At 44.1% G+C, this 72,089-nt stretch overlaps 1 protein-coding gene across 3 annotated transcripts; it reads right to left on the bottom strand.

The window, feature by feature from the left end:
* Positions 1-9,400: 9,400 nt before the first annotated feature.
* On the bottom strand, positions 9,401-55,760 carry MIER2 (MIER family member 2). 3 transcript variants are annotated; one of them, XM_040417507.1, is made up of 12 exons: positions 55,636-55,760; positions 51,383-51,465; positions 51,171-51,296; positions 50,977-51,061; positions 38,833-38,873; positions 16,015-16,078; positions 14,398-14,546; positions 14,149-14,230; positions 13,920-14,014; positions 13,702-13,826; positions 13,530-13,606; positions 9,401-11,412 (listed from the first exon to the last, which is right to left on the bottom strand). In XM_040417507.1, the coding sequence occupies exons 4-12, from the start codon at positions 51,032-51,034 to the stop codon at positions 11,126-11,128; spliced, it is 978 nt and encodes a 325-aa protein (XP_040273441.1). In that variant the 5' UTR covers positions 51,035-51,061; positions 51,171-51,296; positions 51,383-51,465; positions 55,636-55,760; the 3' UTR covers positions 9,401-11,125. The 3 variants fall into 3 exon arrangements, with proteins under 3 accessions (XP_040273441.1, XP_040273440.1, XP_040273439.1); XM_040417506.1 differs by lacking the exon at positions 55,636-55,760 and adding an exon at positions 55,374-55,614 and having other exon boundaries at positions 16,024-16,078; XM_040417505.1 differs by lacking the exon at positions 55,636-55,760 and adding an exon at positions 55,374-55,614.
* Positions 55,761-72,089: the final 16,329 nt, after the last annotated feature.

Raw genomic sequence — 72,089 nt, forward strand, 5'->3', positions numbered from 1 at the left:
GGGAGGAGTCGATCTCTCTGATCAAGTCCTCAAGCTAGGGGTGGGCGATATGGCCTAAAATCTATATTGCGATATAATTTTAAGCATGTGCGATATGCGATATATATCGCGATATATTGTTTTCTATATTTGGGGGGGCGTGTTTAAACTTTTTTTTACATTTTATTTAATAACTATTAGTCTCCTTAAGGGCTAGAACGTAGAACCCTTGTCATATTCACCCTAATAGAGCTCTATTAGGGTGAATAGGACTTTACACTCTCCCTGCTGCCCTGTGCTTTGTGCACACAACAGCAGGGAGCTGATCCCCCTCCCCTAAATGGTGCCATCCACAGATCCCCCCCTCCCCTAAACGGTGCCATCCCCAGATCCCCCCCTCCCCTAAACGGTGCCATCCCCAGATCCCCCCCCTCCCCTAAACGATGCCATCCCCAGATCCCCCCTCCCCTAAACGGTGCCATCCCCAGAACCCCCCCTCCCCTAAACGGTGCCATCCCCAGATCCCCCCCTCCCCTAAACGGTGCCATCCACAGATCCCCCACTCCCCTAAACGGTGCCATCCACAGATCCCCCCCTCCCCTAAACGGTGCCATCCACAGATCCCCCCCTCCCCTAAACGGTGCCATCCACAGATCCCCCCCCCCTCCCCTAAACAGTGCCATCCACAGACACCCCCCCCCTTTCCTAAATGGTGCCATCCACAGATTCCCCCCCCCCTAAACGGTGCCATCCACAGACACCCCCCCTCCCCTAAACGGTGCCATCCACAGATCCCCCCCCCCTCCCCCGACGCTCACAGGAATACATTTAAAAACTAATCAGTAACTTTAACTTTATTCATTGGTGATCTCTTTACTGTATACCTTACTAGGTCTTAGCTCCGATAACAGCAGGCAGTGCGGGGGGCGGCGCTCACTCACTGACGTCACGCGCCTGCGCCGCCTAGTGGGAGGAGCAGGCGCGTGACGTCAGTGAGTGAGCGCCGCCCGCCCGCACTGCCTGCTCTTACCGGAGCTAAGACCTAGTAAGGTATACAGTAAAGAGATCACCAATGAATAAAGTTAAAGTTACTGATTAGTTTTTAAATGTTCTACTGTCAGCGGCGTGGCCCTGTATAGTCTAACCCCCAGGCAAGCGTCCCTGTCACCATGGGAACGCCTGGGGGTTAGACTATACCATCGGATTTGAGTTTTCACGGCGCTCACTGAGATCGTGAAAACTCAATGATTTACAGTCAGTCCCTCCCCTCCTCCTCTTTTGTCATTGGTGGTCAGCGGCAGCCGCGCACAGTGGCTCTCTCCTTCTCCACTGTGCCGGCTCAGGAGAAGATGGTGCGCGCAGAGAGCGCGATCATATCGCGGTCCGGCGATATAGGCGATATGCTCAAAATCCATATCGTGGCACAAATTTATATCGCATATCGCCCACCCCTACCTCAAGCCATATAACGCCATGCGCAAAACCCGAGCATGGTACAAAAAAGTTGTGGTCTACTTGGTACAGGTTGCGTTGCACAACTCTTTTGTGCTGTCCCGGAGCGCTGGTAACACTATGAGGCAGTCCTCAAGGCCCTGATCTTTTCTGACCAGGAAAGAGCAGGCCGGAGTACCTCGGAAACTGGAGGCGTCCGGATCGTCCCTAGCCAACACTTTCCAGGTGTGGTCCCCCATACTGGAAAGAAGGGACGGTCCCCAAAAAAGTGCAGAGTGTCTCACAGGAGGGGTGGCGCCAATAAAACTGTCCTCTCATCCCGCAAAAAATGAGCCCCTACCTCAGACAATCGGCTAAAAACTAAAAAAAATATAACAAACTATGGAGATACTAAAATGTTTTTTTTTGTTTAAAAAAGGATAATATAGTGTATCTCCGCATCCGTAAGAATCTGCTCTATAAAAATACCCCATGACCTAACCCCTCAGGTGAACACAGCTATTTTTTGGCAAATTTTCAATTTTAATCTATTTTTTCCAGTAACAAAGCAAGGGTTAACAGCCAAACAAAACTTTATATTTATTACCCTGATTCTGCAGTTTACAGAAACACCCTATATGTGGTCATAAACTGCTGTATGACCAAACGGCAGGGCGCAGAAGGAAAGGAACGCCATATGGTTTCTGGAGGGCAGATTTTGATGGCCTTTATTTTTGGCACCATGTCCCATTGGAAGAACCCCTGATGCACCCCTAAAGTAGAAACTCCATAAAAGTGACCCATCTAAGAAACTACACCCCTCAAGGTATTCAAAACTGATTTTACAAACTTTATTAACCCTTCAGGTGTTCCTCAACAGTTTATGGCAAATGGAGATGAAATTTCAGAATTTCTATTTTTGGTAACCTTGCCTCACTAAAATGTAATATAGAGCAACCAAAAATCATATGTATGCTAAAAATAGTCCCAACAAAACTGCCACCTTATCCCGTAGTTTCCAAAATGGGGTCCCTTTTATGGAGTTTCTACTCTAGGGGTGCATCAGGGGGGCTTCAAATGGGACATGGTGTAAATAAACCAGTCCAGCAAAATCTGCCATCCAAAAACCACACGGCGCTCCTTTCCCTCTACGCTCTACCATGTGCCCGTACAGTAGTTCACAATAGACATATGGGGTGTTTCTAAAAACTACAGAATCAGGGCAATAAATATTGAGTTTTGTTTGGCTGTTAACCCTTGCTTTGTTACTGGAAAAAATGGAAAATTTGCCCAAAAAAAATCGAAATCGCTGTGGAGTTCACTGTTAAAGGGGCGGGCACTGTTGACATCACTGTTAAAGGGACGGGCACTGTGAAGGTCACTGCTAAAGGGGCGGCCACTATGAAGCTCACTGTTAAAGGGGGTGGACACTGTGGAGGTCACTATTAAAGGGGTGGGCACTGTGAAGGTCACTGTTAACTCAAGGACCAGGCCATTTTTTGCAAATCTGACCAGTGTCACTTTATGTGGTGATAACTTTAAAACACTTTGACTTATCCAAGCCATTCTGAGTGTGTTTTTTCATCACATATTGTACTTCAGGACACTGGTAAAATGGAGTAAAAAAAATATCTTTTTTATTTATAAAAAATACCAAATTTACCAAATATTTGATAAAATTTGTAAATTTCCAAGTTTCAATTTCTAATTCTATAGTACATAGTAATACCTACAAAAATAGTTATTACTTTACATTCCCCATATGTCTACTTCATGTTTGGATCATTTTGGGAATGATATTTTATTTTTTGGGGACGTTACAAGGCTTAGAAGTTTAGAAGCAAATCTTGAAATTTTTCAGAAATTTTCAAAAACCCACTTTTTAAGGACCAGTTCAGGTCTGAAGTCACTTTGTGAGGCTTACATAATAGAAACCACCCATAAATTACCCTATTCTAGAAACTACACCCCTCAAGGTATTCAAAACTGATTTTACAAACTTTGTTAACCCTTTAGGTGTTCCACAAGAATTAATGGAAAATAGAAATACAAATTTCAAAATTTCACTTTTTTGGCAGATTTTGGGCATAGAGCTGAGGTCATGGGTTGCTAGATGGCCGCTAGCACATCCGCAATATCCAGTCCTCATAGCTTTGTGTGCTTTTATTGTGTAAAAAAAACGATTTGATACATATGCAAATTAACATAAAAGAGTCATATCTTACTTGTGTGACCAGAGAAGAGTCATATTTTCAAGCTCTGACTCATCTCAGGTTAATTTGCATATTTATCAATTTTTTTTTTTACACAATAAAGGCACACAGAGCTATGGGGACTGGGTATTGCGGATGTGCTAGCGGCCATCTAGCAACCCATGTCCTCAGCTCTATACACAAAATCCCGGTGACAGGTTCCCTTTAATAATTTTTTTTCCAGTTACAAAGCAAGGGTTAACAGCCAAACCAAACTCAATATTTATGGCCCTGACTCTGTAGTTTACAGAAACACCCCATATGTGGTCGTAAACCGCTGTACGGGCACACGGCAGAGCACAGAAGGAAAGGAATGCCATACGGTTTTTGGAAGGCAGATTTTGCTGGACTGGTTTTTTTGACACCATGTCCCATTTGAAGCCCCCCTGAGTAGAAACTCCAAAAAAAATTTACCCCATTTTAGAAACTACGGGATAGGGTGGCAGTTTTGTTGGTACTAGTTTAGGGTACATATGAATTTTGGTTGCTCTATATTACACTTTTTGTGAGGCAAGGTAACAAGAAATAGCCGTTTTGGCACCGTTTTTACTTTTTGTTATTTACAACATTCATCTGACAGGTTAGATCATGTGGTATTTTTATAGAGCAGGTTGTCACGGACGAGGCGATACCTAATATGCATACTATTTTTTTTATTTATGCAAGTTTTACACAATGATTTCATTTTTTAAACAAAAAAATAATAATGTTTTAGTGTTTCCATATTCTGAGAGCGATAGTTTTTTCAGTTTTTGGGCGATTATCTTGGGTAGGGTATGAATTTTGCAAGATGAGATGACGGTTTGATTGGCACTATTTTGGGGTGCGTATGACTTTTTAATCGCTTGCTATTACACTTTTTGTGATGTAAGGTGACAAAAAATGGCTTTTTTTACACATTAATTTATTTTTATTTTTACGGTATTCACCTGAGGGGTTAGGTCATGTGATATTTTTATAGAGCAGGGTATTACGGACGCGGCAATACCCAATATGTATCCTTTTTTATTTTATTTATGTAAGTTTTACACAATAATATTTTTTGAAAAAAAAAAAATCCTGTTTTAGTGTCTACATATTCTGAGAGCCATAGTTTCTTCAGTTTTTGGGGGATTATTAGGTAGGGTCTTATTTTTTGATCAAAATGTACACTAATGGCTCTGGTACAGCATGCAGTAGGGGGGGCTGTACACTTTAAAATGGTGCTGAGAAGCGAGTTCAGATCAAAGCATAACACTGTGGATGTGCGATCCAGTTCTGTTTTTCTCCCCATGATAATTGTTATTTTACTTTTTCTTCTTTATTACTGGTATCAGCACTCCTCCCATTCGGCACAGGTTGTTTTAATCACAGTAGTTCGCATAAAGTGGTCATTGACCTGCAGCTCCTGATAGTAGTGGACATGTGGTGTTAGACAACTGTTCACATGGTGCAGTACTGCATGGTGGCCTTTGTTTTTGTGGCGCTGTTCTGGTGGGTTGGTGGGACCCAGTGACATGGGTGGCATTGTCAGACAGCAGGGTTGCTGTTTGACTCCTGGGTCCTGCCGCCTACTAGGGCAGTGCCGCTTTGTCACCGCATTGTGCTGCACCTTTGTGTCAGAGTAGGTCCCACTCAGAGGCGACCTTGGCGTGGTGAGTGGGCTTATGCCTTAACTTTTTTTTTTTTCTAACGGTGTTCACCTGAGGGGTTAGGTCATGCGATATATTTATAGAGCCGGTCGATACGGATGCGGCGATACCTAATATGTCTCCCTATTTTTTACCAATTTTTTTTAACTTTATTTGGGGGAAATGACTTTTTTTTTTTTTTACTTGAAACTTTATTTTTTTCACTTTATTTTTTGTCCCACTTTGGGACTTCAACTTTTGGGGGTCTAATCCCCTTTACAATGCATTCAAATACTTCTGTATTGGAATGCATTGGCTGTATAAGTAATAGTGTGTATTACTCATACAGCTTCCTGCCTGTGAGATCCAGGAGGCTGGATCTGACAGGCTCTTCACCGGAAGGCAGCGCCGATGCCTAAGGAAGACATCGCGCAGCCTTCCATGCCATCGGGTCCCCATTACAGCCACACGGGGACCCGATGGCACCTCCGATCACTGCCACAACCACCCGTAAACGCCGCAAACCGCAGGTCTAAATTCCGCATTTTCCCAGGGTGCCTGCTCAATGATTTGAGCAGGCACCTTGTTCCGATCACCGCCCGCCGGTGATTGGAACTACAGATGACGTACCGGTACGTCATGTGTCCTTAAGTACCAGAACATCATGACGTGCGGGTATGTCATAGGTCCCTAAGAGGTTAAAGGGGCGGCCATTATGAAGGTCACTGTTTAAGGGACGGGCACTGTGGAGGTCATTTTTAAAGGGACGGGTACTGTGGAGGTCACTGTTATGGGGGAAACTGTTGATATCTTTTTTTTATGAGACACTGAAACATAAAATGAAATAGATGAAATGTACCCGTGCGAAGCCGGGTCCTTCTGCTATCTCTTATATATAAAGATTTGTATCTGTCTGTCTGTTCTTTATGCGCGACCAAACAACTGGACCGATCTTCACCAAATTTGGCACACAGGTACATCAGGTGTCCGGGAAGGTTTTTACAGCTCTCTAGGACGTACCGTTTGAGATATTCCAAAAAAATGACCTGCATTAGCCAATACAAGTCCCCCAACTGCCATGCACACAGTCACATGTCCCTTATTAGCCAATAGAAGCTCGCAGGCTCTTAGTCTCCACATACACACAGTTTTACTACAGGTTTCCATAACAACACAGCCATTTTTCTTCACTGCTGTAAGGCTACTTTCACACTAGCGTTCGGGGCTCCGCTTGTGAGCCCCGTTTGAAGGGGCTCACAAGCGGCCCCGAACGCATCCGTACTGCCCTAATGCATTCTGAGTGGATGCGGATCCGCTCAGAATGCATCAGTCTGGCAGCGTTCAGCCTCCGCTCCGCAAGCGGACACCCGAACGCCGCTTGCAGCGTTCGGGTGTCCGCCTGGCCGTGCGGAGGCAAACTGATCCGTACAGACTTACAATGTAAGTCAATGGGGACGGATCCGTTTGAAGATGACACAAATGGCTCAATTTTCAAACGGATCCGTCCCCCATTGACTTTCAATGTAAAGTCTGGACGGATCCGTCTGAACTACTTTCACACTTAGAAATTTTTCTAAGCTATAATGCAGACGGATCCGTTCTGAACGGATCCAAACGTCTGCTTTATAGGAGCGGCTCAGTCTGTGCAGACAGCAGACGGATCCGCTCTGAACGCAAGTGTGAAAGTAGCCTAAGCCAGCTTTAGGCTAGGGCTACACGACGACATGCACAGCTCACACAATAGACTTAGATACACAGCAGACAGTATCACACATGATAGGATTAGATACTGCCTGCTGAGCTGTGTATCCAATATCCTATCCTGTGTGATATTGTCTCATGAACTGTGTATCTAATATCCTATCCAGTGTGATACTGCCTGCTGAGTGTATCCAATATCCTATCCTGTGTGATACACAGGATAGGATATTGTCGCTGAATGAGTGAATAAACCGTCCACTTTTTTCAAGTTTACCTGGAGTGCTGCCTTCTTTTTATTCGTTTGCTTCATTACATTTTTGTGATTATTAAATAATTTAGTTTTATATTGTCCTGGGATACATAGATGTATCTGTAGATACCAGTACATTATACATGAATACTAATGAAGGTTTTTAGTTAGAGAAATTCTTCTCACAGACAGCAGTCTACTCTGCAGCACTGTTGTAAAGCTAACAGTGTTTGGGGATACCCCCAAGGATGACTCTATATATGGAAATAGCCATATACTGAGTTAGGCAGGGGACTCCTAAGGCCCCTGCGGAAAGGATACCAACAATTCTGTCCTCGTACCTTGTCTAGTCCTGCAAAGGATTGATTCAGCACAACTTCGGACTCCTGTCTGACTTCGATATTGTTTAACAGACTGAACAAACACTGCCTGCCTTGTCCTTGTTCGGGTCTGTCCCCTTGGTACTGCACACTGGAATCTCTTTACCTGCCTGTGTCAGCTGTCAATAATCAGAGACTACTTCAAGAGGTATCACCCTGGTGGTTACCCTTAGGAGTAGCCCTAAGTCAAATCTGTTCAGTGACAATTTACTTGCAAAAGTCCTGAATCAAATCAGCATGGCCATGCAATATAGGAGAAATATGAATTAATGACCTTACAAAATACTTCTATAAATACAGAACAGCGGAAAAGGTAACCTCATCTTGCGGGAATTAGAGCGAGACATAAGAGACGACAAAGACATACTATCGGCTGCACCTGCCTGCTTTATCCGCACCAAGAGAGGTAAACTCTTACACGTGGGACGCCAAGGAACAGAAGTTTGCGCTCTCCGCATCCATTCCGTCCCCATAGAGAATGAATGGGTCCGTACCCGTTCCGCAATTTGCGGAACGGATGCGGACCCATTATTACAGATGTGTGAATGGAGCCTTAGGGTCCATTCACACATCCGTAGTCCATTGCGGATCCGCAATACACCCGGCCGGCACCCCCATAGAAATGCCTATTCTTGTCCGCAATTGCAGTCGAGAATAGAACATGTTCTATTTCTTTTTGGGAGACGCAGACCGGAAGATCTGGGGCGCGCTCCGGAAATGCGGAGAGCACATAGTGTGCTCTCCGTATCCATTCTGTCCCCATAGAGAATGAATGGGTCTGCACTTGTTCCGCAATTTGCGGAATGGATGCGGACCCATTATTACGGATGTGTGAATGGAGCCTTAGACTACTAGTATATGCTTTATCTTGAAAGGGGCGATTCAAAATAAAGCAGCAAACCATGGTAACAGTGAGTGAGCCGTCTTACAGATGTAGCATCGCTAGCGCTCACATCAGACTCCTGTGAGCGCATAGCGATATCCAATTTCATGAACAAACCCTAAGCGCGTAAATAGACTAGTGAGAAAATTCAGGGTGCAATTTAGGTTTGTGAACACCAGATGGCGCATGGAACTGCAGTTTCATAGGCAGCATTTACCCTACGGTCTTCATAACAGTGTTATCAAACGTTTTAACTCCCAACTAGCCCTCAGATCATGCCACCCTTATGATTAGATAAATTATTGGGTACAAAAGAATACATGATTGCTGCTAAATAGTTAAATTGGAAAAGGATCTGAAAATATGTGCTTTAATATGAAAGATCAGAAGGGACAGTGAAGCACTACTGGTAAGCCTCACTGCACAGCTGATCTGGGTCTGCTAAGACCCAGCAGCTAGTACAGTAATCCAGCCCTCACATGATCACTGAAGCCAGGGCATTTATTTATTAATGTGTATACAGTGACTGAGAAGGCAGGGACGGTAAAAACGGTCCTTGCCTTTTCTATGGGTGCCCAGCTGTCACAGTGGGATCCCCTAGCCTGCAATTGCATGACTAGTTTAGAAATAGTTTAGAGATTAAATATTCAGGAATGACTTTGTAGAGTTAAATGTGCACAGCATGGATGTATATAGTCAATGGGTGGTATGCAACTGGTTAATAAAATTAAAAGAATAATGTCAACCTTTGGGGCGAGGGAACAATACCCATTGGTGGTTCTGGTCACAGAAAAAAAAAAAACAACTCAAAACCTAATTGCTGTATTTACAAATGTTTATTCACATATGGAGTCTGTACAAATGAATATGATATACTGTAATTTCTCTTAAAAAAATTGATTGAATATAAATAGTTGTAAAGAACAAGACAAATATTTTATTTTCCAAGTACATAACCAATTATAAAATATATGCGCAAAAATCTGCACTGTGCCTTCAGAATGCTGGCTAGAAAATAAATATCTTAAACAGCCTCTGTCAGCATGATCAACCCCATTAAACCAGGCATACTGCCTGTTTGGGTTGATCATGCCAAGATAAAAGATCGCTCTGTATTTGAAATAAGTGGTCATGTTAGGGTGCTGATAAATGTTCAGGCATTTTGATGCAGTTTTTGAACCCAAACTCAGGTGTGGATCATAGGAGAAAATATTAAGGGCAGATACAACTTATCTACTCCTGGTTTTGGATTAAAAAACCTGAATGTGTGTCAGCACCCTTACTGTATTGCATATGCTAATGATACATTTGGAGTCCTGAGGGGCAGACCTATCCCTACTGAGCACTGCTTCACCACCACCTTTCTCCCTTTTCCACGACCCACTACCCTGACAAGGCCAGACAGACATTCTCCCTCTCTTACTGCCTGCCCCTGTATTCCTGTGCAAGTGCTGGTGAATGCTGAATCAGTGCATGTGCAGTTTGGATCTAAGCAAGCTTTCCCCGATGCAGAGATCCAAACTGCACTGTTTAGAACGTATTCTGGTTCATTATTTACCGAAGTGGTTACAGTGGTGGTGAAGCAGTGATCTAAGGGGCTAGGCCTGCCTATTAATACCCCGAATACCTCATTAGCCTAGGAAATAAAGTGCAGATTTCTCTACAATGGGGCCACCAATTTCAAAAACAGAGAGATCGTTTAACTCAGCATCATCAACCCCAACAGGCAGTATGCCTGGTTTAATAGGGCGGATCGTGCTGACAGATGCTCTTTAATGCAGGAGTAATGGGTGCCTAGAACAAACTCTACGTGGATGCAGCTCAAATGAAATACAGCAGCTTAAATAGGCAAACAATAAATGCATCTTACAATTCAAAGTGTATTAGAAAATATGTACAATAGTACACGCTTGTGGATTGGACATTAGAATGCAAGTGGTACTGAAAATCGGTTCAATCTAGTGAGGTACAGAAAGGCTTGAACCAACATGCAGCACTGCTCAAACTGCAAACAAACCAAGAAAATGTCTGCTCAGTCTACTGAACATTACCAGTGACCATCCCTTCATATAACAGCAGGTTCTGAGCTCAGACAGTATCATTATTGCAGTCCACGAAAGCAAGTAAGCCAAGATGGCTGGCAGTACAAAATGGCAGTGGCCATACTCTACTGTGCCAGGCCAGGCCTAAAAACAAAGGTTTCAATACGTACCATGAACATAACAGGTTTGTCAAAAATTCATTTATTTAAAAAGTCAACAAACTGACCAAGAAGCACTTTGAAAATGACAGTGCTTGCATAACAAAAAATAAAAAAACAAAAACAACAAAACACTAGTACATTATATGGGCATATTATATATCAGAACTGGTTAGTGTGCAATTTCACAGGTCAATTGCGAACCCATAAAAAAAATACAATTAAATAAAAAGAGCATACGTTACATATCTAGTTCCTGCATATGTCACCACTCAATACTTCAAATAGCAAATGCTCCAAAACATCTGGTAATGTTGGGTATGTCTTCCTGAGATCATAAAAATCAGCAGATAGGAACACAAGTAACTGGTGACGCAATAGTGGACGCATCAAGTGTGCCAAAATAGCCTTGTCTTCATTTATGCCAAAAGGTGTGAAATCAGGGGGAGATAGGATTGGTACAAAAAATTGATGGTCTTGACATGAAGCCGGGAAGGGACAAGTCACCCATATTAAATGCCTCCAGAGGATGGTCTTGTTTCCTGACATCAAGCAATACAGGCCTTTCTGGAGGACAGAGATCAAGACTAAGATTTCCACTGCTGATTGGCGGAGGCACTTGATGATCCTCCTGGTTGGGGGAAGGGTGGCAGTGGAGTCCACAAGTAAACTGGTCTTTCTCGCAGGAGCAGGTAGTGTTCTGGGAAGAGTTCTGCTTAGAGCCTGCTGTATTCATGAAGAGAAAGAATAGAAATCATTATGACAGCTGATAATATAGCACTAAAGAATGGAGGAAGAGTACAGCACCACATTATCTAACATATCTCCATGTGTGTGATGGGAGCTAGTGGGGAACCCCCAAAGAAAAAAGAAAGCTAAAAAGGTATTCTGTCTGACAATACCCTTCACAATATCTGTATAAAAAATGTAGTACCATGCATCTGAAGTAATGATCTGACTCACACTTGGTGCTGGATGCATGAAGGAGTTATCAGACCTATATGATAAAACAGGGGTTGTCCACTTTCAGTTGTGCACCAAAGAGGCCAGTGGTTGGCTGCAGTGGTCACATACCATCAACCTGATGTCACCGCTGCAGCCAGGTGAACAGAGTCCGGGTAGGGGAACTGGATGCTGGAACAGATAGGTAAGTACTGCTCAATTCTTTATTTTGGGCTATTTTTCAAGGTTGTCCACTTTCTTGCTGAAACCAAACAACTCCATTAATAAAGATGACTCCTCTGTCTTAACCGAGACATAATAATAGGTATTGCACGGTCATGTGGCCTCCTGCTTAAAACGAGGAGGACATGATAGCTGAATATAAGGCTACTTTCACATTAGCGGCAGCCTTCTCCGACATGTCGTAGTTTTATTCTGGCTGCCTCTCGGCAGGTTTGCTGTGCTGCCGCTGGACCTCCGGCCTGCCCCCGTGATAGTCAATGGGGCCGGAGCAGACCTCCGGCGGCACGGTGCACTAGCAGCAGCCTGGATCCAGCAGGCTGTTCACCCGCCGCTAATGTGAAAGTAGCCCAAGATGATGAGGGTGCAGGCAGGAGAGGTAAGGTTCTACATGAGGAAGAGGGGCTTGTAGATGGGGCAGTAGGCTTCTGAGGGAAATGCAGCTGCATTTTATGTTGGGTGTCACTTGTGGGTGCCACTGTATTTGGAAGCTGTGTGGTTATAGCCATATATAAGGGAAGGTAGCTTTTACCGTACAAGATATTGCCACTTTATTTGTATTCAGTGGATGACACTCTTGAAGGGGTGGGGAGAGTGCCAGTATCTCAGATGGCAGGACACAAATCTGGCCCACATGAAGGCCCCTGTATTATGGTGGTTTGACCACTACTGGTATGAAATCTTCTCACCTTCACATTATTCAGAGGTTTATTTTTGAGTATTATCTATTAAACTGTATTTATTAGAACACTGACAATACCTTTAAAAGGGGTTGTCCGCTTTTGTAATATTGATGGATAGGTTATCAATATCAGATTGGTGGGAGTTTGACACCCGACACCCCCGCCGATAAGGTGGTTGAAGAGAAGGCCGGGCGCCGTGCCAGCGAGGACTGGTACCTTGGAACCGAAGAAGAGTTCGGTTTCAAGTTTTAAAGTGGTTTTCCACTTTAAAAATCAACTACCAAAGTTATTCAACGAAGTCTTGGGCAACTTCACGAATAACTAACTTCAGCTCATTGGAGCCCATACATTTTAATACTGTATGGAGACAGATCTCCGTGCAGTATTAATCCGAAGTTTTGAATAAAGCGACTTTGCATGTAACTTCTGAAGCTCTCTTCGCTTATCACTATCGCTGATGTAACATTCAATGTGGCTAATCCATGTGTGGATAGCCATCGCAGCCTCTGGGCGGAAACCATGCCAAGCAGTGACATCCCTTTTTAGATATAAATTGCAAATTTGCATTAGGGAAAAAAAAATAAAAAAACCTCAGTCATGCTGATTCCCATAGATTTTTTTTTTATAGGGCCACATTTATCATACACTTTTTCAATGGCACTTGCGCCGGCGCATGTGCCGTTACTCTGCCAGCCTCACTACTTTCCCGAAAAAGGGGCAAAGCGAGGATGGGGCCACCACATTTACCATCTTCTACTCCAGGCAGGGGATGCCTTACATTTCAATTCATGCTCACGGACTGCTGGATGCTGCACCTAATTTATGATAAAGCATACGCCTCATCATAGAGCAGGCGCAGCATCCGGAAGCATGCCTGGTATCACAACCCAGCATACGTGGCTAGGCTATGATAAATCTGCCCCATAGATTGAATGTCATAATTTACAGGCAATAGGGATGCGATTTAATTAGTCTTACCAATACCATCTTTCCTTAAGGCCAATCCCCGCAACCCAAATCGACAGTCCAAGTTTGGCACATCACATTCATACTCTCTAGCAGAGGAGAAAAGATACATATTCCACATTATATCTAGCTGTGTGCATGAGTGCTAGATCAGCACATAAAACTGCCACCATTAACAACTCACACTGATGTAGTGGTCATCAGTTGCTTCCTCCTGCCCAGGCGGCTCTGTGCGAAATGCTCAAAACGCTCAGATTTCTTCCAGGTGTAGTAGTATTGCACACACTCCCCCACTGACCGTGTACGCACCTTGGAGAAAGAAGGAGGAAAGGGTTATTCAGTCAGAAAACAACCCATCGCGATTCAAAAATGCACACACTTAAATTACAAAGCAACTCTCACCTTGTTGGCCTGGATAAGATGGAAGTTTTTACCATAGACCCGAAACCCTTGCTCAAAACTTCTACATTCATCCTCACTCCATGCACATAGATGACCTAGATAGGACATAGGAAGGAATACATAAAGTCCAGGTAGGATTCTTTTTTATACAGTACAAATATCTGCTCATGGCTAGAAAAAAAATGGATTCCTCATTACCCCTTAAACTATGTAACTGCACATCCCTCACCTTGTACAACCTTGACATTAAAAGACAGCCTCCGCAGAGCCTCGTCTGTGTTAAATCTACATTTCACCAATTCGTAGAGAGCCTAAAAAAAGGTGGTGGAGAAATACTAAATGGAAATAAGAGGGAAGTCAACCGGTTGCAAATGTAAAACCTCAGAACATCACATGCAGTCATTAGTAAAGGAAAAAACACAGAATTAAAGACCCAGAAGTCCTCTTCATACACGTCAGAAACATCTATATAGGTCACCTGTTCATTATCCTTGACGTTTCCTTCATCTTGGCGATATCTTCCCCCGGCCTGGTGTTGATATTCTGCTGCCTGACTGAGGTAACTCTCCACTTCTCTTTCTGGTATGACATTAGGATCCCACAGCAGTTGGTCCTTTTCCTGAGAATCTGGCAGTCATGGGGATACAAATGTATATTCTACATTTTCTATGCGTCATTTACAAAGGAACACTATGAGGCAAATCTAATACACTGTTATGTCTAGTACAGGGGGCAGAGCCAACTTTAGAGGTGTCAGAATTTTTGAGCTTCAGCTTAGCTCTACTAAGATGGAAACATATCACAGTAAGCGCTGCACCAGGGTGGCCAGAGTTAGGGGTGTTTCACACTAACTGTAAAACAGATACGGCAGGCTGTTCCTGCAGAGTCTGAAATGTCCTTGCCTGGCGCAGCTGGCAATCCATCCGGCCCCATTGACTATAATGGGGTCCGCCGGAGATCCAGCCACAACCCGGCAAACATGCAGAGGAGCGGCTGTACAAATACCGCTGCACGCAGCACTCTTCAGGTTGTGGCTGGACCTCCGCTGGAACCCATTATAGTCAATGGGGCCGGACGGATTGCCAGCTGCGCCCGGCAAGGACATTTCACACAGGCTGTTCTCGGCCGGAACATACTGCCGTATTTGTTTTACCGTTAGTGTGAAACGGGTCTTACAGAAACAACTGAACGGAAAACGAGGAGTGCTGGCTGCTCAGCTGTTTCCATAACTCAGCCTCTCTGGGTCGGTGCTTACTGCAACATATTCCCATCTTGGCCATCAATATCCCTTTAATATCATAAAATGATTGCTTGCAAAAATCTATCAAGTGATAACAGATGAGAATTTTTAGGGCTAGATTAGATTATTTCCTAAATATAGCTGTATGGTGGTTAAGACCTCATGCACACAACGGTATCTGTTTTGCGGTCATCTGCAAAACACAAATCCTGGCTGTGTGCATGCCACCATTTTTTTTTTTTTTAACTCCTGTAAAAATGTCTTATCCTTATACTTTTTTTGTGGGGCCACAGAACGGACCTACGCATGTGGACAGCGCACTGTGTGCTCTCCACATCTTTTGTGGCCCCGTTGAAATGAAAGCGGATTTAAAAAAATAATAATAAAAAAAAAATTAAAAAAAAGCAGATCGAATACAGATCAATGTATAAACACAAAAATATTAGGGTAGGCTCTTAGAGGTGTTTTTCAGCGCTCTTCACTTTTTTTTTCTTGCACATGTGCTTTTTTTTGTGTGTTTGGAGGTAAAAATGCCATCGCCTGAGTTAGCAGTATATGGGAAGTATGAAACGCAGGCTACACAAGCTTTTTTTTTTTTTTGTGTGTGCATACTGACATTTTTTCACTTTTGTATATTAGGTGGAGGTTTTAGGGTCTCTGGGATATGTTTAAAAAAAAAATAAAACACAACGTCGAAGCACTGGCATTTTGCCATCTTCTCTATAGAGAATAAAATGCCAGAAAGAAACTGTATTCGCTGTATGGGAAAAAAAAGCAAGTGATTTATATGCCGATTTTTTAGTGGTACCATACAATTTAGGGGACCATACAATCACATACTAGTACATTCCTTACCTCTCTTACCTGTTGGAGTGTATCTTAGATATGGAAGCTGAGGCTCAGATCCAAACATAGCCTCCTGAAAGAAAAAAATATATGAAATCAATGTGTATTGTTTTATAACATTTTAAATACATGCTATAACCTTTTTACAGTATAATTCCTTTAAAGCAGAATCCAATAATTGCAGCACGGTGGCTCAGTGTTTCAATCTGACCAAGGACAACATCTGCATGGAGTTTGTAGGTCCTCTCTGTTTGCGTGGGTTTCATCCAGGTACTCCGGGTTCCTCCCACACTCCAAAGACATAATGATAGGAAACTTAGGATTGGGAGCCCCATTGGGGACAGCTTGATGCTAATGTCTGTAAAGTGCTGGAATATAGCAGCAAAATATAAATGTGTAAAATAAATAAATAATAAAAATAAATAAAATAATAAAAATAAAAAAAATCTAATAATTCACCGCTTTCAGCTTGTGTGAGAAACATCCTATTGCCATATAAGTAAATGAAAATTGAACATAAGCATTCATAAATGCTTCAGTCTTAAAAATGACCCTAGAGATGAGCGAATCGATTCTTAAGAATTGATTCAGCTCAAAAGCAAATTTCTACATCTTCGAGGACGTGTCCCCAAAGCTGAGAACTCTCCCACTGCTGCTTGATTGACAGGGCCCTTACATTCTCACCTCTATGCAGCTGCTCTGAGTGGTGGTGCAAGCGCAGAGGATCTGCTTGTGCTCCCAGAGCAGCAACTGTTCATGCGCTGCTATCTTGAAGTGTAGCGGAGCATGCACAGTCCCTGCTCCAGTAGAAGCAGGGCCTCTGCGCTTGTGACGCTACTCAGAGTGGTAGAGTACAGTGGGTTGTCATCGCAAGCCAAGTATTGCATCTCCCCTAACCTGTGATATGTCGATAACACGGCTTCCTCCATTCAATGCATACCGCTAATTGAGCATTATGCAGCAGGAGCTTTAAAGAGGTTTTCTGAGATTTTCATACTGATTACTTATCCTCTGGATAAATCATCAGTATCGGATTGTTGGGGGTCCAACACCCGGGGTCCCCGCTGATCAGCTGTTCGCTGCTTTTTCTAGGCCGAGTGATGACACGTTCATGTGTCACATGGTCTAGGAGCAGCTCAGCCCCATAGAAGTGAATACCAAGCACAGCCGCTATACAATGTACGCCACTGTGCTAGGTAGGCTCACAGAAGCTCCTCTGCCTTCTCAAACTGCAGATCAGCAGGGGTCCTGGGTGTCAGACCCCCACCAGATACTGATGACCTATCCGGAGTTTGGATTAAAACACTTAATCCAAAACTCCGGATTAAAGCCCTGCACCAAGCGCCATACATATACAGCGCTTGCTTCTTGTGCAGTTAATATGGACGATTATCACTGTAAGGGGCCTAAATAGAGTCAGCACAGCAGGTCCATAGGAATTTTAATATTACCACTCTGAGCAGCACTAGTAAAATTCCCCAACTGGCTGCAGTATTGTCCCCTTACAACCTCTCCTACACTAGCAGCAGCATAATCCCCTGACCACCCATACGTCTGGCAGCAGTATTGTACCCATATGTCATGCTTCTCTCGAAAACTTGCAAAACAGAAGCAGTGAGACTGGATTTGGAGGGAGGGTAGAAGCTACACAGAAGTGGGTAAAAAGAGGCGTGACATTACTGGGCACATGTCACTGATGGTCATGTGGCTCTAGGCTACATAGGTAAGCGCATAAGCGCTTCATCTAGCCTGAATGCTGCAGTGTGGGTTATGGTTTAGGGCTAGGTACAGGGTTAGAGTTCAGCCTAAATTACTGATTCTGCATTGAAGAACTCCTTTTATCCACTGCATTCTAGCCTGCTCCACACAAAGGCTACATTACTGACTTCATAGGGAGGACCTCCTTTAAAACACTCCATTCCAATCTCAACCTTGGAGGGAGAGAGTTTCTCCTGCAATTCTTCTATATACTATCAGGGGGTGAAGGACCTTTGATGATGCCATCCACAAGTCCTGCACCTTCCTACCCTTAGAACTACACCATTGACAGTACAGTGCCTTTACTCTAAACAGGTTCGGCACCTGAAATCACATAATCACAGGTACTTTAGCTTTCTTTATAAGCCTCCGAAGTGCACTAATGATGCAGGGTTAGCATCATCAGTGCAGTTATTGCTCAGCAGCGCGGGCATTGGTATTGTCTTGACAGAATCCGGCTGGCTGAGTGTTCCCAAGCAGTTTGGCACCTGGGGCAACTGCTCCCTGTTCCTCCCACGCTGGCAGCACAGGTGCAAGATTTAAGGGCTGGTGGAAATATTTGGTCTTGTCAATCAAGTGGAAGGGGTAGTGCCCGTCTTTCAGGGACACCTCCTCACAGGTGTAGAACTCTGCTTGATGAGACAAATCAGTTCTTACAAACTACTTCATCTCTATTCAGAAAGTGTCTGAGGCTCCTGAGTGTAACATCGAGGATCAGTGTGTCCATCATATGATAGATTTTTATTTTGGCACGTTATGACTAAAAAAGAATAAAAATGCTTAAAACAGCCACTGATTTATTGCCATATACATTAGGTAGCTGTTTGCCAAATACTTGCATGTCCGTCAGATATTCCCCCCCAACCCCACGAGAATGCATGAGTACTGAAAGGGAGAGGGGACTAAGGCCTGCTATACACACCAGAGAGCATGTGGCTGACACTCTATTACACGTGCAAGATTGGCCTGGCTGTGCACATATGTGTTCGGAACAGGGAAGGGGGAGAAAGCTGCCGCAAGACTCCTCAGGAAGAGGCTTTCTCCATGAGAATAGATCAGAGATGTTGAAATTAGATGACTTAATGCTTATGTCTCTCGAGTTATGCTGTTGGGGAACACTCGGGAGGTCCCCATACACAAAGTGTTGGTTGGTCTTACCAAAATCTGCAGATTCAGCCAACACTGATCTTATGTGTATGTCCAGCTTAAAGCGTACCGGAGTTTAAAAAAAATAATAAGTGTGCACAATGGCTGTTTCATTGTAGGGATCGACCAATATAGATTTTTTTAGGGTCGATACCGATAATCTGAATTTACAGGCCGATAGCCGATAATTTATACCGATATTCTGCGAATTTTCATTTTTGAAAAAAATTAATAAAATTCCTACACAAATCTGCTGAAAATGAATATGTTTATTGTTAACGTGTCTTTTTTTTAAAAATCTTTATTTTTCATTTATAATTAATATTTTGGTGTGTTTTTTTTGTGTTTACTATTAGCCCCCTTAGGGACTAGAACCCTTGTCCTATTCACCCTGATAGAGATCTATCAGGGTGAATAGGACTTCACACTGTCCCTGCTGCTCTGTGCTTTGTGCAGGGGAGCTGACTATGGCAGCCAGGGCTTCAATAGCGTCCTGGCTGCCATGGTAACTGATCGGAGCCCCAGGATTACACAGCTGGGGCTCCGATCGGAACTTCCACTGAGGAGGAGGGGACCCTGTGGCCACTGCCACCAATGATTAATACTGGGGGGCTTGGGTGGGGGGGTGGGTGCACTATGCCACCAATGATTCATACTGGGGTTGAGGGGCACACAGCGCCACCAATGTTTTAATACTGGGGTGGGGGGGGGGGGCCACCAATGAAGATATCACATAGCCGGCTCTCGACCTCTATGAGCGGTAGTTGCGATCTTCGGTAGTTAACCCCTCAGGTGCCTCAGCTACTTGTCATAGAGGTCAGGAGCCGGCTAAGTGATTCTGCAGCCAGCTCCCGCCTCAGGTATATGAATTAGAGTTATCTTCATTGGTGGCGCAGTGGCCATAGCCCCGCCCCTCCTCTTGTCCCCTCTCCTCTCATTGGTGGCAGCAGCAGCACAGGGGGGAGGGAGACACCGCTTCCTTCTCCCCTGTGCTGCTGAGGGAACACGGAGAGCGCTGAAAGCAGCGCGATCCTTGTTCCCAATATGTTATCGGTATATCGGCAAAATAGATGCCGATAACGTTCAAAATCCTGAATATCGGCCGATAATATCGGTAAAACCGATAATCGGTCGATCCCTATTTCATTGTACAATCAGAACTGTGAAAAAGTAGGCTTTTTTGGGCTTCCCTAATGTCTTCTTCAGTCAAGTTATTCCCTACTTCACCTGCAGAGCTAGATGCATTTCTATCAGAAGCAGTTGGCATCCCCTTCTATGAAAGACTGCCAGTACTATACTGGCAGTGACTTCCCTTACTATTCACCATGTTTGTTTTCATCTAAGGAGCGCACACAGCAGTTAAGGGAGAGAACAAGAAAAAGACACACAGGACATTCCTCTGCTCTTGAGGAGACAGTGATTCTATCAGGTCTCACCAGCCTAACAGACAGTGGACTGCAAATTATGTGGAAGTGAGACTGCTCATGGCCATCACCTTACAGCTCTTTTTTTTTTTTTTCCAGGTGGATGTTGGCAGATTTTTTTTAAATTAAATGATTTATACATTTGTTAATTACATCATTCTCTATCAAATTGTGTGAAAGTTAGTGACTCTTTAAAGGCTATGAACACCTTAGGCTCCTTTCACACTAGTGTTTTGGCTTTCCGTTTGAGATCCGTTCAGGGCTCTCAAAAGCGGTCCAAAACGGATCAGTTGTGCCCTAATGCATTCTGAATGGAAAAGGATCTGCTCAGAATGCACCAGTTTGCACCATTCCACTTTGGAGGCGGACACCAAAAGTCTGCCTGCACCATTTTTCTGTCCGCCATGTGGTGCGGAGCAAGATGGATCCGTCCTGACACACAATGTAAGTCAATGGGGACGGATCTGTCATGGCTATAGAAGACATAATACAACCGGATCAGTTTATGACGGATGCATGCGGTTGTATTATTGTAACGGAAGTGTTTTTGCAGATCCATGACAGATCCGCAAAAACACTAATGTAAAAGCCTTACACGTTACACATTTTGGGCTAAAAAAAATTAAATTGGTCTTTATTAAACTTTTTCAGCAGTTTGTCATAAAGAGTTAATTTTTAGGTGTAAGCATCTTACTTTCACTTTGAGACATAATCTGAGGGCTATGTATAGTTCTTATCTCTGAACTTTTAACAGCTCATATTCTTAGGTTTCATATGAACTGAGCTATAATGAGAGATAAAGCTTCATATGAGCCATCAGCTGAGATCCCTGACGGGACAGTGTAAACACACAGCCTGCTACTAGAGAATCTCAATGCTGTACAGAGAAAGGGCAAAATTGTTTTTAATAACGACCAAGTAAAAAATTATTCTTAGCTCAAAATGAGTAGAAAGCAGTATATTAAAAAAATTGCCCTCAAAAGTGTCCATAGCCTTTAAGCTACAACCAGACAACTATATCGGTAGCTTATCTGCCCTGGGAACAAAAGGATCAGGCATGTTAAAATCAAAAAGCCCAATCATTCTCTCCTCAACTTCTGCTGTCAGGATGGGCGAGAGGAATTTTGGATGGCCACCTATGCATAAGATGGGCAGTTGGTCCCACGTGATTTGGCAGGTTCAAGTGACAGAGCCCAAGTAAACTCTGACATCAACAGGACTGCCAGTTGACATCCACTAATGTAAAAAGTTTTCACATCAACAGCGGCCACATAATGCTGCAGCCAATCACTGGTCTCAGTGTATTGCGAGAGACCACCAAGGCCAGTGATTGGCTGCAGCAGCATGTGGAACATCAGGAAGGATTTTATTATTTTACCAGATATCTTGGTAAAATACTCTGGAAGAATAAAATAAAAACACGGACAACACCTAAGGTCAGCATTCCTTGTAATCATTCTAGACTGTGGGGCATTAACCCAGTCAGGACCCAGCCATTTTTCACCTTAAGGACCAGGCCATTTTTAGCAAATCTGACCAGTGTCACTTTATGTGGTGATAACTTTAAAAGGATTTTACTTATTCAGGCCATTCTGAGACTGTTTTCTCCTCACATATTGTACTTCATGACCGTGGTAAATTTAAGTCACAATATTTTTTATTTATAAAAAAAAAAAATACAAAATGTACAAAAAATATAGAAATTTTGCAAATTTCCAAATTTCAATTTCTCTACTTTTATAATAGATAGCAATACCTCCAAAAATACAAAAATAGTTATTACTTTACATTCCCCATATGTCTACCGTATATACCGGTGTATAAGACTACTTTTGAGCCCTAGAAAATATTTTCTAGAGTGGGGGGTCGTCTTATACGCCGGGTATGGCGGGCGCTGCAGTGCCGGGACGCCCGAATTATCAACAGAGAGAGCCCGGGCTATTGCCTTGTATCCCCAGCAGCTGAGAGCTGCAATGTAACCCACGGCATATGCCCCCCCTGCGCTGTACCTTGTATACCGCCCCCTGCTCTGTACCTTGTATGCCTCCCCCCTGCTCTGTACCTTGTATGCTCCTTGTACCGCCATCCTCCCGGCCGCTTGCATCTCGCTCCTACGCATGTGCGAGATTTCATGCGGCGAGCGTGGATACACGGGATCCTCACGGCCGCTCGCATCTCGCTCCTGCGCATGTGAGAGATCTTCGTGCGGCGTATCTAAGTGCGGCGCAGATGTGCATATGTGAATATGAAGAATAACATAACAAAAACATGTTCAGGGTATAGGTGGCACATGTTTAGGGTCTGGGAGGCAGGGAGGGAGGACAAAAAAGGTGGTGGGATGCAGGGAGGTGGTGATACCATGGGATGGCGGTGGTACCTAAGGATGGTGGTGGGATGCAGGGATGGCATGCAAACAGCATGTCATACTTATTTGAATTAAAATTACCATATTGAAATCAGATCTAATGCTTTTTAAATTTTTCTTTGGCGTGTGTTGAAAAAGGGGTAGTCTTATACGGCGAGTATATCCCAAACGCTATATTTTCAGTGTAAAAGTTGGGGGTCGTCTTATACGCCCAGTCGTCTTATACGCTGGCATATACGGTACTTCATGTTTGGATCATTTTGAAAATGACATTTTATTTTTTGGGGATGTTAGAAGGCTTAGAAGTTTAGAAACAAATCTTAACATTTTTATGAAAATTTCCAAAACCCAATTTTTTCAGAACCAGTTCAGTTATGAAGTCACTTTGTGGGGCTTACATATTAGAAACCACCCATTAAATCACCCCATTTTAGAAACTACACCCCTCAAGCTATTCAAAACTGATTTTACTAACTTTGTTAATCCTTTAGGTGCCCCACGAGCATTAAAAGGAAAATGGAAATTAGGGACTTTATAGCAGATTTTAAATTTTTATCTATTTTTTCTGCAACACATCAAGGTTTAACAGCCAAACAAAACTCTAAATCTATTACCTTGAATCTGGAGTTTATAGAAACACCCCATGTGTGCTCAAAAACTGATGTATGGGTGCACAGCAGGCTTCAGCGTGGAAGGAGCATCATATGGCTTAGGAGAGCGGATTTAGCTGGAATGGTAATTGGGAGCCATGTCGCATATGAAGACACTGAGGTGGCCCTACAGTGGAAAGCCCCAAAAAGTGACCCCATTTTGGGAACTACACCCCTCAAGGAATCTTTCAAGGTGTGTAGTGAACACTAACGTCAAAGGGGTTTTCTAGAATTAGGAAACACTTGCCAGTCAAAATGAAAAATTGCTTTCCCCCCCCCACCCCACAAAAAAGTTGCTTTACACCCACATTTTTCACATTCCCAAAGGCTAACAAGACAATGCACATCACATTTTGTTCCCCATTTCTCCCTGAATATGGCAACACCCGATATGTGCTCAAAAAAAATCATGCATGGGCGCACAGCAGGTCTCTAGAGTCAAACCGCAAAATATGGATTTTAGGTGCCATGTCACATTTAAAAGATTCCTGAGGTCCCCAGAAATTTAAATCCCCATGACCCCATTTTGGAAAGAGCACCCCCGTTCGAACATTTTAAGTGGTGGAAAGGGTACTTTTCAGCAAACAGGTGTCTCACAGAAGGCAGAAACACAACTAGTGGTTGTGGTACCTCGTACAGGAGCAGGGGAGCTGGCATTAGTGTGTATGGTGGTCAGTACAAGGACATCCCTCTTGCCCTTGTACTTCACCACAAGCATATTCTCATGGAGGAGAGCCCTACTTTCACCCATTCTCAGTGGTTGCCCTACCAGGGATCTACGGAGGCCTCTCTGATTTTTGCGCACTGTGCCGCAAGCCACAGTACCTCTGCCAGTTAGGGACATGAATAGGGGTACGAAGGTATAATAGTTATCCACAGAGGTGGTAACCCTTATCCAGCACTGGGTGCAGTAAGTCCCACACTGTCTTCCAACTAACTCCTAGGACAGGGTCGCATTCTAGGAGTTGTATCCGGGAATCTTTCCCTTCGCAAATGCAGAACTTGTGGGTGTACCTGGACCTACTCTCAGAAAGTTTGTATATCTTTATGCCATACCTTGCCCGTTTGCTAGGCAGGAACTGGCGAAATCTGATCCTCACTTTGAAAAAGTAATAGGGACTCATCTACACAGAACTTTTTATCTCGGTTGTACACCTCAGCAAACTTGGTGTTAAAGTGGTCAATGACAGGCCTCACCTTGAACAGCCGATCAAAGGTTAGGTAGTTTTGGGGTGGGCACTGTGCATTGTCGTTGAAGTGTAGGAATTTCCTAATTGACTCAAATCGCTTCCGGGTCATGGCTTTACTGTAAATTGGAGTCTGGTAGAAAACGTCCGAACTCCAATATTGTCTAACGTTTGATTTTGATTTTTTTTACAACGCCCATATGCAGCACAAGTCCCCAAAACTTCATCTCTGTTGCACTTACTGGGGTCCAACCTAGGGGTCTAGCGTATGCTGATGCAAGGTTCTGATCAATAAATTGTTGGGCGTATAAATTGGTTTGGGCCATTAAATTTACAAAATCTTCAGAGAAGAATATTTTGAAAAAATCTTGTTCAGTGAAGCCCGCACTTTCTGTATTCCGAACCTGCCCTCAAAATTTGGGGCTGATGATCGTCAGGGGGTGGGTTCCATAAAGGTTCACTCTGGGGGGCTGCCTCTGCTGCTACTCTCGGGCGCCTTCTAGAGGGTCCCTCATCAGCGGATGATGATGATGATGATGATAATGAACGGGTAGAGGAAAGTGGCATCCTCTTCTCCCTTACTGGCAGACTCAGTATCGGAGTCAAACATGGCATATGCCTCTTCAGCTGAGTATACTTGTTGGGATGGACGGGCCGTTTTTATCTTATTGGAGTGACGTGTGAAATGTGTAAATCTTTATATTGTGTGAGGGGTGTGTATGTTGTGTTTTTACACATGAAGGGGCTAGTTATAAATTTGAAATAAAATTTAGAAGGAAAAAAAAAAAAAAAACTTGCAGTGCAAACATGATCAGTAATGGACACTACTGATCAGTGCTCAGTGGTTGCTAAATGCACGTACGCAGATGGCTCGGCTTTCTTCTCATGACAGCCAGGCTTCTACTCTAACGGCTTGGCGGCATTAGTGATTAGTGACCACAGTATGTAAGCAGTTTACAACAGAATTGCTGTTTTTGCTTATCCACCACAAATTTCTGAGTGCTGAAAACAACATTGATCCCTAGAACCAGGAAAAAGATAACTAGAAAAGCTACAATTTCTGGGGAAATTGTGTGAAGTGTTCTTGCCTCCACCAGTAGTCTACAACTGTAGTGGGCGGAGTAACTGGGTGGAGTGGCTTGAGTAACTGTTGTGTGGTTGGAATGGCTGGAGTAATTGTGGAAAAGTTAGACTGGGCAGAGTAACTTTATGGAGCGGTCAGAGTAACTGTGTGGAGTGTTTGGAGTGAGTAAAGATAGTAAACATTACACTAACCAATCGATTCATCAAATTTAAAAAGTGCACATGGCAAGCTTGATAGAGTGAGAAATGCATTTCAACTTTTATTTATTTCTATAGCACATTTAATTGCAATGTTGCTGCCTAAAGTGCTTCACAGTTACATTAAAACATACATTTATAAAAACATTAGCAGCCGATTTGCGTAGGTGGGCTTAGAAATTAGGGGGTGGTGGCAGTTTAGAAATCATGTCCTGATTTTTCAGCTCACTCTAGCTTTTGTCACTCTGCTGGCTGCTCACACACTGACAACTCACTCTACAGCAAGGGCAGAGAAGAGCGGTTAAAAACAAACTACTCCCACTTGCTCACTACACTGGCGATTGCAATCTTCAAATGGTAGTAGTTTAAAAATTATAAATCCTACAGCGAAGAGCTTTATATTGTGAGAATCACAAGACCCAGACCTACATGCATAGTAGGTCTCTGAAATATAAAAAATGAAGGCACAATCGCAGTTTAGAAATTGCCCTTCAAATTTTACTGTCTATGTAGTGTAAAAACTGTGGGAGGAGTTAGGTCGTCTATAATAAGAATATATATGCGAGATAACAGTAATTATACCGGTAATTGAAATTTCCATTTAGCCTCCACAACGGCGCTAAGCAGGTGGATACCCTGCCTCCAAGGGACAGGAAACAACATGGAGAACAATCATTTAAAAGCCTCCTCCCCTGTACCTTCTCCAGTAAGTATCCGAGAAACTCAAGATGATGCTGAATAGGCATATTTATTAAGTGTTCTTGCATGGCAAGACCACTTACTGTCATCTCACATATATATTCTTATTATAGCCAAATTTACCACCCCAACTCCTTCCACAGTTTTTACACTACATAAACAGCAATATAACGAAACGTGCAGATTGTTCCCGATTGGTGTGCTATTACTTTGTGGAACATTTCGCTGAATGGTTCACGAAATATCTGTTTTTGTGGGGAAATTTGTCCCATAGGAATGAATGGCAGAATGATCAAAACTAGAGTGAGAGCTGAAAAATCAGGACATGATTTCTAAACTGCCACCACTCCCTCATTTTCAAGCCCACCTACACAAATCTTATATCAAAACGTTCAGCTATCCCTGCTGCCGCTAAAAATGTTGACGGCTAAGCTATAGTCCTGATAGCTTTCACAATATGACCATTTCTTTGCAACTCACGTCGCCCATTGACATTCATTGAAACTCCACTCTAGCCACCTCAAATTTGAAGGGCAATTTCTAAACTGCGACTGTGCCTTTATTTTTAATATTTCAGAGACATACTATGCATCAAAATGTAGGTCTAGGTCTTGTGATTCCTACAATATAAAGCTCTTCGCTGTAGGATTTATATATATATATATATTTTTTTAACTACAACCGTTTGAAGATTGCAACCGCCAGTGAAGTGAGCAAGTTGGAGCAGTTTGTTTTTAACCGCTCTTCTCTGCCCTTGCTGTAGAGTGAGTTGCCATAGAAACCCAGGTATGTGAGCAGCCAGCAGAGTGACAAAAGCTTGAGTGCGAGCTGAAAAATCAGGACATTTCTAAACTGCCACCACCCACTAATTTTCAAGCCCACCTACGCAAATCGGCTGCTAATGTTTTTTATAAATGTATGTTTTAATGTAACTGTGAAGCACTTTGGGCAACAACATTGCAATTAAATGTGCTATAGAAATAAAAGTTGAAATGCATTTCTCACTCTATCAAGTTTGCCAAGTGCACTTTTTAAATTTGATCAATTGGTTAGTGTAATGCTTACTATCTTTACTCACTCCAAACACTCCACACAGTTACTCTGCCCAGCCCTTTCCACAGTTACTCAAGCCACTCCACCCAGTTACAGACTACTGGTGGAGGCAAGAACAATTCACACAGTTTAACCAGAAATTGTAGATTTTTTTAGTTTATACTTCCTTTATCTGATTAAAAGGGTTAAAACATAGTAACGAAAAAAGCAACAAAGGATTATTGACAAATCAACATAAGTTTGGGTGGGAAATCCCAGTGCCGTTGTGGAGGCTAAATAGAAAATCCAATTACCGGTAAGTGTAATTATCTTTTCCATACGCCTCCCCAATGGTACTAAGCAGGGGGATTAACAGAGGAATCAAAATATTAGGGTGGGACCACTGCAGACAAGACTTTACGCCCGAAGGAAAGTTCCCTTATTAGGCCCCTTTCACACGAGCGAGTTTTACGCGCGGGTGCAATGCGTGACATAAACGCATAGCACCCACACTGAATCCTGACCCATTCATTTCAATGTGTACATGAGCATTTTTTTTTAGCGCATCAGTTTTGCGTTGCTTGAAAAACGCAGCATCTTCTATATTCTGCATTTTTCACGTAGCCCTGGCCCCATAGAAGTGAATAGGGCTTCAGTGAAAAAAGCATTGCATCTGCAAGCAAGTGCGGATGCAATGCGTTTTTCACTGATGGTTGCTAAGAGATGTTGCTTGTAAACCTTCAGTTTTTTTATCACGCGTGTGAAAAACACATTAAATCGCAATGCACCCACGCAGAAAAAACTGAACGCAACAGCAGACAAAACTGACTGAACTTGCTTGCAAAATGGTGCGAGTTTCACTGAAAAGAGGCCGTAGGCGCCTTTCACATGAGCGAGTATTCCGTGTGGGTGCAATGTGTGATGCGAACGCATTGCGCCAACACTGAATCCAGAACCATTCATTTCAATGGGGCTGTGTACATGTGCGTTGGTTTTCATGCATCACTTGTGCGTTGCGTGAAAATCGCATCATGTTCTATATTCTGCGTTTTTCACGCAATGCAGGCCCCATAGAAATGAATGGGGAAGCGTGAAAACCGCAAGCATCCGCAAGCAAGTGTGGATGAGGTGCGATTTTCACGCATGGTTGCTAGATGATAGGGATGAGGAACCCCATTAAAAAGTCAATTTACTTTATTATTTTCCCTTATAACATGGTTATAAGGAAAATAATAGCATTTTTAATACAGATTGCCTACTAAAATGTGGCTTGAAGGGTAAATAAAAAAAATTAACTCACCTCATCCACTTGATCGCGCAGTCGACATGTCTTCTTTCTTCTTTCAGGACTTGCAAAAGGACTTTTGATTCTATCTTCATTCAGCAGGAACTGCGCAGACGTCACCGCGCTCACCATGGGGTGAGTGCGATTACGTCATCAAAAGGTCCTTGGGCAGGTCCTGAAAGAAGAAGAAAGAAGATGATGCCGGCTGCGCGAATAAGTGGATGAGGTGAGTTAATTTTTTTTATTTACCCCTCAAGCCACATTTTAGTAAGCAATCTGTATTAAGAATACTATTATTTTCCCTTATAACCATGTTATAAGGGAAAATAATAAAATCTACAGAACACCTAACCCAAACTTCAGCCCGGGTTCGGGTACCACAATCTGTTTTTTCTCACGCGTGTGCAAAACGCATTGGACTCACGCGGAAAAAAACTGAGCAACACAACACAATTGCAGTCAAAACTCACTGAAAATGCGTACGCACTCACACGATTTTCCCTGATCGCAGATGCAATGCATCCGGACACGCTCGTCTGCAAGGGGCCTTAGAGATAACATCCAGTCTGTAGTGTTTGAAGAAAGTACTTGGACTGGACCAGGTGGCAGCCTGACATATCTGGGCCAGGGAAGCAGAGGCACCTTCCGTCCAGGAGGTAGAAATTGCTCTAGTTGAATGGGCTTTTAGGGGCAGCACCCCTCTCTCTACATGCCATGGCAATGGTCATCTTAATCTAGCGGGAAATAGTTATTTTTGAAGCCCCTTGACCTTTGTACTTTCCTGCATACTAGACTAGTAGGTGATTCGATTTTGTTATCTCCTTAGTGGCTTCTAGGTAAGTAAAAACGCATCTCCTGAATTGTGGTACTGAACTTCCTTGCTGGACCTAGCCTGTGGACAGAAGGTAGGTAATGAAATTTCCTGCTGACAATTGAATTTTGTAAATACTTTAGGAAAAAAGAAAGGCTCATGTTTTAAAACTATTCTGTCATCCAGAATAGTTAGATATGGTGGACGGCAAGATGAGGCCTGGATTTCTCCCACTCTCCTAGCCGAGGTGATAGCAATTAAAAAGGCCGTCTTTAGGGAAAGTAACTTAAGAGGGATCTTCCTTAGAGGTTCAAAGGGAGGATCCATAAGTACAGAAAGTACCAGACTAAGGTCCCAGGGAGGAACAGTGGATCTAACTGCTGGGTTTAACCTATGGGCACCTTTAAAGAAACGCCGGATTAAAGTTACATCAGCTAACTTAACTTCCAGGAAAGCACTAAGGGCCACTACCTGGACCTTCAGAGTACTAACCCTCTTCTATGCCTTTCTGTAGGAAGTCCAGAATTATCTTGACGTCTGGCAAGACAGTGGGATTCCAGGCATCTTTTGTGAAACAAAGGAAAGCATTCCAGATCCTAAAATAAATCTTAGACGTGACAGGCTTTCTACTATTTAGAAGGGTGTTAATAACTGCGCCTGACAGTCCTTTGGCTCTCAAGATAAAACGTTCAACATCCACGCTGTAAGATTCAACTGGCGCACATCCGGATGTTGGGTCGGGCCCTGAAGGTGGTCCGGAATCTGAGGAAGAAAATAGAACTTCCCACTCGAGAGGCTTAGCAGAAGGGGCAACCATGTTCCTTTGGGCCAATAAGGGGATATCAGAATTACATGGCATTTATAGAAACATAGAATGTGTCGGCAGATAAGAACCATTTGGCCCATCTAGTCTGCCCAATATACTGAGTACTATGGATAGCCCCTGGCCCTATCTTATATGAAGGATGGCCTTATGCCTATCCCATGCATGCTTAAACTCCTTCACTGTATTTGCAGCTACCACTTCTGCAGGAAGGCTATTCCATGCATCCACTACTCTCTCAGTAAAGTAATACTTCCTGATATTACTTTTAAACCTTTGTCCCTCTAATTTAAAACTATGTCCTCTTGTAGCAGTTTTTCTTCTTTTAAATATTCTCTCCTCTTACCTTGTTGATTCCCTTTATGTATTTAAAAGTTTCTATCATATCCCCTCTGTCTCGTCTTTCTTCCAAGCTATCCCCTCTGTCCTCCATTATTTTTGTCAAGACTCTGGGAATCTGGCATATTGGGGGAAAAAAGTATATAGAAGACTTCCGGCCAAGGACCCGAGAACGCACCTACTCTTAGTGGTCTGTCCTCGTAAGATAGGGAGTAGAATCGATCTACCTGTCTGTTTATTCTGGAGGCAAAGAGGTCCAGGATTGGGATTCCCCAGCTGTTGCATATTGATTGAAATATCCTCTGGTTCAAGGACCACTCTCCTGGTTTCAGAGGTTTTCTGCTCAGAAAATCTGCCAGAGCGTTTTCTTTTCCCTTCAGATGAACTGCTGAAATTGAGTTTGTGGCTTTGGGCCCAGGAAAATAACTGGAACGCTGTCTGACAAAGTTTTCTGACTTTTGTGCTGCCCTGTTTGCTTATATAGGCTACAGTTGTTCTGTTGTCGGACAGAATCTTCACATCTCTGTGATGGATGGCTGGACGAAAGTCTTTCAAGGCTAGGAATACTGCTAGAAGTTCCTTTGAATTTGAGGATAGAGGATGCAACTTCTGACTCCAAACACCCTGGACTAGCTAATCTCCGTTGAGCCCCCCTCGCCGGACCCGCTTGCATCTGTTATCATCACTATTGGGTCTGGGGATCTCCACTGAACTCCTTGGTTCGGATTTTCCCGTCGTAGTCACCACTGTAGAGAGGCTCTCACCTGAGGAGGAAGAGACACCCTGTTGTCCAGGGATAAGCAACTTTTGTTCCAGGTGGAAAGGAGAAAAACCTGTAGCATTCTGCTGTGGAACTGCGCCCACCTGACTGCTGGGATGGTTGAACTCATTAAACCCAGGACTACCACAATTTCTCTGAAGGACACCCTTGGGCAAGACCGGAAAACTGAGATTCTTGCCATTATATTCTGGATCTTCTGTTCCGGGAGAGAGGACGTCATAAGGTGGGACTCTAGAGGATCCCCAGGAAGATGATCTTTTTGGTGGGGATCAAGTCCGACTTCTCCAGATTTAATTTCCAGCCTAGGGACTGAAGGACATCGCTGACTACCTGGAACCTTCTGAGGAGAATGTATGTACGCCTGATGTATGAGCCGTAATCAGGAAATCGTCTAAGTAGGGTATAAATAGGATCTGTTGCTGATGTAAAAACCCCAATATTTCTGTCATGATCTTTGTAAAAATTCGGGGAGCAGATGAAAGACCGAAAGGGAGGACTTTAATTTGTAGATGGGTCAGGCAATTTTCTAGGTAAATCGCAAACTGCAGGTATTTCTGATGATCTCTGAATGGGAACATGAAAATAGGCGTCCACCAAATCCAGAGTTATCATGAAACAGTCCTGAAATAACAGATTGATTGTTGATCTGTCTCTATTTTTAATTTTTTGTATGTGACATGTTTATTGAGATCTCTCAGGTTTATAAAGGCCCTGTAAGAGCAGTTTGTTTTTTTTACTAAAAAGACTGGTGAGTAGAACCCCTTCTCTTTCTGATCCGGTGGTGCTGGAACAACAGCTCGTTTTAACAGTAGAGTCCGAATCTGGGATTCTAGAAGAAATTGCCTTTCTTCTTTTAATTTTCTGTTTAATAGGAACATTTCTGGAGGGGGGGGGGGAATCTATTCTGCAACCGTGACGTATTCGATCTAGAACCCAGGGGGATTTTGAAACCCCTTTCCAAGCTAAAAGAAATCTTTTTAGTCTTCCCCCTACAGGGTCCCTGGCGTCATCGATTTGGCTGCTTGGTGTATTTGTCAGGGTTAAATAGGAAACCCCTACCTCTGCTCCTTGACGGCTGCCAGGAGCCTGAGCTCTTTCTTTTTCTCGTCAGGCCTGCCCTTTCTTTGGGTACAAAAAGAACGGCGATGCTGAATAAGTCTGGATTCTGATGGGAAGCCTTTCTTTCTATCAGATGCCTTGTCTAAGATGTCATCTAGTACTGATCCAAAGAGCCTGTACCCCTCGCAGGGAATACTACATAGCTTGCCTTTAGAGGTGTTGTCCCCAGACCAGGAACTTAGCCAAACTGACCTTCTGGCAGAGTTAGATAGTCAAGCTTTCCGCCAGATCAGCGGCCCTAAGTCAGCCGAGGCATCTAATAAGAAATTTGTAGCCTGCTTTAACACTGGTAGGGAGAACAGGATATCCTCTCCAGGAGTACATGAAAGTAAATGTTCCTCTAACTGAGATAGCTATAAAGACAGGGTCCTGGCAGTGTATGTAGCAGCAATGGTGGGCCTTAGCATGGAGGTACATGTTTCCCAAGATTTCTTCAGGATAGACTCACATTTTTTTTCCATAGTCTCGTAAGAGGCCTACATCCTCAAAGGGGAGGGAGGACTTCTTAGATAGTGGCTACCGGGGCGTCCACACTGGGAGTTTTACCCTAATGGACAGAATCCACATCACTAAAAGGGTATTTTCGCTTGAATACCCTAGAGACTCCTGATCTTCTCAGGGTCCTACCATTCGTCCACAATCATTTTCTTTATGCTTTCATGGACTGGGAATGCACATCTTTTCCTATCCCCAGACCTTTAAACATTAGGTCCTGAATTGACTGTGCCTCTTTTGACTGCTCAATATTCATGGTAGCCCTGATCTTTTTCAGGAGAGATTCAGAGTCTTCAATAGAACACAAGGGTCTACCAGATTCATCATTTGAAGAAACGGAGTCGTTTCGGACAACTAGGTCAAAATCGATAACTAGAGGTGCGTCAGGATTAGATCTGCAGGTAGAGGGTCTCTGAGGAATCAAAGCCATCTTAGCTTCAATGGCGGAGCCGACTTCCTCTTTAATGATAGATTTCAGGCTGTCCACTAAAGATGGGGTCTTTTCAGCCATAATCTTATCTATACATCTCTGGCAAAGGGGTTTCATTAAGTGGCAGGCAAGCTGCACATTTTTTCTTTAATGAAGGTTCCTTACTTACTGGCTCTGCCCTGCAATAAAAAATAACCCCTTCAGGAAGAGCTTAGGAGAAATTAAATTAAGTGGGAACCTTCACCATTAAACCCCAATGGTGTACAAAAAAGAAAACTGCAAACAAAGAAGCATCCATCAGGAGGAGGCTTACCGGGTTTAGGGCCTTTGGAGGGTCTGCGGACTTGTCAGCAGGAAGGGACATGGCTGCTCCAACACACAGATGCTTTTACGCTGATGAGGAACGCCATTCTTTATCCAGCCGGCATTTATCCAGTACTTCCTTGTCACGTGGTACGGCGTGTGCGCTCCCACGCGACCCATTCTCACGAGACTCCGGCCCCGAGTCTTGTAATGCCGACATCCTCCCCTAGCTTGCCCCGCATGGAGGCGTGGTATCGCCCGGGGTTGCCTGCAATTCGCAGGACTTATGCCGGAAAGGCCTGTATCTTGCCCCAGATCCCGGCGCCCTGCTGCAGCCCTCCTGACAATTTAGCCAGGGAAACGGATGGATCCAAAAAGGCTGAGCGACGTCTTCCTAAGCAGGAGGGAACCCCTGCTATATTCTGCACTTCATGCTGGAGGGACAGGGAACAACTAGAGAAGGTAAAGGGGAGGCAGCTTTTGAATGATTGTTCTCCACGTTGTTTCCTGTCCCTGGGAGGCGGGGTATCCTCCTGCTTAGTGCCGTTGGGGAGGCGTAAAAGAAGAGTGTGCATATCGTGCTCTCTCTTCTCGCTGCCAAGAACGGAATTGAGAGGAGTCCGTGCAGTGAGAAGAGGGAGCATAATAGTACGCACTTCTCTTCCCTTGTTCTTGGGAATGGTGGAGGTCTCAGCACGTAGATCCATACCAATCACAACTTTTGATATGTCTCTACGACAAATGAAAATGGTCACTGTATTTTCACACAATTAAAATCTGATAAATAATGTCCTAAAATAGCAAAAATGTAAATCGCTAACAAATATGCTGCAAATCAGTCGGCACTGCAGGTGTAGCGTGGCGGTGCACGTGTCCTAGGATTGGCGTCCCACGGAAACAATGGTAATAAAGGACCGGCACTCGCAAGAATACAAACAGTGAGTGCCAGTCCTTTATTACCATTGTTTAACAAATATGCTGTCTACCACCTAATACCCTAAATTACTGGCTACTAGTGGTCTCACTTCTTGTGAAGTTGCTGAACACTGCTGGTTTTTATGCAAACTCTGTCTCTAGCAGCAGAGACACCAAAAAGCCAAAAGGACAATATCTGCTACAAACCCATGCCTGTAGTTCACATTCTGCAGAAAGTAAAGGAGTGCTTTAACCCCTTAAGGACACAGCCTTATTTCACCTTAAGGACCAGGCCATTTTTTGCAAATCTGACCAGTGTCACTTTAAGTGGTGATAACTTTAAAACGCTTTGACTTATCCAGGCCATTCTGAGATTGTTTTTTCGTCACATATTGTACTTCATGACACTGGTAAAATGAAGTCCAAAAATTATTATTTTTTTTGCATAAAAAAAATACCTAATTTACCAAAAATTTGGAAAAATTAGCAAATATCAAAGTTTCAGTTTCTCTACTTCTGTAATACATAGTAATACCCCCAAAAATTGTGATGACTTACCATTCCCCATATGTCTACTTCATGTTTGAATTATTTTGGGAATGATATTTTATTTTTTGGGGCTGTTACAAGGCTTAGAAGTTTAGAAGCAAATCTTGAAATTTTTCAGAAATTTACAAAAACCCAATTTTTAGGGACCACTACAGCTCTGAAGTCACTTTGCGAGGCTTACATAATAGAAACCACCCCAAAATGACCCCATTCTATAAACTACACCCCTCAAGGTATTCAAAACTGATTTGACAAACTTCGTTAACCCTTTAGGTGTTGCACAAGAGTTATTGGCAAATGGGGATAAAATTTGAGAATTTCATTTTTTTGCCTAATTTTCCATTTTAACCCATTTTTTCCACTAACAAAGCAAGGGTTAACAGCCAAACAAGACTGTATCTTTATTGCCCTGACTCTGCCGTTTACAGAAACACCCAATATGTGGCCGTAAACTACTGTACGGCCACACAGCGGGGCGCAGAGTGAAAGGTGCGCCGTTTGGTTTTTGGAAGGCAGATTTTGCTGGACAGTTTTTTTGACACCATGTCCCATTTGAAGCCCCCCTGATGCACCCCTAGAGTAGAAACTCCATAAAAGTGACCCCATCTAAGAAACTACACCCCTCAAGGTATTCAAAACTGATTTTACAAACGTTGTTAACCCTTTAGGTGTTGCACAAGATTTAATGGAAAATAGAGATACAATTTCAAAATTTCACTTTTTTGGCAGATTTTCCATTTTAATATTTTTTTTCCAGTTACAATGCAAGGGTTAACAGCCAAACAAAACTCATTATTTATGGCCCTGATTCTGTAGTTTACAGAAACACCCCATATGTGGTTGTAAACTGCTGTACGGGCACACGGCAGGGCGCAGAAGGAAAGGAACGCCGTATGGTTTTTGGAAGGCAGATTTTGCTGGACTGGTTTTTTGACACCATGTCCCATTTGAAGCCCCCCTGATGCACCCCTAGAGTAGAAACTCCAGAAAAGTGCCCCCATTTTAGAAACTACGGGATAGGGTGGCAGTTTTGTTGGTACTAGTTTAGGGTACATATGATTTTTGGTTGCTCTATATTACACTTTTTGTGCGGCAAGGTAACAAGAAATAGCTTTTTTGGCACCGTTTTTTTTTGGTAATTTACAACATTCATCTGACAGGTTAGATCATGGGGTAATTTCATAGAGCAGGTTGTCACGGACGCGGCGATACCTAATATGTATTCAATTTTTTAAATTTATGTAAGTTTTACCCAATGATTTCATTTTTAAAACAAAAAAAAGTTTTAGTGTCTCCATAGTCTAAGAGCCATAGTTTCAGTTTTTGGGCGATTATCTTAAGTAGGGTCTCATTTTTTGCGGGATGAGATGACGGTTTGATTTGCACTATTTTGGGGTGCATATGACTTTTTGATCGCTTGCTATTACACTTTTTGTGACGTAAGATGACAAAAAATTGCTTTTTTTACACCGTTTTTATTTTTATTTTTTTACAGTGGTCACCTGAGGGGTTAGGTCATGTGATATTTTTATAGAGTCGGTCGATACGGACGCGGAGATACCTAATATGTATACTTTTTTTTTTATTTATGTAAGTTTTACACAAGGATTTCATTTTTGAAACCAAAAAAATGATGTTTTAGTGTTTCCATAGTCTAAGAGCCATAGTTTTTTCAGTTTTTGGGCGATTATCTTAAGTAGGGTCTCATTTTTTGCAGGATGAGATGATGGTTTGATTGTTATAATTTTGGCGTACATGCGACTTTTTTGATCACTTTTATTACCTTTTTTTGGGAAGTAAGGTGGGCAAAATTTCAATTTCATCAAAGTTTAATATTTTTTATTTTTATGGCGTTCACCGTTTGGGTAAAGTAACATGACCGTTTTATAGATCAGGTCGTTACGGACGCGGCGATACCAAACATGTGTAGGGAATTTTTTATTTATTTATTTTAATCAGTGATAAATGTGTTTTTTGATTTTTACATTTTTTTCACTTTTTTATACTTTTTTTTTTTTACCCAGACCCACTTGGTTCTTGAAGATCCAGTGGGTCTGATGTCTGTATAATACAGTATAGTACAATCTATATGGTACTGCACTGTATTTTACTTACACTGAACAGATCTATGCTTTCAGCACAGATCTGTTCAGCACCATGGACAGCAGGACGCCTGAGACGGCGTCCTGTTGCCATGGGAACCTTCCCCGTCTGCCACAACTTCGCAGATGGGGAAGGGTGAGGACGGGGCTGGCGGGGGGCTGTCTGGGAGCTCTCTCCCTCTCCCATCGGGGGGCTGCAAAGGCACAGCAGCCCCCCGATCGGAGAGGGAGGGAGCTCCCTCTTACTGTTAACTTTTTCCATACAGCGGTCCGTACGGACCGCTGTATAGAAAGGGTTAAATGGCTGCCATCGCATCACCGATGTCAGCCGTTTATACCAGGGTGCCAGCAATGTGCTGGCACCCTGGTATACCCACTGTACACCAACGATTATTCAATGGGAGGCGTACACCAACGATTATTCAATCGCGATCCCGCCTGCCGCACCGCCCGCCTCCCGCACCGCCCCCACTGCACCTCCCACCGGGCTAAAATCATTCAGAGGTGCAGGGGGGGTGATAAATATATATTTTCGCCACACTAAAGTTTCTGATCGCCGCGGTCAGGGACCGCAGCGATCAGAAACTGCAGAAAGCGCAACAAACCGCAGGTCTGAATTGACCTGCGGCTTGTTGCGATCGCGGACATGGGGGGGTCACGGACCCCCCCGCGCATTTAGCCGAGGTGCCTGCTCAATGATTTGAGCAGGCACCTTGTTCCGATCACAGCCGGCCGGGCGGCAGTGATCGGAACAACACATGACGTAACGGTACGTCATGTGTCCTTAAGGACTCGGGAAACATGCCGTACCGATACGTCATGTGTCCTTAAGGGGTTAAATAGGCTTTCTGAGAACAATATACATGAACTAAGTAATAGATTGGTACGACCTTAAGTAATAGATTGGTACGAGGGAGAGACGACCTTGGCCGCAAGGGCTTACAATCGACAAGGCAAGTTTCCGACACAGCAGGTGGCCAGAAGTACGACTTTGCAGGGTAAAACTGTAAAGTGCTAAATAAGGGCTGTGCTCCTTTTTTCTTTAGGTATATAGGGGTCTCAGCAATGTTTATCCTGCAGGGATGCTTTGGGAAATGCAAACAAATGTTACGTCTGAAATCCAAGAAAGAATTCCATGTCTGCCCATGGCGTGGAGAAATTGCTTCCACTTTTGAATAGATTGCAGTATATAAGTATTCAGATATATTTCAGGAAAGCTATGAATTGTGCCAGTGTAGAAGCCCTCAGATGCACCCTCTCAAGGAGTTTACCCAGCATAATAGGAAAGACAAGTTGATCTAATGTTTACCATAGCGATCCAAACATCATTTACCTCGGTTCTCATTTCCGACTCCAACGTCCAGTCATCTGGAGCTGTTGAAACAACGCAAACACATACAAAGGATAAGCAAAAATGATGTAAAAAAAGTACAGTTAATTCTTCAGTGTCAAAAATAAATGTTCTCACTTATGAGAGTGCTAAAACTTATTTCAGAGAGCGTTTCAAGTAATACACAGAATGAATCTGGGCATGAACCTGGATTTGTTTTCTCCCAACTATGTTTCTGTTCAAGTTACTTAGGTGTAAAATGGATTGCTATCAAGGGCGCAACTATGGGGCCCAGAGATCAGGGGTTCTTTGTCAGGTGCAAGAGCATTGTACCTTTTTGTGGGGAATAACAATATGATGTCTTTTTTGCTATAATGTAGGTTTCTTGATATATGGTGCTCTCTGTTTTGAGAAGGCAGCGGCGCTCCTGTGAGCTCATCGCAACTCAGCCCCATTCACATGCAGACAGCCTATAGCACACCTTATGTACCTACCCAGCCAGCTCAAGACACGTCACTTCCTTCATGAGCCATGTGCTCCAGGCTGATATTTCTGTGTATCATGCTGACAATCTCAGCTTTAAAACAAGACAAAGATTGATACTCTAGCCATGGTAAATTGCGACTTCGAGCACTTAGGCTTCGAACAGAGCATAAGGACCCCATAGACTATGATGTGGTCTGTTAGGTTTCCGCTCAGAAGATGATTTTGGAGCGGAGACAAAAAGGTGTGCACGCAGTATTTTTGTCTCCGCTTCAAAATCATATTCTGAGCGGAAACATAACGGACCCCATTATAGTCTATGGGGTCCTAAGGGCTCCGTTTAGCTCAGTTATGTGCCTTCTCCGTCCTTTCCGTTCTCCTGCTCCTAAACGGAGCAGGAGAACAGAAAGGCTAAACGGTGATGTGACCGAAGCCTTAGAAATCAGGTCAGAAATTTTAATTGCAGGTAAATGCAGCCTTCTCTGAGACCCCATTGTAATTGCTCTAACTTGTGATTTATCAAGGCTAAAATATACATCTTAGTCCTATTTTAAAGCCGAGATTGTCAGACATTTCTAGCCATGTGACATGTTGCATTGCATGCTGGAGGATCCCATCTGCCCCAGGGAGATCAATCAGCATGTATGGGTGTAAGTTATCTGCAAGGATGGATTCATACCCAAATTGGTTGAGAGTGCCTTCCTACATGGGTGAGTGGGCCCGATAATGCCACGAAAACATTCCAACAGACCATACTGCTACAATCACCAGTTTGTGTTCTTTCAGCTTGATTTTTAGAGTGTTTTCTGATGTTTCTTGCATGACACGCCAACGTCCATCCTCTCGATGAGGCAGAAAATATGACTCATCAGAAAAGACAACCCTTTGCCAATCAGCGGATGTCCAATTCAGATATTGCCGCGAAAATCAAAGCCATTTCTGCCAATGCAACTTTGTTAAGAGTAGGGTTGTCACGATACCAAAATTTTTATTAGATTTCGATACCATAAAAAAGTATTGCGATACTCGATACCACGCCAAAAAAATAAGCCACCAAAAAAGCCGCGTGCATTCCACATTTTATGGAACGTCTGGCCCATAATCGAACAGTCCTATCTTATTTTTTGGGGGGCCAAGGTGACAAAAAAAAAAGGCAAATAGCGCAGTTTTTATTTATTGATTTATGTTACGGCGTTCACCGCATAGGAGATAATTTTTAATATTTTAATAGTTTGGACTTTTCGGACATGGTAATATGCAATATGTTTATTTATTGTTTATATATTTTATATGTAAAATTGGGAAAGGAGGTGATTTATACTTAATATTTTGGTACTTTTTGCTTTTTATTTAATAACCATTTCCCGCTTAGGGGCTAGAACCTGGGATCTTTTGATCCCTTGTCCTATTCACCCTAATAGAGATCTATTAGGGTGAATAGGGCTTCACACTCTTCCTGCTGCTCTGTGCACATAGCAGCAGGGAGCTTACCATGGCAGCCAGGGCTTCAGTAGCGTCCTGGCTGCCATGGTAACCGATCGGAACCCTAGGATTACACTGCTGGGGCTCTGATCACAACTGCCACTGCACCACCAATGAGGAGGGGACCCTGTGGCAACTGCCACCAATGATTTAATACTGTGGGGGTTGGGGAGGCGCACTGCGCCACCAATGATTTAATACTGGGGGGGTTGGAGAGAGGCGCACTGCGGTACCAATGATTTAATACTGGGGGGAGGGGACGCACTGTGCCACCAATGATTTAATACTGGGGGGGACGCACTGAGCCACCAATGTTTTTAAACCATTTAGGGTCCATTCACACGTCCGTAAGTGTTTTGCGGATCCGCAAAACACTGACAACGGCCATGTGCACATGGCTGGCACTATAATAGATGATGCCTATTCGTGTCCGCTATTGCGGACAAAGAATAGGAAATGTTTTTGTTTTTGCTGAGCCGCGGACCGGAAGTTCGGGGCTGCGGAACGGAAGTGCGGATGCGGACAGAACACTTTCCTGGCCCCGTTGAAAATTAATGGGTCCACACCTGTTCCGCATAATTGCGGAACTGATCCGGACCATTCATATGGACATCTGAATGGAGCCTAATACAAATACAGGAGGCGGCAGAATCACATAGCCCTCTATGACAGGGAGCTGAGATTAGCGGCAATTAACCCTCAGTTGCGGCACCTAAGGGGTTAACTGCTGCTGATCGCAACTCCCTGTCAGAGGTCGGCACAAGTGGAGACGAGCCTCCATAGCATCGCAGGCGACGCTAGGGAGGCTCGTCCCCGTCCTAGGGCTGCTCCCCCCCTGACACCGGATGTTTTAAACATAGAAACATAGAATGTGTCGGCAGATAAGAACCATTTGGCCCATCTAGTCTGCCCAATATACTGAATACTATGGATAGCCCCCGGCCCTATCTTATATGAAGGATGGCCTTATGCCTATCCCATGCATGCTTAAACCCCTTCACTGTATTTGCAGCTACCACTTCTGCAGGAAGGCTATTCCATGCATCCACTACTCTCTCAGTAAAGTAATACTTCCTTATATTACTTTTAAACCTTTGCCCCTCTAATTTAAAACTGTGTCCTCTTGTGGTAGTTTTTCTTCTTTTAAATATGCTCTCTTCCTTTACTGAGTTGATTCCCTTTATGTATTTAAAAGTTTCTATCATATCCCCTCTGTCTCTTCTTTCTTCCAAGCTATACATATTAAGGTCCTTTAACCTTTCCTGGTAAGTTTTATCCTGCAATCCATGTACTAGTTTAGTAGCTCTTCTCTGAACTCTCTCTAGAGTATCTATATCCTTCTGGAGATATGGCCTCCAGTACTGCGCACAATACTCCAAGTGAGGTCTCACCAGTGTTCTGTACAGCGGCATAAGCACTTAACTCTTTCTACTGCTTATACCTCTCCCTATACATCCAAGCATTCTGCTGGCATTTCGTGCTGCTCTATTACATTGTCTTCCCACCTTTAAGTCTTCTGAAATAATTACTCCTAAATCCCTTTCCTCAGATACTGAGGTCAGGACTGTGTCAAATATTCTATATTCTGCCCTTGGGTTTTTACGCCCCAGGTGCATTATCTTGCACTTATCCACATTAAATTTCAGTTTCCAGAGTTCTGACCATTCTTCTAGTTTTCCTAAATCCTTTTACATTTGGCGTTTCCCTCCAGGAACATCAACCCTGTTACATATCTTTGTGTCATCAGCAAAAAGACAAACCTTACCAGCGAGGCCTTTTGCAATATCACTTATGAAGATATTAAACAAAATCGGTCCCAGTACAGATCCCTGTGGAACCCCACTGGTAACATTACCTTGTTTTGAATGTTCTCCATTGACTACAACCCTCTGTTGTCTGTCACTCAGCCACTGCCTAATCCACTCAACAATATGGGAGTCCATGCTCAATGACTGCAGTTTATTGATAAGTCTTCTATGTGGGACAGTGTCAAAAGCCTTACTAAAATCTAGATATGCGATGTCTACTGCACCTCCACCGTCTATTATTTTATTCACCCAGTCAAAAAAATCTATAAGATTTGTTTGACATGATCTCCCTGAAGTAAACCCATGTTGTTTTTCATCTTGCAATCCATGGGATTTTAGATGTTCCACAATCCTATCCTTTAATAGGGTTTCCATTAATTTGCCTACTATTGATGTCAGACTCACTGGTGTATAGTTGCTCGATTCCTCCCTACTACCTTTCTTGTGAATGGGCACGACATTTGCCAATTTCCAATCTTCCGGGACGACTCCTGTTACTAATGATTGGTTAAATAAATCTGTTAACGGTTTTGCCAGCTCACCACTAAGCTCTTTTAATAATTTTGGGTGTATCTCATCAGGCCCCTGTGACTTATCTGTCTTCACCTTAGACAGCAAACTTAGAACATCTTCCTCTGTAAAGATACATGCATCAAACAATTTAATAGTCATTCTTTCTAGTGGAGGTCCTTCTCCTTTTTCTTTTGTAAAAACTGAACAGAAGTATTCATTAAGGCAGTCGGCTAGCCCTTTATTCTCTTCTACATACCTTCCGTCCTTTGTTTTTAATTTAGTTATTCCTTGTTTTAATTTCCTTTTTTCATTTATATATCTGAAGAATGTCTTATCCCCTTTTTTCATAGACTGAGCTAGTTTTTCTTCTGCCTGCGCTTTAGAAGTTCTTATAACTTGCTTGGCCTCTCTCTGCCTAATCTTGTAGATTTCCTTATCTTCATTGCTCTGGGTTTTTTTATAATTACAAAATGCTAGCTTTTTATTTTTAATGATTTGGGCCACTTCTGCTGAGTACCACATTGGTCTCCTCCTTTTTTTGCTTTTACTGACGAGTCTAATGCAATTTTCTGTTGCCTTCAATAATGCACCTTTTAAGTAGTCCCATTTCTCCTGGACTCCATGTAATCCGTTCCAGTCTGATAAGGACTCATTTATGACTAATTTCATTTTTGAAAAGTCTGTTTTTCTAAAATCTAAAACTTTTGTTTTTGTGTGGTTGGACTCTTTCACAGTTCTTATATTAAACCACACTGACTGGTGATCACTAGATCCCAAGGTTTCGCCTACAATGACATCATATACCGAATCCCCGTTTGTGAATACCAAATCCAAAATGGCCTCCCTCCGGGTTGGCTCCTCAACCACTTGTTGTAGAGATAACCCCAGTAGGGAATTTAGAATATCTGTACTCCTGGTAGAACTTGCTATTTTGGTTTTCCAGTTTATATCTGGAAGATTGAAATCTCCCATAATGATAACTTCTCCTTTCATTGTCATTTTAGCTATTTCTTCAACTAGTAGATCATCTAGTTCTTTAACTTGACCAGGTGGTCTATATATCACACCTACACGAGTTACTGCATGGTTAGCAAACTGCAACGTAACCCAAACTGACTCTATGTTGGCCTCACCAACTTGTATTAGGTTAGATTTAACGCTATCTTTCACATACAGGGCCACTCCTCCTCCTTTCTTGCCTTCTCTGTCTCTTCTGTATAAAGAGTACCCTGGTATGGTTATGTCCCAGTCATTTCTTTCATTAAACCATGTCTCCGTAACAGCCACTAAATCTACATTCTCAGATGCCATTATTGACCCAAGTTCATTGATTTTTTTACCTAAACTGCAAGCATTTGTAGACAGGACTCTGAGCTTATCATTTCTTAACCTCTGTGCTTCTGACCTGTTCTGGCATTGTTTCGGGGGGCAATTGGACTCTTTTATTTTCACTCTTTTGCCCCCCCTTCCTAGTTTAAATACTCTTTCGCAAATTCTTGGAGCTGTTCACTAAGTACATTTGTTCCTTTGAGAGAAAGATGCAAACCATCTTTTTTGTACAGTTCCTTTCTATTCCAAGTAGAGCTATCATGAGAAACAAAGCCAAATCCTTGCTCTTGACACCATTTACCAAGCCATATGTTGAACTCCTTTATGCGCCTCTGCCTATCATTCTGAACATTATGCACAGGCAGAACTTCAGAAAATGAAATGGTGGATGCAAAATCCTGTACGTCATTACCAAGTGTGATAAAAGATTTTTTCACCTCTGACACTTCATTGCAAGCCAGGTCATTTGTCCCTAGATGGACAAGAACATCCACGTCCCCTTCCTGCTTTGCTTGCTTAACAATATTAATAATACGTCTTCTATCTCTTCTAGCAGTAGCCCCAGGGAGACATCTCACAAAACCATTTTCTTTAAGCTCCACACTTCTTATGATTGAATCACCCAGCAACAGCTGCATCCTTTGAGACTTCACTTTATCTTTTTTGTTGCATACATTAGACATAGGAGTCGATGGTTTCTCACCCTCTGTGCTTGAGTCAATATCCATGTTGTCCTTACATTCTGAGAGTGCTGCAAATGAATTATGGAGAACCACCGACTGTGGGACATGTCTTCTATCCACCACTCTAAGACTTCCAGAACCTACATTAACCCATCTGCCATTTCTGGGGGTCCTCTGTGGCAGTGGCATTGCAGCAGTCCTAGCTGGAGTTTGTTTAACAGATAATTTAAATATTTCAGCTTTCAAAAATGCAATTTCCTGCTGCAGTAAGGAGAACTGTCTACAGATCTGACAGCATCCGAATCTCCAAAGAGTGGAACATGAAATAAATGCACAACAATTCCTGCACTGAACCAAGTCTGCCATTTTAAAGAGGAGAAAAAAATAAAAAAATAAATTTGTAACTTTAAATCAAACAAATCTTACCTTTTTTTTTTTTGTATTGTTTCCACCTTCCAGCCTACCTCCTGACTATCTCCTGCAATATCTCTTTACTAGTACTTAATGTAGTACTTGAAGCTAGTACTTTCAGTTTTCATCCGTGTACAGGGAGAAGCAGCAGCGGCAGTGCAGGGACCAGGATCGGCGCAAGTATATTCTCTCTGAGGTGCCTTGCACATGGGGGGGCTATTGTATGATGTTGGATAACCCCTTTAAAGACCCGACATCTGCTTTACATGTACGACGGATGTTGAGAAGAGGTTAATGGAGACCTATTCGAGGACAATTAAAACAGAAATGGAGTGGACTGTGAGGCATTGGTGAATGACATCACCAGCTTGTGCCAATTCGCTACATAATGGAGACAGTGCTGTCATCTAAAGGTGGCCGTACACATTAGAAGTTGTTAATGGCTGAACAAACATCTGGTGAATGATCATTTCACAGGCATTTTAGCCCACACTGGACGTTAACGTTGATCAAACTGGCCATACACATTTATTTATTCATTTATTTTATGCACTTATACAGCTCTGCTACACTGCTCAAAAAAATAAAGGGAACACTTAAACACAATGTAACTCCAAGTCAATCACACTTCTGTGAAATCAAACTGTCCACTTAGGAAGCAACACTGAGTGACAATCAATTTCACATGCTGTTGTGCAAATAGGATAGACAACAGGTGGAAATTATAGGCAATTAGCAAGACACCCCCAATAAAGGAGTAGTTCTGCAGGTGGTGACCACAGACCACTTCTCAGTTCCTATGCTTCCTGGCTGATGTTTTGGTCACTTTTGAATGCTGGCGGTGCTTTCCCTCTAGTGGTAGCATGAGACGGAGTCTACAACCCACACAAGTGGCTCAGGTAGTGCAGCTTATCCAGGATGGCACATCAATGCGAGCTGTGGCAAGAAGGTTTGCTGTGTCTGTCAGCGTAGTGTCCAGAGCATGGAGGCGCTACCAGGAGACAGGCCAGTACATCAGGAGACGTGGAGGAGGTCGTAGGAGGGCAACAACCCAGCAGCAGAACCGCTACCTCCGCCTTTGTGCAAGAAAGAACAGGAGGAGCACTGCCAGAGCCCTGCAAAATGACCTCCAGCAGGCCACAAATGTGCATGTGTCTGCTCAAACGGTCAGAAACAGACTCCATGAGGGTGATATGAGGGCCCGACGTCCACAGGTGGGGGTTGTGCTTACAGCCCAACACCGTGCAGGAGGTTTGGCATTTGCCAGAGAACACCAAGATTGGCAAATTCGCCACTGGCGCCCTGTGCTCTTCACAGATGAAAGCAGGTTCACACTGAGCACATGTGACAGACGTGACAGAGTCTTGAGACGCCGTGGAGCACGTTCTGCTGCCTGCAACATCCTCCAGCATGACCGGTTTGGCATTGGGTCAGTAATGGTGTGGGGTGGCATTTCTTTGGAGGGCTGCACAGCCCTCCATGTGCTCGCCAGTGGTGGCCTGCCTGCCATTAGGTACCGAGATGAGATCCTCAGACCCCCTGTGAGACCATATGCTGGTGCGGTTGGCCCTGGGTTCCTCCTAATGCAAGACAATGCTAGACCTCATGTGGCTGGAGTGTGTCAGCAGTTCCTGCAAGACGAAGGCATTGATGCTATGGACTGGCCCGCCCGTTCCCCAGACCTGAATCCAATTGAGCACATCTGGGATATCATGTCTCGCTCTATCCACCAACGTCACATTGCACCACAGACTGTCCAGGAGTTGGCAGATGCTTTAGTCCAGGTCTGGGAGGAGATTCCCTCAGGAGACCGTCCGCCACCTCATCAGGAGCATGCACAGGCGTTGTAGGGAGGTCATACAGGCACGTGGAGGCCACACACACACTACTGAGCCTCATTTTGACTTGTTTTAAGGACATTACATCAAAGTTCGATCAGCCTGTAGTGTGTTTTTCCACTTTAATTTTGAGTGTGACTCCAAATCCAGACCTCCATTGGTTGAAAAATTTGATTTCCATTTTTTTATTTTTGTGTTATTTTGTTGTCAGCACATTCAACTACAGGGAGTGCAGAATTATTAGGCAAATGAGTATTTTGACCACATCATCCTCTTTATGCATGTTGTCTTATTCCAAGCTGTATAGGCTCGAAAGCCTACTACCAATTAAGCATATTAGGTGATGTGCATCTCTGTAATGAGAAGGGGTGTGGTCTAATGACATCAACACCCTATATTAGGTGTGCATAATTATTAGGCAACTTCCTTTTCTTTGGCAAAATGGGTCAAAAGAAGGACTTGACAGGCTCAGAAAAGTCAAAAATAGTGAGATATCTTGCAGAGGGATGCAGCACTCTTAAAATTGCATAGCTTCTGAAGCGTGATCATCGAACAATCAAGCGTTTCATTCAAAATAGTCAACAGGGTCGCAAGAAGCGTGTGGAAAAACCAAGGCGCAAAATAACTGCCCATGAACTGAGAAAAGTCAAGCGTGCAGCTGCCAAGATGCCACTTGCCACCAGTTTGGCCATATTTCAGAGCTGCAACATCCCTGGAGTGCCCAAAAGCACAAGGTGTGCAATACTCAGAGACATGGCCAAGGTAAGAAAGGCTGAAAGACGACCACCACTGAACAAGACACACAAGCTGAAACGTCAAGACTGGGCCAAGAAATATCTCAAGACTGATTTTTCTAAGGTTTTATGGACTGATGAAATGAGAGTGAGTCTTGATGGGCCAGATGGATGGGCCCGTGGCTGGATTGGTAAAGGGCAGAGAGCTCCAGTCCGACTCAGACGCCAGCAAGGTGGAGGTGGAGTACTGGTTTGGGCTGGTATCATCAAAGATGAGCTTGTGGGGCCTTTTCGGGTTGAGGATGGAGTCAAGCTCAACTCCCAGTCCTACTGCCAGTTTCTGGAAGACACCTTCTTCAAGCAGTGGTACAGGAAGAAGTCTGCATCCTTCAAGAAAAACATGATTTTCATGCAGGACAATGCTCCATCACACGCGTCCAAGTACTCCACAGCGTGGCTGGCAAGAAAGGGTATAAAAGAAGAAAATCTAATGACATGGCCTCCTTGTTCACCTGATCTGAACCCCATTGAGAACCTGTGGTCCATCATCAAATGTGAGATTTACAAGGAGGGAAAACAGTACACCTCTCTGAACAGTGTCTGGGAGGCTGTGGTTGCTGCTGCACACAATGTTGATGGTGAACAGATCAAAACACTGACAGAATCCATGGATGGCAGGCTTTTGAGTGTCCTTACAAAGAAAAGTGGCTATATTGGTCACTGATTTGTTTTTGTTTTGTTTTTGAATGTCAGAAATGTATATTTGTGAATGTTGAGATGTTATATTGGTTTCACTGGTAAAAATAAATAATTGAAATGGGTATATATTTGTTTTTTGTTAAGTTGCCTAATAATTATGCACAGTAATAGTCACCTGCACACACAGATATCCCCCTAAAATAGCTAAAACTAAAAACAAACTAAAAACTACTTCCAAAAATATTCAGCTTTGATATTAATGAGTTTTTTGGGTTCATTAAGAACATGGTTGTTGTTCAATAATAAAATTAATCCTCAAAAATACAACTTGCCTAATAATTCTGCACTCCCTGTATGTAAAGAACAAAGTATTTCAGAAGAATATTTAATTAATTCAGATCTAGGATGTGTTATTTTTGTGTTCCCTTTATTTTTTTGAGCAGTATATATTCCACAGCACTTTACACACATTACCATCAAGCTGTCCCCGATGGGAGTTACAATCTAAGGTCCCTATCAGTCTGTCTGGAATTGTAAAACGACTGTTCGTTCTTAAATTTCAACCGACGAAAGGAACACCAGTAGATGATGGCCGTTGGGTGTAATGGGTGAGAGTAGAGTGGATACCTTCTAAGTGGATTGAAGTCTGATGGGTGGAAGGGGTCTATGGGTGTCGTTGTACTGTATGTTTTGTACTGTATGTTTTGTACTGTTAATATAATTGCAAAAATACCAATAAAAATGATGGCTTGATTTAAAAAAAAAAAAAAAAAAAAAAGATAAATAAAATAAACCAACCGACGAATGTTCATTTTGGTTGAAATCATCCAACTTTACTGCTGCATATGTCGCCAATTAACCCGCAATAAAAAACAAACGTATACCGTTTTTCACACATCTCCCTCCCTGCGTATTGAAAAGAATAGTCCACAGTTATGGCGATAACACTAACTGCTTTTCACAGACATTCTCAAGGAAATAAAATGTCAGCTCCTGACATTTTATGAAACGTGACTTGGGTTCTCTAAGAGAAAAAAAGGACCTTTAGGATACTTTAAAAACAGTTTGAAATTAAGCTTGAAAGATTCTAGTCCCCTTTGGATTTTGGGAAGGTACAATGTTGTCATGGAGACCGTGGGACTTATGTGCATATATTTGGGGACATCAATATCTAGATGCTCACTTGCTTGATTCCAGATCTCGCCTTAGCTATAATGAAAATTTTTCTTGGAAGTGAATCTCTCTATCACCCTGGAATGGGCACACCCATTTTCACATTAAGACTATGTGACCCAGAACTCCACCATTCACACATTAATGACGTATCCAACTGATCTCTTGCGAGGTAACCTTATAGCACCTTGCATCACCTAAATTGGGAAAAGGAGGTGTGGAAGAAAAAAAATAAAAAATTGCAAAACTGCTATGTCATACAAAAAATGACCATACTGGAAAGAGCGATCCGTTTTAAGACTTTAAAAAGGGCTTGCCCATGAACAACATTTATCACCTAGCCAAAGAATAGGCAATAAATGGATGATCGCTGGGTCTTCCATGGATCACGATAATGAGGTCCCCAAGAGCGTGGAGCAGGAGTGCTCATGCGTAATCACTACTCCATTTACTTCTATGGGATTGATTGAGAAAGTGCTGTACTCTACAGTCCAATAGACGGTACACGGAGTAGAGTGCATGGATGTGTGCCACTTCTCCACTCACACAGGAGACGCTGGAACCACTGTTCTAATGACTGGCAGGTGGTTTTAACCCTCGAACATACATTTATCACTTATATTGTGGACTCCTTGCCATCATGGCTTCATATTATCTCATGGAGTACGAATTATGGAAGCAAACATCACATCAAATGTTTAGTTGGGGGTTCTTGGTGCAACACTGCTCCCGTTCTTATTTGTACCACTTATGTCCTACATTTCATGTGTGAATGTGACCTTTGTAAAAAAATATTTAGAGTGATATGTTCTGGTAAAAGTCCAGTACCAATATGGTGTGGGTCTACCAAGAATAGCTTCAAGCTTTTCTCTACTTTTCATGAGTATAAGTGTTACCATCACTGATCTGCAGAGGTGCATGCCATAGAAAATTAAAGATAGCTATGTGAACAATGTGGAGCGATTAGTAACAGAAGCCTAGTGCGTATACTTACAGTCAGCAAAGCGTGGGGAGAGATCAGTTGACCCTCCTGAAGCCAAGGAGGGAGACATCTGTGTAGGTTCAGGGCACACTTGCTCCTGCACAAAAGATATAACTGTATACAGTAAGACATATATACACCACATATCACCATATTTACTTTATAAAGTTAATCTATGCCATCTTTGCCTTGCCTAAGTGTCTTACCGCTTGTAGAAAACCAAAGGGCTGTGTGGTTTCAGGCTGAGTATTATCTACTTCACTGTCTGATAAACAATTTGATTCGTCATAGCCATAAAATGTCAATAAGTCATGAAATCCAGCCTCCACTTCCTGAAAAAATAGAATAGGTTTAGTAAAAAAAAAAAAAAAACAACAAAAGAACCCTCTATATTAAAACTAGCGTCTGTTGTCCTTACTGTGTCCCCAGTGGCCCACGATGGTTCCTGCTCCTCCTGCGCCAGGATCTCAGCTATTCTTAACCCTTTTTGGAAGCAGACCACTGGAGGATAGAGAAGATACAAAGGTTACAGGCTTGAATGAACTGCATGTAACCATATGATGGCCCCCACAGTACATCCCAATGCCAGAGAGCATTCGTATCTGAGCACTGAATGTATAGGGATGATTAGATGGATCTTCAGTTGCCCGCAATCTCGATAATAGCTGAAAATCTGCTGTGGCTACCTTGAGATGATTTTTAAGCGGAGACAAAAGTCCTGCATGCAGGAGTTTTGTCTCCGCTTAAAAATCATCTTCTGAGCGGAAACATAACGGACCCCATTATAATCTATGGGGTCCTAAGGGCTCCGTTTGGCGTCAGTTATGTGCCTTTTCCGTCCTTTCCGTTCTCCTGCTCCTAGACAGAGCAGGAGAACGGAAAGCCAGAACGGTGATGTGAACGAAGCCTAAATACCCTAAAGGCTCATGCACACGAACGTATTTTCTTTCCGTGTCCGTTCTGGTTTTTTTGCGGACCGTATGCGGAACCATTCACTTCAATGGGTCCTCAAAAAAAACTGACGTTACTCCATGTGCATTCCGTTTCCACATGTCCGTTCCGCAAAAAATGTTCTATTATTGTCCGCAATACGGACAAGGATGGTAATGTTCTATGAAGGGCCAGCTGTTCAGTTCCGCAAAATACAGAATGCACACGGATGTCATCCGCATTTTTTGCGGACCGCAAAATACATACGGTCGTGTGCATGAGCCCTTACACGGGCTGATAATTATGATAACCTTCCTGTGTGACGGTGCTGCCACACACACATGCTTTTTGACGTCGTTTTTGAATCCAGAATCAGGAGTGGATCATACCAGGAGAGAAAGCATCAAGGGCAGATACGTCTCCACTTTTTTCAATCCACTCCTGGTTTTGGTTTAAAAAAACCTGAATGTGTGGCAGCACCTAGGCTTGGGTGAATCGTGCTTCGGATCACAAATCCAAAGTCGATTCGTTCAAAAACTTTGTTTGAAATGCTGTTTCCGTACAGCATTAAAATATATTGGCGTCGTGGAGGAAAACGTTGTTTCGCCCGAAGTTGCGCGAGACTTAAGTATTCCTATCTGTATATTTAAAAGCATTTTAAAATAAGAATCCAAAGTCGAGGTTCGGTACTGGCGGGTACCTCGGTACCAAAGGATTCATATTCTAAAATGTTTTTAAATAAGCAGATAGGAATACCGAGGTTATATACCGAAGTGTAGCGCAACTTTGGGCGAGAACGTTTTCCTCCATGGAGCCAATACATTTTAATGCTGTACGGAAACAGCATTTCAAACGAAGTTTTTTATCCGAAGCTTGATTCGCTCAAGCCTAGCAGCACCCTAAAGGTGCCTCCGATCACCTAACGAAAGAGCAAACGCTCGTTTGTCAGGTGTAAGCATGTTGATGCAGCACCCAAGATAATCCTTTCTGGACAGCAAATTGTTGACAGGGATCTGCTGCCCAGAAACGATGGGGCACATTTACTAAAGCGTTTGCGCCTGTTTTTAGTCTAAAAATGACTGTTTTAGACAGTCTTATTTTTAGTCACATTTACTACTGATTTTGCGCCTGTTTTGGTGTCTTTTGCATCTCATCCAACTATTTGGATTTTTTAGACTAAGGCTACTTTCACACTCGCGTTTTATGCGTTCAGATAATACAACCGTCTGCATCCGTTATGAACTCTACTGAAAGTCAATGGGAGATGGATCCGTTTTCTATTGTGGCGGATCTGTCCCCATTGACTTGCATTTGGGGTCATGCCGGATCTGTCTTGCTCCACATCTCAGAACGGAAAGCAAACTTCAACATGTTGCGGTTTGCTCTCCGGTATGGGAACGCAACTAAACAAAACGGAATGCATTTTGGCGCATTGCGTTCTGTTCAGTTTTGTCCCTATTGACAATGAATGAGGATAAAACAAACTTTTTCCGATATTAAGCCCCTATGACGGAACTCAATACCGGAAAACTAAAACGCTAGTGTGAAAGTAGCCTAAGGGCTCATGCACACGAACGTATTTTCTTTCCGTGTCCGTTCTGTTTTTTTGGGGACAGTATGCTGAACGATTCATTTCAATGGGTCTGCAAAAAAAATGGAAGTTACTCTGTGTGCATTCCGTTTCCGTATTTCCGTTCCGCAAAGGGATAAAACATGTCCTATTAATGCCCGCATTACAGACAAGGATAGGACTGTTCTATTAGGGGCCAGCTGTTCTGTTCCGCAAAATACGGAATGCACACAGACATCATCCGTGTTTTTTGCGGACCACAAAATACATACGGTTGTGTGCATGTGCCCTAATTCAGACGTTTTCTAACTTTTTGGATCTTTTTCCGTATATAGGTGCGCCTGACTTTCCCAAAAACAGTGTAATTTCTACGCCACTCCAGGGCTTTCATACTTTTCTTTGTCTGTTTTCAGTGGTGAATTGTGACTTTTTTTTTTGCATTAAAAGTTGCCCTTTTCTGTTGACATGTGACTTTTCTCCGCAAAGATGCTACTTTTTTCATGAGCAAATAAATTAGACCAGTCTAAGTGAATATGAACCTGTCTAACTGGAAAACAACCACCAGAGGTCAGACTAATTAAAAAAACTCATTAACTGCTGTACGACTTAATAAATACTGGGCAAAAGACAGCCAAATTAAATATGCCAGTCTAATTTTACGTCTAAGAACAGGGGAGCTTGATAAATGTGCCCTGATGCATCTGTAAGGGGGAGAGCAATCACAGTAGAGACTGATCATTCCTATACAGTGGGGAGGACTGCCGCATGTCATCAGAAATGAACTGTTACGGTAAAGGGTTTTTTCCAGGATTTTAATATTGATGACCTATCCTAAGGACAGATCATCGGTATCAGATCGGCAGGGGTCCAACACCCCCGCCGATCAGCTGGTTGAAGAGAAAGACGTGTTCCTTGGGAGTGCAGCCTTTCCTTCACTGAGAGCGGGCATAACTACAAGCCGTCCCATTCACTTCAATAGGACATCACCATCCAATTCAAGTGTATACTACAGAGCCGTCCCGATATAGATGACCTATCCTGAGGAAGGGTCATCAATATTAAAATCCCAGAAAACCCTGTTAAGGGGTATATGCATATCCGTATACTGGTCATCATCTTTGAGACCACACACACACGGAACCTCCACTTTATAATGTACCTTTTGGTGGTCGCCCTATATATCTTAACCTGCATCATGTCAATGAGTTAGGGTTCATGCCTGTATTGTGGCCAGCAAACAGCAGGTCCGCAGTATACAGGCACCGGCCATGTGCGCACCGTATCACAGATGCGGACTCAATCCGGAAGATATGGATTGGAGGCACGGAGCGGAAGGCCATGGAAGCACTACAGAAGGCTTCTGTGGCATTTCCGTCCACACGAAGACATGCTCTATTTTTTGCGGTGCAGACCTATTCAATTTGAATGGGTCTGCATTAGTGTAGAGCGAACTTGTGTTTTCAGTTCGGCATCTAAAGTGCAGGTTCTGGTTATCGAAGAATCGCGTTATGGATTCTAAATTCCGTTATGGTACGTGGTTGTGGAATCCATAACGCGATTCTTCGATAACCCGAACTTTAGACGGCGAACTTAAAACACAAGTTCGCTCAACGCTAGTCTGCATCGCTCATCGCAGGCGGCACACATTCATGTGCATGAGCCCCACATTCATGTGCATGAGCCCATACTCCATCTTGCCGGGGCACATATAAGTACCATGTTACACAGAAAGCCCCCGATTTTCTCAGAAGATGCCGTCTCCATCCACAGTAAAGTTGCCAAAGTCTTCCAGTATAAAATCCATAGACACAGCAATGATACATGCACCTCCCAGAGCCCCTCTAGCACTGAGGACCTCTGCTGCCCCTACAAGCCGTGCTTCTGTCACACCAGGTGTCACCAGTCTCACTTTACTCATATACGGGGACGAGCTGCCATCCACTGGGTCCTTTTATTCACTGCATGGCACAGGCACCTGAAAGGTTACAGCTGGCATGCCGATAGTTCTCACAGCTCCCACGTCATCTTCAGTCCCCAGCTAGCCCCGCACTATCCTCCAAGCAACTGCACTACAGTCACAAAGGCAAAACTTCCGCCAAGACCCGACATTTAAGAACTGTCCCCCCCAAGCGGAGTCAGCCCCGGTCGTGCCACACCCTGGTCCCGGTTACCTCCAGCCGCCGAGCACCGGAGCAGGAGGAGCAGCGTGGCCCGGATGTGAGCGACGAACACGATTGGCAACTGAGCGGAAGGAGGCGTGGCCCAGGTAGAGCGTCACGTGACGCGCATAGGCAGAGACCCCCCTGAGTAGTAATTAGTAGGTATGGGGGCGTACAGTGTATTTCTGTTACTTCCATGGCTACCGTGAGAGGGTGCTGACCGACGTCTCCGCTCATAGCCCTGCGTTACTGAGCGGCGCCCAGCGGTTGTTTCACGGGAAGGTGTCTGTGAAAATGGAAGCGGCGCGTTATGATTTGTTGAAAGTAAAGGATGTTTTATATCCTGTGGAAACCGCAGCCACCAATCAGATCCCGGTTTATATTGTGTAACCTGAGATAGGAAATAAAAGCTGTAATCTGATTGGTTGCTAGAAGTAGCTTCACTTTTGGATTAGTTTTGCTCTTTACTTGATATATATTAGGGATTTACCAAACTGGTGTAAAGGAAAACTGGCTTAATTGCCCGTATCAACCAATCAGATTCTACCTTTCATTTTCTAGAGGAGCTCTGAAAAATTAAAGGTAGAATCTGATTGGTTGCTATTGGCAACTAAGCCAGTTTTTCTTTACACCAGTTCTGATAAAATGTGGAAGGCTAGTTTCACATTTTAAGCAATGTCAGAGTTCTACGGATCGGGCATTGCCGGATGTTGACTATAATGGAGTATATGTTTCTATGTCTAGCGGACATCCGTCTGCTACCTAGCAAATAGGTCAGGATTCTGCTGGAAAACAAGCGCTGCATGCAACAGTATTAGGCCAGCCAATTTCTGGCATTCTATGGTGTAAGGCAGATCTAAGAGAATCCTAAATTCACTTACTGTAGATTTCCTAACCACATCCGATGGGAGTTTATTCCAAGCCTCAACTACTCGTTTGGTGTTCTGATCTCCCCCGACTCATTTTAGATTTCGCCCCTTTGTTCTCTGTTTAGTTTTTATTAAAAGACTAGCAGAAGGACCCGGATTCTCACAGCTATATTTCATCTATTTCATTTAATGTTTCTGTGTGTCGTTAAAAGATATCGACAGTATCCCCCATAACAGTGACCTCTACAGCACCCCGCCCACTTAGCAATGACCTCCACAGTCCCCCACCCCTTAACACTGCCCCCCCCCCCCCCACAGTGCACGCCTCCTTAAAATGGGACCTCCACAGCAGCCCACCCCCTTAACTTTGACCTTCACAGCAGCCTGCCCCTTTAACAGTGAGTTTCACAGTACTCCACCCCCTTGACAGTGACCTCCTCAGGGGCCCACCCCCTTAACAGTGACCTCCACAGCACCCGCCCCTTAACACTGACCATAGGTTACATTCCCCTTAACTGTGACCTCCACCATTCCACGCCACCTTAACAGAGACCTCCACAGCAACTGCCCCTTTAACAGTGACCTCCACTGTACCCCGCTCCCTTAACAATGACCTCACAGTACTCCGCTGCCTTAACAGTGACCTCACAGTACCCCACTGCTCATTTAATAGTGGCCTCCACAGTCCCCTGCTCCCTTAACAATGACCTCCACAGTGCCCGCCCCTTTAACAGTGACCTCCACAGCGGTCACCCCTTTATTAGTGAACTCCACAGTACCCTGTCTCGTTAACATTGATTTCCACAATAACAATGACCTCCACAGAGCTCCGTTCCCTTAAAATGTGACCTCCACAAAAGCAAGCCCCCTTAACAGTGACCTCTACAGCACCCTGCCCCTTAACACTGAACTCCATAGCGGACCGTCCCCTTAACTGTGGCCTCCACCGTTACCTGCCCCCTTAACAGAGACCTCCACAGTGCTCGCCCCTTTAAAAGTGACCACAGCATCTCGCCCCTTAACAGTGACCTTCACAGCGGCCCGCCCCTTTAACAGTGTCCTCCACAGTGGCCTCCCCTTTATTAGTGACCTCCACAGTACCCCATCTCCTTAACAGTGTTCTCTACAACACCGCGCCCCCTTAACAGTGGCCTCTACAGCAATCTGCCCCTTAACATTGACCTCCATAGCGGACTGTCCTCTTAACTGTGACCTCCACAGCAGCCTTCCCCCTTAACTGTAACCTCCACAGCACTCCGCTCCCTTAACAGTGTCATCCACAGTGCCCTGCCCCTTTAAAGCTGACCTATAGCAGTGAAGAAAAATGTCTGGGTTGTTATGGAAACCTGGTGTAAAACTGTGTGTATGTGGAGACTAAGGGCCTGCAAGCTTCTATTGGCTGATAAGGGACATGTGACCGTGTGTATAGCACTTGGGATATGAAGAGAAAGACTTGTAGGCTTGTATTGGCTAATGCAGGTCATATATTTGGGAATATCTCAGGAACGGTACGTCCTAGAGAGCTAAGACCCGGTCTAAAACCTTCCCGGACACCTGAAGTACCTGTGTGCCAAATTTCTTACATGGGACGGTGTGGATTCCTTTAGCGGACATACACACATACATACACTCAGCTTTATATATTAGATTCTCTTCTGTACCTTATGTATGCCTTTAAAGGGCTTCTGTCACCCCACTAAACAGTTGTTTTTTTTTTGGTTACTTTTAATCCCTATACTGTGATTTATGCATACATACTGTAATTAATCATTTTGGTTCAGCAGATTATGTTAAAAACTTACTTTTAAAATATGCAAATTACCTTGCTACCAGCAAGTAGCCGCCCGACTTGCTGGTAGCAAGGTAATTTGCATATTTTAAAAGTAAGTTTTTAACCACCTCCGGACCGCCTAACGCAGGATTGCGTTCCGGAGGTGGCAGCGCTGCGCAGAGTCACGCATATACGCGTCATCTCGCGAGACGCGAGATTTCGCTCAAAGCCGGCCCGCGCATGCGCATCGCGGGCCGGCAAAATTAAAAGAAGTATTTCGTCACCAGCCTGCCAGCAACGATCATTGGCTGGCAGGCTGGCGATTTTCAAAAAATCCAATCCAAAGTCATATAACAGATCATATTAGTAAATATGATCTGTTATATGGCTTGTCTGCTCCTGTGCTGGTCCTTTTCGTCGGTTGGATCCAGCACAGGAGCAGACTGAACTGTGAGTACACCAAACACTACACCTTAGCCCCAGATCACCCACCTGCACCCCAATTAACCCTTTGATCACCCCTTTGATCGCCCCTGTCAATCACTAGTGAAAGGAAAAAAAGTGATCAGTGTAAACTGTCACTTTTTTTTTTTCACTGGTATTGGCTGTTTTAGGGATAGTTTAGGCCCCTTGGTTAGGTAGTTAGCGTCAGTTAGCGCCCACCCCACCGCACCGCAGTCACTTTTATTCGCTGTTTAGCGTATCGCTAATCAGCATTTGTACTTTTATAGTATCTGTAAGTGATCAAAACTGATCACGGTCAGATCTATAATAGTATTAGTGTCACCTTAGCTCGCCCTCCACCCTCCACTGATCGGTCGCCCACACGTGCGTTCACCCACGCCCGCCCCACCGCAGTGACAAAAAATTATTATTTTTTGATCACTGCACATTCATTTTACACGCACTGCGGCGATAAAAAAATCAGTTTTGATATTTTTTATCAACCGCAGCAGCCTCCGGTACTTCGCTAGCCTCCCCTTTGTAAGACAGGTTTGCTTTTTTTCTTGGGTAGTCTCAGGGAATACCCCTAAATTTAGTAGTCCAAAATGTCAAACAGGGGGTATTCTTCTGAAGAGGCCTACAGGATTCTGACCCAGTCGGATGAGGAGTGGGAACCCTCATCTGACGAATCTAGCGGGTCAGAATATGAACCTGTGGAAAGCAGTGGCTCTCTGACCCAAAGTTCGGACGAGGAGGTGGAGGTCCCTGGCAGCACCAGGCGTACCCGGCCCCATGTCGCTAGACCACAGGTTACGCAGGATCCGCTTCAAGAGCAGCAGAGTGGGGCTGTCGCTGCCGGATCACGTGGTGAGGCATACACCAGCAGCGCAGCCCTTCCTGGACCTAGTACCAGCACTGCCGTACAACCTGGTGAAGTAGCGAGCACCAGAAGGGCAGTTGAAGCTGGTACGGTGGCACGTGCAATAGTTACCCCGTCGCAGCCACCGCAAAGACGGGCCCGTAGAGCCCCTAGAGTCCCTGAGGTGCTGGCAAATCCTGATTGGCAGTCACCAACTTCAGCCGCACCAGTAGTTCCCCCTTTCACCGCCCAGTCTGGAGTTCGGGTTGAGACGGCTCAAATCGGTTCGGCCCTGGGATTTTTTGAGCTGTTCTTGACTGCGGAGCTCTTGGACTTAGTCGTGGCAGAGACCAACCAGTATGCCACACAATTTATAACCGCTAACCCGGGAAGCTATTATGCCCAGCCTTTCCGGTGGAAACCAGTCCAAGTTTCCGAGCTTAAAATTTTTTTGGGCCTTCTCCTCAACATGGGCCTGACAAAAAAGCATGAATTGCGGTCATATTGGTCAACGCACCCAATTCATCACATGCCCATGTTCTCTGCTGCTATGTCCAGGACACGATTTGAGACCATCCTACGTTTTCTGCATTTTAGCGACAATACCACCTCCCGTCCCAGAGGCCACCCTGCTTTTGACCGGCTCCACAAAATTCGGCCCCTCATAGACCATTTCAACCTGAAATTTGCAGATTTGTATACCCCTGAGCAAAACATCTGCGTAGACGAGTCCCTAATACATTTTACCGGGCGCCTTGGCTTCAAACAATACATCCCAAGCAAGCGTGCCCGGTATGGGGTCAAATTGTATAAGCTCTGTGAAAGGGCCACAGGCTATACCCACAAATTTCGGATCTATGAGGGAAAAGATCAGACCCTGGAGCCGGTCGGTTGCCCTGACTACCTGGGGAGCAGTGGGAAGACAGTCTGGGACTTGGTGTCACCCTTATTCGGCAAGGGGTACCATCTTTATGTGGACAATTTCTACACAAGTGTGGCCCTCTTTAGGCATTTGTTTCTAGAACGGATTTGCGCCTGTGGCACCATGCGAACTAGTCGCGTGGGCTTCCCCCAACGGCTTGTAACCACCCGTCTTGCAAGGGGGCAGAGGGCTGCCTTGTGTAACGAAGAACTGCTCGCGGTGAAATGGAGAGACAAGCGTGACGTTTACATGCTCTCCTCCATTCACGCAGACACGACAATCCAAATTGAGCGAGCAACCCGTGTCATTGAAAAGCCCCTCTGTGTCCACGACTATAATGCGCTCATGGGAGGGGTGGACTTCAATGACCAGATGTTGTCTCCGTATTTAGTTTCCCGCAGAACCAGACGCTGGTATAAGAAGGTGTCTGTATATTTAATTCAATTGGCGCTCTACAATAGTTTTGTTCTCTACAGTAAGGCTGGGAGAACAGGATCCTTCCTCAAATTCCAGGAAGAGATCATCGAGAACCTCCTTTACCCAGGAGGTTCCGTGGCCCCATCCACCAGTGTAGTTAGCCGTCTACACGAGCGACATTTCCCCAGTGTCGTTCCTGGTACCTCAACCCAACCGTCACCCCGAAAAAGATGTCGTGTCTGTAGCAGGAGTGGAATAAGGCGTGACACCCGCTATTTCTGTCCTGACTGTGCTGACCACCCTGCCCTATGCTATGGAGAGTGTTTCCGGAAGTACCACACACAGGTACACTTAGCATAGGGATCACATCTCACCAGGACAGGCACACAGGGCTATTAGGGCCCATTCACTCACAGCTGCTGCAAACCTCTCCTTTCACCTGGGATAAAGTGCATAATGTACTTCGCCACATCTTTGGGCGATTTGCGCTTTGCACATTGTCCCATGGGGAAGGAGAGGTTTGTTCTATAAAAGGTAAAAAAAACTAAACAAAAAAAAAAATACCGGTAAGTAAAAAAGTTAAATGTTCAGTTAAAAAAGTTTAAAAAAAGTTTCTATGTTCTGTTCAACAGTTAATAAAGTTATTGCTTTGCGGCCTGGTTTTTTCTTTTTTGTTTTGTTTTTTTTACCTTTCAGGTGGACCAACCGATCGACTAGCTGCAGCACTGATGTGCATTCGGACAGAAGCATTGCGCTGCTGTCAGATTACACGCAAGTCGGTGTATGCGGCGCTGCAAGACGAGATTTCTCCTCTGCAGTAAAAGATACGTTTGCCGAGGCATATGAGCTGAGGAGGTGGCGGTGTTCATATACTTTGGCAAACACTTTGTATATATAAAAAAAAAAATCCCGGCAATGATTTATTCATCCACATCGATTGATGTGAATGGAGAAATCTGGTTTGCCAGGGCATACGAGCTGAAGTGGGTATGGATGTTGGGCGGAGCTCCTATGTCCTGGCAGACGCCTTTCCCCTCCTTTTTCTTTTTTTGGCAGAGATTTTTTCATCCACATTGATCGATGCGAATGAAGAAATCTGTGCCGTTCATTTTTTTCTTTCAGCCCAGAGGCTGAACGGAAAAAAAAAATCTCATTACCCGTATGCTCAATATAAGGAGAATAGCAGAAACTCCTAATGCTGGGCATACATGTAATGATTGCGGAGACCCTCAAATGCCAGGGCAGTACAAACACCCCACAAATAACACCATTTTGGAAAGAAGACACCCCAAGGTATTCGCTGAGGGGCATATTGAGTCCATGAAAGATTGAAATTTTTGTCCCAAGTTAGCGGAAAGGGAGACTTTGTGAGAACAAAATCAAAAAAATCAATTTCCGCTAACTTGTGCCAAATTTTTTTTTTTTCAATGAACTCGCCATGCCCCTCATTGAATACCTTGGGGTGTCTTCTTTCCAAAATGGGGTCACATGTGGGGTATTTATACTGCCCTGGCATTTTAGGGGCCCCAAAGCGTGAGAAGAAGTCTGGTATCCAAATGTCTAAAAATGCCCTCCTAAAAGGAATTTGGGCACCTTTGCCCACCTAGGCTGCAAAAAAGTGTCACACATGTGGTATCTCCGTATTCAGCAGAAGTTGGGGAATATGTTTTGGGGTGTCATTTTACATATACCCATGCTGGGTGAGATAAATATCTTGGTCAAATGCCAACTTTGTATAAAAAAAATGGGAAAAGTTGTCTTTTGCCAAGATATTTCTCTCACCCAGCATGGGTATATGTAAAAAGACACCCCAAAACACATTCCCCACCTTCTCCTGAGTACGGAGATACCAGATGTGTGACACTTTTTTGCAGCCTAGGTGGGCAAAGGGGCCCACATTCCAAAGAGCACCTTTCGGATTTCACAGGTCATTTACCTACTTACCAGACATTAGGGCCCCTGGAAAATGCCAGGGCAGTATAACTACCCCACAAGTGACCCCATTTTGGAAAGAAGACACCCCAAGGTATTCCGTGAGGGGCATGGCAAGTTCCTAGAATTTTTTATTTTTTGTCACAAGTTAGTGGAAAATGATGATTTTTATTTTTTATTTTTTTTTCATACAAAGTCTCATATTCCACTAACTTGTGACAAAAAATAAAAATTTCCATGAACTCACTATGCCTATCAGCGAATACCTTGGGGTCTCTTCTTTCCAAAATGGGGTCACTTGTGGGGTAGTTATACTGCCCTGGCATTCTAGGGGCCCAAATGTGTGGTAAGGAGTTTGAAATCAAATTCAGTAAAAAATGACCTATGAAATCCAAAAGGTGCTCTTTGGAATGTGGGCCCCTTTGCCCACCTAGGCTGCAAAAAAGTGTCACACATCTGGTATCCCCGTACTCAGGAGAAGTTGAGGAATGTGTTTTGGGGTGTCTTTTTACATATACCCATGCTGGGTGAGATAAATATCTTGGTCAAATGCCAACTTTGTATAAAAAAATGGGAAAAGTTGTCTTTTGCCAAGATATTTCTCTCACCCAGCATGGGTATATGTAAAATGACACCCCAAAACACATTCCCCACCTTCTCCTGAGTACGGAGATACCAGATGTGTGACACTTTTTTGCAGCCTAGGTGGGCAAAGGGGCCCATTTTCCAAAGAGCACCTTTCGGATTTGACAGGTCATTTTTTTCAGAATTTGATTTCAAACTCCTTACCACACATTTGGGCCCCTAGAATGCCAGGGCAGTATAACTACCCCACAAGTGACCCCATTTTGGAAAGAAGACACCCCAAGGTATTCCGTGAGGGGCATGGCAAGTTCCTAGAATTTTTTATTTTTTGTCACAAGTTAGTGGAAAATGATGATTTTTTTTTTTTTTTTTTTTTTCATACAAAGTCTCATATTCCACTAACTTGTGACAAAAAATAAAAACTTCCATGAACTCACTATGCCCATCAGCGAATACCTTGGGGTGTCTTCTTTCCAAAATGGGGTCACTTGTGGGGTAGTTATACTGCCCTGGCATTCTAGGGGCCCAAATGTGTGGTAAGGAGTTTGAAATCAAATTCTGAAAAAAATGACCTGTCAAATCCGAAAGGTGCTCTTTGGAATATGGGCCCCTTTGCCCACCTAGGCTGCAAAAAAGTGTCACACATCTGGTATCTCCGTACTCAGGAGAAGGTGGGGAATGTGTTTTGGGGTGTCATTTTACATATACCCATGCTGGGTGAGAGAAATATCTTGGCAAAAGACAACTTTTCCCATTTTTTTATACAAAGTTGGCATTTGACCAAGATATTTATCTCACCCAGCATGGGTATATGTAAAAAGACACCCCAAAACACATTCCTCAACTTCTCCTGAGTACGGGGATACCAGATGTGTGACACTTTTTTGCAGCCTAGGTGGGCAAAGGGGCCCACATTCCAAAGAGCACCTTTTGGATTTCATAGGTCATTTTTTACTGAATTTGATTTCAAACTCCTTACCACACATTTGGGCCCCTAGAATGCCAGGGCAGTATAACTACCCCACAAGTGACCCCATTTTGGAAAGAAGAGACCCCAAGGTATTCGCTGATGGGCATAGTGAGTTCATGGAAGTTTTTATTTTTTGTCACAAGTTAGTGGAATATGAGACTTTGTATGGAAAAAAAAAAAAAAAAAAAAATCATAATTTTCCACTAACTTGTGACAAAAAATAAAAAATTCTAGGAACTCGCCATGCCCCTCACGGAATACCTTGGGGTGTCTTCTTTCCAAAATGGGGTCACTTGTGGGGTAGTTATACTGCCCTGTCATTCTAGGGGCCCAAATGTGTGGTAAGGAGTTTGAAATCAAATTCTGTAAAAAATGATGAGTGAAATCCGAAAGGTGCTCTTTGGAATATGGGCCCCTTTGCCCACCTAGGCTGCAAAAAAGTGTCACACATCTGGTATCTCCGTACTCAGGAGAAGGTGGGGAATGTGTTTTGGGGTGTCATTTTATATATACCCATGCTGGGTGAGATAAATATCTTGGTGAAATGCCAACTTTGTATAAAAAAATGGGAAAAGTTGTCTTTTGCCAAGATATTTCTCTCACCCAGCATGGGTATATATAAAATGACACCCCAAAACACATTCCCCACCTTCTCCTGAGTACGGAGATACCAGATGTGTGACACTTTTTTGCAGCCTAGGTGGGCAAAGGGGCCCATATTCCAAAGAGCACCTTTCGGATTTGACAGGTCATTTTTTTCAGAATTTGATTTCAAACTCCTTACCACACATTTGGGCCCCTAGAATGCCAGGGCAGTATAACTACCCCACAAGTGACCCCATTTTGGAAAGAAGAGACCCCAAGGTATTTCGTTATGGGCATAGTGAGTTCATAGAAGTTTTTATTTTTTGTCACAAGTTAGTGGAATATGAGACTTTGTAAGAAAAAAAAAAAAAAAAAAAAAATCATCATTTTCCGCTAACTTGTGACAAAAAATAAAAAGTTCTATGAACTCACTATGCCCATCAGCGAATACCTTAGGGTGTGTACTTTCCGAAATGGGGTCATTTGTGGGGTGTTTGTACTGTCTGGGCATTGCAGAACCTCAGGAAACATGACAGGTGCTCAGAAAGTCAGAGCTGCTTCAAAAAGCGGAAATTCACATTTTTGTACCATAGTTTGTAAACGCTATAACTTTTACCCAAACCATTTTTTTTTTACCCAAACATTTTTTTTTTATCAAAGACATGTAGAACTATAAATTTAGAGCAAAATTTCTATATGGATGTCGTTTTTTTTGCAAAATTTTACAACTGAAAGTGAAAAATGTCATTTTTTTGCAAAAAAAATCGTTAAATTTCGATTAATAACAAAAAAAGTAAAAATGTCAGCAGCAATGAAATACCACCAAATGAAAGCTCTATTAGTGAGAAGAAAAGGAGGTAAAATTCATTTGGGTGGTAAGTTGCATGACCGAGCAATAAACGGTGAAAGTAGTGTAGGTCAGAAGTGTAAAAAGTGGCCTGGTCTTTCAGGGTGTTTAAGCACTGGGGGCTGAGGTGGTTAACATAATCTGCTGAACCAAAATGATTAATTACAGTCTGTATTAGCAGTCTGTTAGCAGCCGCATCCTCCTAACCTAAAGACGCCCCCTCCGCATGTTGATTGACAGGGCCAGCGGACGGGATCTCTCTCTGCTGGCCCTGTTTGCATTCAAAATCTGGCGCCTGCACCGTACCTGTCTTCAGTCGGCGCAGGCGCACTGAGAGGCGGACGCTCGCTCGGCCGCTCCATCCTCAATGCGTCTGCGCCGATGACGTCACATCTACACCCGGCGCAGGCGCATTGAGGAAGGAGCGCCGAGCGAGCGTCCCCGTTCTCAATGCGCCTGCGCCGGGTGTAGTTGTGACGTCATCGGCGCAGGCGCATTGAGGATGGAGTGGCCGAGCGAGCGTCCGCCTCTCAGTGCGCCTGCGCCGACTGAAGACAGGTATGGCGCAGGCGCCAGATTTTGAATAGCTGCCCTACTTGCTGGTAGCAAGGTAATTTGCATATTTTAAAAGTAAGTTTTTAACATAATCTGCTGATCCAAAATGATTAATTACAGTATATATGCATAAATCGCAGTATAGGGATTATAAGTAACCAAAAAAAAAAGTTTAGTGGAGTGACAGAAGCCCTTTAACATTTTTACCCCCTTCCACACCGTCATTTTTCATCTGATTTATGTGGTAATAACTTTGGAATGAGTACACCTCTCACATTTTTGTAAATATTTTATTCTATCTTTTCATGGGACAACACTGAAGATCTGACACTTTGATACAACATAAAGTAGTCGTGTACAGCTTGTATAAGGGCTCTTTCACACCTGCGTTATTGTCTTCCGGCCCGGGAGCCGCACGGACTGTAAGTATACCGCTCCCCCGCTCCCCGCTCCTACTATGGCAACCAGGACTTTAATAGCGTCCTGGGTGCCATAGTAACACTGAAAGCATTTGGAAGACGGTTCCGTCTTCAAATGCTTTCAGTACACTTGCGTTTTTCCGGATCCGGAGTGTAATTCCGGCAAGTGGAGTACACGCCGGATCCGGACAACGCAAGTGTGAAAGAGGCCTAACAGTGTTAATTTGGTGTGCCCTCAAAATAACTCAACACACAGCCATTAATGTCTAAACCGCTGGCAACAAAAGTGAGTACAACCCTAAGGCTACTTTCACACTAGCGTTGTTTGAATCCGGCGTTCAATTCCGTCACCGAAACTGCCCGCCGGATCCGAAAAAACGTGTGAAAACGGATTACATTTGATTACATTTGAATCCTGATCAGGATTTTGATCACAATGAAAAAATGCATTGGAAAAAACGGATCCGCCATTTATGAACTTTAACATTTTTTTCACATTTTTCGGGTTTAACATGCAAAAGCCGCATCTGGTTTGACGGAACACACGGCGCCGGATCCGGCGTTAATGCAAGTCAGTGGGAAAAAGTTTGGATCCGGCGTTCAGTCAAAGTGTTCCGGATTTTTGGCCGGAACTAAAAATACAACATGCTACGGTTTTCTGAAAAGCCTGATCAGTCAAAAAGACTGAACTGAAGACATCCTGATGCATCCTGAACGGATTAGGCTACTTTCACACTTGCGTTGTTCTTTTCCGGCATAGAGTTCCGTCACAGGGGCTCTATACCGGAAAAGAACTGATCAGGTATGTCCCCATGCATTCTGAATGGAGAGTAAGGGCTCTTTCACACCTGCGTTATTGTGTTCCGGCATAGAGTTCCGTCGTCGGGGCTCTATGCCGGAAGAATCCTGATCAGGATTATCCTAATGCATTCTGAATGGAGAGTAATCCGTTCAGGATGCATCAGGATGTCTTCAGTTCCGGTACGGAACGTTTGTTGGCCGGAGAAAATACCGCAGCATGCTGCGCTTTTTTGCTCCGGCCAAAAATCCGGAACACTTGCCGCAAGGCCGGATCCGGAATTAATGCCCATTGGAAGGCATTGATCCGGATCCGGCCTTAAGCTAAACGTCGTTTCGGCGCATTGCCGGAGCCGACATTTAGCTTTTTCAGAGTGGTTACCATGGCTGCCGGGACGCTAAAGTCCTGACAGCCATGGTAAGTGTAGTGGGGAGCGGGGGAGCAGTGTACTCACCGTCCGTGCGGCTCCCCGGGCGCTCCAGAGTGACGTCAGGGCGCCCCAAGCGCATGGATCACGTGATCCATGTGATCACGTCATCCATGCGCATGGGGCGCTCTGACGTCATTCTGGAGCGCCCCGGGAGCCGCACGGACTGTAAGTATACCGCTCCCCGCTCCTACTATGGCAACCAGGACTTTAATAGCGTCCTGGGTGCCATAGTAACACTGAAAGCATTTGGAAGACGGTTCCGTCTTCAAATGCTTTCAGTACACTTGCGTTTTTCCGGATCCGGCAGGCACCTCCGGCAACGGAAGTGCATGCCGGATCCCAACAACGCAAGTGTGAAAGAGGCCTAATCCGTTCAGTTTGCATCAGTATGTCTTCAGTTCAGTCGTTTTGACTGATCAGGCAAAAGAGAAAACCGTAGCATGCTACGGTTTTATCTCCGGCTAAAAAAACTGAAGACTTGCCTGAATGCCGGATCAGGCATTTTTTCCCATAGGAATGTATTAGTGCCGGATCCGGCATTCAGAATACCGGAATGCCGGATCCGTCCTTCCGGTATGCGCATGCGCAGACTGAAAAAAAGGTGAAAAAATAAATGCCCGATCCGTTTTTGCCGGATGACACCGGAAAGACGGATCCGGCATTTCAATGCATTTTTTCGACTGATCAGGCATTTTTAAGACTGATCAGGATCCTGATCAGTCTTACTAATGCCATCAGTTAGCATACATTTTGCCTGATCCGGCAGGCAGTTCCGGCGACGGAAATGCTTGCCGGATCTCTCTGCCGCAAGTGTGAAAGTAGCCTTACTCTCCATTCAGAATGCATTGGGATAAAACTGATCAGTTCTTTTCCGGATTTGAGCCCCTAGGACGGAACTCAGCGCCGGAATAGAAAAAACGCTAGTGTGAAAGTACCCTTAAGTGGAAATGGCTGAATTGTACCCGAAATGTCAATATTTTGTGTGGCCACCATTATTTTCCAGCTCTGCCTTAACTCTCTTGGGCATGGAGTTCACTAGAGCTTCACAGGTTGCCACTGGGATCCTCTTCCACTCCTCCATGACAACATCACAGAGCTGGTGTATGTTAGAGACCTTGCGCTCCTCCACCTTCTGTTTGAGAATGCCCCACAGATGCTCAATAGAGTTTAGGTCTGGAATCATGCTTGGCCAGTCCAGCACCTTTATCCTCAGTTTCTTTATCAAGGCAGTGGTCATCTTGAAGGCGTGTTTGGGGTTGTTATGATGTTGGAATACTGTCCTCCGAGGGGGATGATCCTCTACTTCAGTATGTCACTGTCACGGGTAGAGTCACGGGAATCACGATAGAGCGGAGGTGCACCCCCTGAGCTGCCACCTGGTCCCCTGTCCCTGCCTACTTGCACCACCCACCCTAGGTGACGGAGCGCAACTGGGCGACAGTCCCTAACCTACTAAGTGCAAGCAGAGAGAAAGAAACAGCAGGGAAGAGGACAGCCACTGAGAAGTTACAATAAGCGGACAAGAGGTAGAATAGAAACGGAAGGCGAGGCGGGTCAACTAGCCGAGGTCAGTCCAGGAGGTCACGTCAGAACAAGGGAAGAGGCAAAGACAAATCCGTAAACAAGCCGAGGTGTCACGGATGGTGTTGCAGAAAACTGGAAGTTATAAATAAACATCCGACTGACTTGATCCCAAACTAAGGAACATATGAGTGAGCCCTATAAAACCCCTAGAGCTCTCCGTGAATGCTATGCCAATGCAAAGGTCTTTATGATAGACAATGGCATGCCCTCGTACCTAGACTGTGTGACACCTGAAAACCCTATAATAGTGAGGGGACACGACCACCGGCTCCCTGCACTTAATACGGAGGGAGTCAGGGTCACCTAGAATCAAGCCAGCACGGAAACACAAATAAAGGAAAAATACTTATCTGAGGAATCAGCAGTTGCAGCATCCAGCAGTGAACACAATCCAGGAAGTAGTATAAACCGCAAAGTGAGGCAGTATGGGAGGGAATATAAAGGGAGGCAATCAGTGTAAATAGATGACAGCTGAGAGAAGGAAAGGAGATGACAAAGTGAAACCAAAACAAAGAACATCATGCAAGAGGTACAGAAGAACGTCTGTCAGACCTTCTCAGAGAGCTGGCGGTGACAGTACCCCTCCCTTTACGAGTGGACTCCGGACACTCAGAGCCCACCTTCTCAGGATGGGACCTATGGAAAGCCCTGATGAGACGAGTGGCCTTAATGTCCGCCACTGGGACCCACATCCTCTCCTCAGGACCATAACCCTCCCAATGAACGAGGTACTGGAGAGTACCGCGGATAATGCGAGAATCCACAATCCTAGAGACCTGAAATTCAAGACTACCATCAACAACAATCGGAGGAGGAGGCAAAGAGGAGGGTACAGTGGGTTGCACATACGGTTTTAATAGGGACCTGTGAAAAACATTATGGATCTTCCAAGTCTGAGGAAGATCAAGACGGAAGGCAACGGGATTGATGACGGACAAGATCTTGTAAGGCCCAATAAACTTAGGACCCAACTTCCAGGAGGGAACCTTCAGTTTGATATTCTTTGTAGACAACCACACCAGATCACCCACAATCAGGTCCGGACCAGGCACACGTCTCTTATCCGCCACACGCTTATGTCTCTCACTCATCCTCTTCAGATTACCCTGAATCTTTTGCCAAATAAATGACAAAGACGAGGAAAATCTCTTCTCATCAGGTAAACCAGAAGACCCCTCTCCAGAGAATGTCCCAAACTGCGGATGAAACCCATATGCACCAAAAAATGGTGACTTATCAGAGGACTCCTGGCGACAGTTATTTAAAGCAAACTCAGCAAGGGACAAAAAAGAACACCAATCCTCCTGATTCTCTGCCACAAAACAGCGCAGATATGTCTCCAGATTCTGATTAACGCGTTCGGTCTGGCCATTCGACTGCGGGTGAAAAGCAGAAGAGAACGACAACCGAACCCCCAAGCGAGAACAGAAGGCCTTCCAGAATCTGAAAACAAACTGCGTGCCCCTATCAGAAACTATGTCTGAAGGAATGCCATGCAATTTGACAATGTGATCAACAAATGCTTGCGCCAGCATCCTAGCATTGGGTAACCCAGGAAAGGGAATGAAATGCGCCATTTTGCTAAAACGGTCCACTACTACCAGAATCACAGTCTTCCCCGAGGAACGAGGCAGGTCCGTAATGAAGTCCATGGACAGATGTGTCCAAGGACGGGAAGGAATGGGTAACGGGAGGAGAGAACCCGATGGCCATGAATGAGGGACCTTGGCACGAGTGCAGGTCTCGCAGGCTGCCACAAAACCCTCAACCGTCTTACGAAAAGCCGTCCACCAGAATCTCCGAGCAATGAGATCCACTGTGGCTCTACTCCCCGGGTGCCCAGCAAGGACAGTATCGTGGTGCTCCTTAAAAACCTTGTGTCGTAAAGCGAGAGACACAAACAACCTCCCAGGAGGACAAAGATCAGGAGCCTCTGCCTGGGCTGCCAGAACCTCTGCCTCCAAATCAGGATAAAGAGCAGAGACGACCACCCCTTCAGTCAAAATGGGACCCGGGTCTTCAAAGTTCCCCCCTCCCGGAAAACAACGTGACAGGGCATCAGCCTTCACATTTTTAACCCCAGGGCGGAACGTGACAACAAAATTAAACCTAGAAAAGAATAAAGACCATCTGGCCTGTCTCAGGTTCAGACGCTTGGCTGATTCCATGTAGGCCAGATTCTTATGGTCGGTAAACACGGTAATAGGATGTCTGGCTCCCTCTAGCCAATGGCGCCATTCCTCAAAAGCTAATTTGATGGCCAACAACTCCCTATCTCCTACATCGTAATTTCTGTCTGCGGAGGAGAGTTTCCTTGAGAAAAAGGCACACGGTCGCCATTTTGCAGGAAAGGGACCCTGAGACAAGACGGCACCCACACCCACCTCAGAAGCGTCCACCTCAACAATGAAAGGCAGAGAGACATCAGGTTGTACCAAGATGGGAGCAAAACTCTCTTTGATACTAGAAAAGGCCTTA

Source organism: Bufo bufo, chromosome 2 (genome assembly GCF_905171765.1).
Source record: "Bufo bufo chromosome 2, aBufBuf1.1, whole genome shotgun sequence".
NCBI classification, from domain to species: Eukaryota; Metazoa; Chordata; class Amphibia; order Anura; family Bufonidae; genus Bufo; species Bufo bufo.

What these genes read in the sequence shown, in the direction of transcription:
- MIER2 (XM_040417505.1), bottom strand. An exon ending in CGTGGGCCACTGGGGACACA is followed by an intron (nt 51,297 to 51,382) that starts GTAAGGACAACA and finishes CTATTTTTTCAG; the next exon opens with GAAGTGGAGGCTGGATTTCA. An exon ending in CCTTTGGTTTTCTACAAGCG is followed by an intron (nt 51,062 to 51,170) that starts GTAAGACACTTA and finishes TCTTTTGTGCAG; the next exon opens with GAGCAAGTGTGCCCTGAACC.